At 44.4% G+C, this 72089-nt stretch overlaps 2 protein-coding genes and 1 long non-coding RNA gene across 5 annotated transcripts; 2 read left to right on the plus strand and 1 right to left on the minus strand.

The window, feature by feature from the left end:
* Window positions 1-520: 520 nt before the first annotated feature.
* LOC106582792 (uncharacterized) lies at window positions 521-11606 on the plus strand. Its single transcript, XR_014382137.1, has 3 exons — window positions 521-652; window positions 8178-9443; window positions 9794-11606. It is a non-coding gene; the product is annotated as an uncharacterized LOC106582792 (long non-coding RNA).
* On the minus strand, window positions 11597-32866 carry LOC106582915 (bone morphogenetic protein 7). Of its 2 annotated transcripts, none has more exons than XM_014166540.3 (7): window positions 32244-32866; window positions 15118-15307; window positions 14031-14179; window positions 13308-13514; window positions 12999-13075; window positions 12708-12818; window positions 11597-12416 (listed from the first exon to the last, which is right to left on the minus strand). In XM_014166540.3, exons 1-7 carry the CDS (start codon window positions 32653-32655, stop codon window positions 12267-12269), a joined length of 1296 nt encoding a protein of 431 aa, XP_014022015.1. In that variant the 5' UTR covers window positions 32656-32866; the 3' UTR covers window positions 11597-12266. The 2 variants fall into 2 exon arrangements, with proteins under 2 accessions (XP_014022015.1, XP_014022014.1); XM_014166539.3 differs by having other exon boundaries at window positions 14031-14182; window positions 32244-32865.
* Window positions 32867-60695: 27829 nt separating this feature from the next.
* On the plus strand, window positions 60696-71374 carry LOC106582916 (RNA-binding protein 38). 2 transcript variants are annotated; one of them, XM_014166543.3, is made up of 4 exons: window positions 60696-61222; window positions 64120-64243; window positions 64622-64676; window positions 69751-71374. In XM_014166543.3, the coding sequence occupies exons 1-4, from the start codon at window positions 61010-61012 to the stop codon at window positions 70061-70063; spliced, it is 705 nt and encodes a 234-aa protein (XP_014022018.1). In that variant the 5' UTR covers window positions 60696-61009; the 3' UTR covers window positions 70064-71374. The 2 variants fall into 2 exon arrangements, with proteins under 2 accessions (XP_014022018.1, XP_014022016.1); XM_014166541.3 differs by having other exon boundaries at window positions 60697-61222; window positions 64120-64258.
* Window positions 71375-72089: the final 715 nt, after the last annotated feature.

Raw genomic sequence — 72089 nt, forward strand, 5'->3', positions numbered from 1 at the left:
AAACATATACATTCTGTTCTCAGCGCAAACAAAACTCTCTCTAGCTTCTATCTTGTTAAGTGTGTTCAGGTGTGTTGGCCGAACTCACTAATTGTCCACACCTGATATTAATGACAGCTTGTTTCCTTTGAAATGGAGTCTGTTTGAATATAATGAAAATAAACAGCTATGTATGAGTTTTAAAAACAACATTATAAGCTAGCTCCATCCTGGTGTGCAGTGGACTAATTCCATGGTTAAAGAACATAGGTTTGAATCTCACTGACACCGTGCCACAATTAAAAATAAATCTGTTTGCATGATTAATACCAAAGCAATAATAAAAAATGATTTTGAACGTTATTTAATTACCTTCAAGTAATCTAGAATTTCCATTCTCAGAATGTTAATTTAACCTCCCAAGAAAATGTTTAGGGAACCATAATAAAACGTTCTCAGGTGCATGCTCTTTAGAGGTCACGCCCCTCTATAAGAAAACCTTCTCAGATGCATGCTCTATTTTTCCTCCCACTCTCTTCTACCGAGGGGTTAAAGCGGGTGGGAGGAAAAATAGAGCCTGCATCTGTCTGATAGACATAGTGATGCTGTCTGGATGTTCATTCACTCTGCAACATGCTTTACTAAGGACTCATACCTTTACCAGAAGAGAGAGGTAAGGCATCAAGTATTCACATGTGTATCTGATAATAATCATGTGTGTATGTGTGTGGGAGGAAGGTATTCATGTTAACAGCCCTTGTAGTCATTAGATATACATGCTATTTATTTTATGTTTTGCCTGAAGTGTTACGTTTACACCAAGTGGCAAAAACTCAACAGCGATACTGTATTGCATCAGTGATGAAATGCATCTACTGTAACTCATCTAGATCATTAGGTTTCACATCAATCAGAATTTACGTATAGTGATATGTTTTGTGGTGTAACTTTAGTAGCTTGGCAATGTTTTGTTTGTGACAAAAGATCTCTGCACATATATAATGATAACCATTAAACATTATATGTCAGGACTTTCATACCAATTACTATTCCACTAATAGTAACACAGTTGAGTACATACAGCACGGTTGTCCCCCACGATGAAATCGGGGAAGGAACTGTGGATGTCTCCATCCATTCGTACGTTTCTATATTAGTCACACGCAATATCTCAGACAGCACTGGCCCGATTTGCATTAAACTTGTGTGAATGATGCTTCTTGCCATAGAGATCCGGCATTTACAAAATTACACTGATTGGCCAGATTGTGGCGCTATGACAAGAGACTGAAAATACAAACTTTGAAAGGTCACGCCCCTCACCCCGTTTGACTTTAAGCAATGAAATTATGTACATAGGTCCCTCTCCTCACGAGGAACTAATTTGCCTCAGTGACCCGTAAGGTCCACCATGATAGATTTTCCGCCATTTAGAATTTTATGAAAAACACTTAAAATGCTGCTCTTCTGGCACCGAATGACCGATCTTCATGAAACTTGATATGTGGCATCTTTAGACAAAGGTCTCTCTACTAGGGCTGATGCGGTGACCGTATTACCGCCAAAACAGGGGTCACGAGTCATGAAGGCGGTCAAATTACACGTTACCGTTTAGTCAGGGTAATTAGACTTCTCCAAGATCTGATGCTGTTGATGGTCATAAGTAGCCTGGTACTCAGCACTCTATTGTCCCTCTAATCAAATAAAATCAAATAAAAAGTTATTTTATTAGTCACATGCGCCGAATTACAGTGAAATGCTTACTTACGAGACCCTAAGCAACAATGCAGTTTAAAAAAATACAGATAGTAATTAAGAGCAGCAGTAAAATAACAATAGGGAGACTACATAAAGGGTTCTGACTATATAATCACTCTGACATCAGTGCAAATGTAATAGAAAATCTAATCAAACACTTCATGAGAGCCCATGAACTCATGTTGAGCATAATTTCTATAAGCTATGCAATTGCTTGAGAAAAGAGAGTGATGGCCTCTTAAAAAGAGGAGGATCCCATTATCTTTCGATATGCTAGGTCTAATATATTTATTTCTAACCTTTTTCTAATATTTAGCACATTGCTTATCTTTAAAACAAGAGTATAACCTACCTGGCTGGCATGAAAATGAACCATGGGAAAAGCATCCTCCGTTCGCTATTTAATAGCATAGATGACATATATTTTTTCCTGCTGTCCTTGTTTCGAGACGGATGCATGATTAGTATATGTGAAGACAAGATTAAATCAAGGATAGTCTGATGATTGATAATATTAGCCTATCACTTGTGAATTATACACTGCTCAAAAAAATAAAGGGAACACTAAAATAACACATCCTAGATCTGAATGAATGAAATAATCTTATTAAATACTTTTTTCTTTACATAGTTGAATGTGCTGACAACAAAATCACACAAAAATAATCAATGGAAATCCAGTTTATCAACCCATGGAGGTCTGGATTTGGAGTCACACTCAAAATTAAAGTGAAAAACCAGACTACAGGCTGATCCAACTTTGATGTAATGTCCTTAAAACAAGTCAAAATGAGGCTCAGTAGTGTGTGTGGCCTCCACATGCCTGTATGACCTCCCTACAATGCTTGGGCATGCTCCTGATGAGGTGGCGGATGGTCTCCTGAGGGATCTCCTCCCAGACCTGGACTAAAGCATCCGCCAACTCCTGGACAGTCTGTGGTGCAACGTGGCGTTGGTGGATGGAGTGAGGCATGATGTCCCAGATGTGCTCAATTGGATTCAGGTCTGGGGAACTGGCGGGCCAGTCCATAGCATCAATGTCTTCCTCTTGCAGGAACTGCTGACACACTCCAGCCACATGAGGTCTAGCATTGTCTTGCATTAGGAGGAACCCAGGGCCAACCGCACCAGCATATGGTCTCACAAGGGGTCTGAGGATCTCATCTCGGTACCTAATGGCAGTCAGGCTACCTCTGGCGAGCACATGGAGGGCTGTGCGGCCCCCCAAAGAAATGCCACCCCACACCATGACTGACCCACCGCCAAACCGGTCATGCTGGAGGATGTTGCAGGCAGCAGAACGTTCTCCACAGCGTCTCCAGACTCTGCCACGTCTGTCACGTGCTCAGTGTGAACCTGCTTTCATCTGTGAAGAGCACAGGGCGCCAGTGGGGAATTTGCCAATCTTGGTGTTCTCTGGCAAATGCCAAACGTCCTGCACGGTGTTGGGCTGTAAGCACAACCCCCACCTGTGGACGTCGGGCCCTCATACCACCCTCATGGCGTCTGTTTCTGACTGTTTGAGCAGACACATGCACATTTGTGGCCTTCTGGAGGTCATTTTGCAGGGCTCTGGCAGTGCTCCTCCTGCTCCTCCTTGCACAAAGGCGGAGGTAGCAGTCCTGCTGCTGGGTTGTTGCCCTCCTACGGCCTCCTCCACGTCTCCTGATGTACTGGCCTGTCTCCTGGTAGTGCCTCCATGCTCTGGACACTACGCTGACAGACCCAGCAAACCTTCTTGCCACAGCTCGCATTGATGTGCCATCCTGGATGAGCTGCACTACCTGAGCCACTTGTGTGGGTTGTAGACTCTGTCTCATGCTACCACTAGAGTGAAAGCACCGCCAGCATTCAGAAGTGACCAAAACATCAGCCAGGAAGCATAGGAACTGAGAAGTGGTCTGTGGTCACCACCTGCAGAACCACTCCTTTATTGGGGGTGTCTTGTTAATTGCCTATAATTTCCACCTGTTGTCTATTCCATTTGCACAACAGCATGTGAAATGTATTGTCAATCAGTGTTGCTTCCTAAGTGGACAGTTTGATTTCACAGAAGGGTGATTGACTTGGAGTTACATTGTGTTGTTTAAGTGTTCCCTTTATTTTTCTGAGCAGTATATATTGTCACTTGTGAATGATGCCCAGCATGAGGCAAGAAACTATGCTTTTTTTTGCACACCTCATGTAGCCTAGCCCATAGGCCTATATGTTTTGATAAGGTTTGCGTCACAACTAAAGTGGCCAAAAAACGTCTTAAAATTAAGCACATTAATCCGCTTTACAAGGGGTGTAGAGCCTACATAAGCAGCGCGTGAGTTTCATGTTTGGGGAAGATAATTTTCACCATAGAAATGCACCTTAATAATAAATGCATTATATGCATAATCCCATTTTTGGTCACTTTTGAGAATGGTGTTTTCCCGCTAATGGAACATTCGCACTTATAGCCTACTGCCGTGTGCGCATTCTTTCCCTTATAATGTGAAGAAATAGATTAATAGTTTAGCAACATTTTAAGATAAACATTCTAATCTGTTGAGTCAACCACATTGCGTAAAAAAGTTTTTTTAAACTAGTGGTTGTATTCATTTGGGTTCTATCGTATCCCCAATTGTCCCAGACTATGTTTGGAATGTTATTTTTTTCACACAGAATAGAATAGGTCAACTTTTGTACTATGGGGGATAGTAGATTGACATAAGCTAGTGCTTTTGATGTTCGTTAGGCCTACTCATCTTGTTGGCTGACAAAAAGTAAATGTGGACAATAGCTTCAATATGCACCTTGAAATTGGACAAGGACGCAGACAGTTGCGTCCCCGATGTGTCTGTCTTCACTTGTAGCCTGTGAGAAAGACCTGATCACGTGATGGAGGGCCATGTGAGTGAGAGATGCTTTGGAACGCGCAGCACTCAGGGAGAAGGGGACAACGCAGCACTCCAGGCCAAAGGCACAACGGCCACTGGCCGTAAAAGGCATGTATTTTTTTAGGGTGCATTACGGCCACACAAAGGGGATGCTGCCATGAAATTCAAGGCATTATCAAGTGCTTGTCAAATTGTGAACGCGAGACTGATGAAGTGTGTACAGCCTGGAACAAAAAACTAAGCAGAGCTCATGCCTTTCAAGCAACTTTTTTCAAATCATCATTAGTCTCATCATGCAACCTTACAATGTATTAAAAATCAAAACATATACCCCAACGTTTGTTGAACAACTAAAGTTACATTAATAACTCTAAATTAAGCATATAGGAATACCTATTTCTTTGTTAACTGCTCAACACAGAATAGCCGTGCACACTCCCTCAAATCGTTTGGAGAAAATATTGTTTCTATTTTATTCAGCTTTGTTCAATTGTATTATTCATACTATAAAATAATACCACGGAATTCTAAGCAAATCTTGTCTGCTAAATTAACTAATGCAGCCCACAGCCATTTGGCATAGCCAGATCAGGAAGTAACACCTTGGAATTGGATGAGGACGTGCGCAGTTGGTTATTCTGTTCTTCTGAAATATATTATATTTAATTAATTTAATGCAGCTTAAGACCTGGCATAAATAAATAATGGATTTATTGTGAAGGTGTAGGCTATATTACATGGATTTATTAAACTTTTTAAAATGTAGATGTTCCTAAGGTCTGCATCAGTGGCTTGTAGTTGTGGAAGCCAGGAGATGCTCAATGTGTTTATGTTAATTAACGGTTAATTACCGTGAGAATGACAGATATTTGCTTGACAATCACCGGCTGACAAAATTTTGTGACCGCCACGGCCCTACTCTCAATGCAATATTTTCCAGACTAGTACCTAAAACAACATGGTTGATGGGTTGGTTGTTTAGCAACAAAAGCAACACGTATGGAACTATGGGGCAAAACAGACAGGGTTGGCTTAGATTGTTGACAACATGTAAACTATATTTAGTTACCAATATTTATTCAAAACATACATTTGCACAATGAGCACTCGTCTCTTAAATACATTGTTACAGTCGTTGGTTAGCTAGCTAGCGAATTTTAGCCATATTAGCATTGACATGAAATCAGTCAAAACACCTCAAAACTAGACCTGGTATCAAGAACAACATGAAACTAGCCGAAACAATTCACTTACAATTCCCCACATGAGAAGTATAATAGCTTTATCTGCATGTATTTTGTTCAGGGTCACATTAATAAATTGTTTGTTGCTGTGCTGCATTGTAGGTCAGCTACAGAAGAATTAATAACTCCTGTTGACGTTAAAATCTATTCCATGTATGTTGATCATTGGGTAGGAATGAAAGATATTACTCGAAGTGGATTAATTTTTATCAGATTATCTTATTGAAGCATGAGGTTTTCATGACAATTATATGTATCACCCAGCTAGCACATACAATTCTGAGAACCATATGTTTCTTAGTGCTTGGTGAGAGAGCGTGGTTGTCCTATGGTTATTTTGCATACAACCTTCCCACAATGTTCTGGGATTAGTGAGGGATAGTTGCTTGGCTTTGGAACATTTTCAGCACATTTAAGGAACTTGTTCTAGGAACGTTCTCCAACTGGTTTGACATAAAAAAAAACACAAGAAAGCCGTAACGTTCAAAGAACATTCTAAGAATGTTATTGAAAAATGTATACATTCTGTTCTCAGCCTCAAAAAAACTCTCTCAGTCCTCGATCTTGTTAAGTGTGTTTCGGTTGTGCTGGCCACACCCGATCTTAATGAGTGCTTGTTTCCTTTGAAATGTTGTCTGTTAGAATAGACTAAAATGAACGGCTATGTATGAGTTAAAAAAAAACATGTCATGCTAGCTCCATCCTAATGGCACAGTGGACTAATTCCATGGAGAGGGAATAGACGACCATAGGTTTGATTCTCACTGACGCCGTGGCACAATAAAAAAAGAAATGTGTTTGCATGATTAATGCCTAAGCAAAATTATTTCCATGTGTCTTATCTGTGCTTGGAGTTCCAAACAGTTAAACTAAGCTAGCAGTCTTACAGTCTTAACATTCATTGAAAGTTATTCAAAAACTTCCACATGACCTATAATTTCAGTTCTCAGAACTTTAAAACCTCCCAGGAAAACGTTCAGGGAACCATAGTAAAACGTTCTCAGAATCAAATCAAATTTTATTAGTCACATGCGCCGAATATAACAGGTGTAGACCTTACAGTGAAGTGCTTAATTACGAGCCTCTAACCAACTGTGCTGTGTCAAAAAATACGGATAAGAATAAGAAATAAATGTAACAAGTAATTAAGAACAGCAGTAAAAAATAATGATATATACAGGGGGGTGCCGGTACAGAGTCAATGTGCGGGGGCACCGGTTAGTTGAGGTAGTATGTACATGTAGGTAGAGTTAATTAAAGTGACTATGCATAGATGACAACAGAGAGCGGCAGTGATGAGGTGAGGGGAGGGGGTGCAATGCAAATAGTCTGGGTAGCCATTTAATTAGATGTTCAGGAGTCCTATGGCTTGGGGGTAGAAGCTGTTTAGAAGCCTCGTGGATCTAAACTTGGAGCTCCGGTACCGCTTGCCGTGTGGTAACAGAGAGAACAGTCTATGACTAGGGTGGCTGGAGTCTTTGGCAGTTTTTAGGGCCTTCCTCTGACACAGCCTGGTATAGAGGTCCTGGTTGGCATGAAGCTTGGCCCCAGTGATGTACTGGGCCGTTCGCACTACCCTCTGTAGTGCCTTGCGGTCGAAGGCAGAGCAGTTGCCATACCAGGCAGTGATGCAACCAGTCAGGATGCTCTCGATGGTGCAGCTGTAGAACCTTTTGAGGATCTGAGGATAATCAACCTTCCTGCAACCTAAAACCTCCCTGCAACCTAAAAATGTACGTTTCCAGAACAGGCACATTTTTCACTTCCGTTCTTAGAACATTTCAAAAACGTTCAATTTTACTTGTCAGGAAATGTATGGCTTCATGCCCAGAACCGAATGTCCAGGCTGGGCAGTGTTGGAAAGTACAGCACCCCTGTGCAACACCTCCCCTTATCTACCCTGTTCTACTGATCCAGACTTCAGCTGTCAATCACACTCTCAATGCAGCAGTCTATGATTTGAAAGGCTCCAATTTCGAGGCAATGGAGAAATTAGTGATGAGACTTCAAGGTTCATAGTTACAATCTGTTACTCCACATGGGGTCTAAGAGAGCGAGGGAGAAAGGGCAGAGAAAGTCTCTGTCTATCACTAATGAAGTAGAAGTTAGAGGGAGGGAGAGAGAGAAAGAGGGATAAGAGAGAGAGAGAGGTGTTATGAGTACACAGTGAAGTATGGTTTATGAAATCATCAAAAGCCATGTGACTAGAAGCTGAAAATCCTGTAATATGAGGCTATAAAATGTATAAATTTATCTTAGTGCTTTTGACATAAGGATCATGGTTAAATTATAACATGTGTCAAACAAATACCTTCCTGTCTTTTTTCAGACCGGAGCATTGAGACTGAGACCCCTTGTGACCTCTCTGTCAGTGATGCTTCACCAGGGAGTGACAGGACCCCTTAGCCGGCCTCTTTCACAGGAGGCTTATTTGACTTAACCTTTCCACAACAACCTGTAGGCCGGAGAAGAGAAGTGACAGTATATGTGAAGACTGGGTGAACCAATGAGCACCACACCAACCCCAGACCTAGACAGAGAGAGCCTCGCGCCCAAAAAGAGGGACCCCAGACCAGGCCTCTCAGAGCAGCTTGCTGCTGTCACATTCAAGATCCCCTTCCCCTACAAGAGCCATAATGTAGTCAAGCCCTACAATGCATCTCACTCAAACCTGCTCCCACCTACACATGCATCTGTTCCCCCGCTATACCAACCCTGGACCCAGTCCCCCCCCACCACAGCCTCTACCACTAGAGCCAACCATCTCTCCTCTCCTATCAGGGATAGCCATGGCTGGGCTGAGTGGAGGGAGCACTATTACAGAGGTAGGGCTGCAGTGCCGCCAGGCTGGCATATTCCCTACATTTTCAATCACCGCTCCACATATCCCTCAGAACACCCACGCCGCCACTTTATCTGCAGAAATCTGGCCCAGCCTACAGAGGAGCCCAGTGGGGAGGATGGAGGGTACAGTTGGCACTTTAATAAAAAAATGAGGGAGAAGTTAAGTCTACACACCGAACAGCAAAACAGACAGAGGGGCCCGTTTATGAGAAGAGAGAAACAGGGGGTACACCAGCCACAGAGCCACAGCTCAGAGGCAGGTTCTGTCCCTCTTAACACTGCTCTTTCTCCTACTGCCTCCAAGGACCTACACCACCACCCTGAACTGGTCTTCACACACCACTCCACAGCCCCCAAGTATCCTGATTCAGGGCAAAGTCCTTTGGCGTTTGCAGAACAATCTCCCATAAGACCATCACTTACTGTTCAGTCAACAGAGAAAAACTGGACTGTGGGAGTAACAGAAAAAGTAGCCGTGTCTCCCCCTCTCTCCACCTATCACTCTTCTTACCCCTCCACCTCTTCCGACCAGCTGCCCTGGTTGCTCCCTCATTTTGCGGCAGGCTCTCTAATCGAGCTCAGAGACGGGCGACTGAGGAGGGTGGAGGATTTGCAGACAGAAGACTTCCTGATCGGCGCAGAGGCCTGTCCAGCGCTACATCTGAGCTGCTGCACTGTGCAGCACATCTCCCCCTCCACAGACCCCTCCCTCTCCCGCCTCCTCATCCTCCTACATGAGGAACACTCTCAGGTGAGCTGGTCCTGATCCTGCTGAGTCTACTACATCATTATATCACACAAGCTCATAACAGGGTCAGTGTGTTTTAGGTCAGTGTGTTTTTGGCTTCTCACGTTTCCATAATTTACAACATGGAATTCAATATACAAGATATCATACATATTTGCAAATAGTACACTTCTTGATCAGTCTACATCATAAAGTAAGGTAAATAAAATGATAATGATTAACATTCCTAAAGTATCCCTCATCATGACATGATGCATGTATTGATGCCAATCCCCAATTGCAGAACCCTACCACCACTTAGAGGACAAAGAGAGGTACTGCATTGTCATGACTAACAGTATCTCTCATCACAGGAGTTTCTGGATGTGTATGTGGAGTACCCGTTCTTTGTGTGCGGACGTGGCTGGTCCTCTTGCTGCCCCCCGAGAACAGCCCGTCTGTGTGGCCTCCGCTGCCATCAGCTCAGTGTTGGTGATGTCTGCCTGGCTCTTATACCTACATCACCCTCTGCCCCCCTAGCCACCCAGCCCCAGGAGCCTGGCACCCCAGCCCGAGGGAGACATGGAGGGCCTAAGACCCTACAAACATCCTGTCCACATTCTCCCCTTCCCGCTGCTCCAGACAGGCCAATAAAAGGGCAGGGAGGGGTGGCTGGGCCCAGCACGGAAGAGGCATTGGTCAGCCCCTGAGCTGCGTGGCCCAGGCACCAACTGCCCTTACTGATAATGATACACACCGTTACCATTATGGAGAGGGAGCCAACAAAACCAAGCCAAGCCTAACTTTTGTTTTATTATCTTTATCTCAACCTCACATTCTTTCCATCCCTTTCTCCGCCCGTCTCTGTTTTGTATAAAGAATAATTATGATAAAGGAGGAAAGAAATATAAATTTGACTCTCAGGATTCTGTAGGGATAGTAAGCAAAGGACAGTTGCAGGCCCTGGTGTAAAAGCCATGGATTATCGGAGATGTGAGAGAGAATATGTCAGACACAACATATTATCTTTAGCCAACGTTAGAATTTGATCAATTAGATCATTCAGGGGGAATATTTTTTATTCTTCGCTACCTCCTATATAAACCATTTTAATTGACAGTTTTTTGTATGTAGAACAGTGAATGTTCTAGTACGTCTCAGTGAGTATGTCTCTCTGTGTGCTGTATAGCTGACAGTTGTTGGCATTACATTATACACTGGTGGTTTTTCTTTGGTGTTTGTCTGTTCTTACTTCTTGCTGCAGTATGACAATATTTTTGTTCTGAAATGATAACTCAATCAATCAATCAAATGTATTAACGAAGCCCTTTTTACGTCAGCCAATGTTACAAAGTGCTATACAGAAACCCAGCCTAAAACCCCAAACAGCAAGCAATGCAGATGTAGAAGCATTGTAAGGTAAATAACTGCAACTGATTTAGGAAAATGTTTGTGTTGATTAAGAATAGTAAATGTTTAAAGTATATTTTCTATGCTTTACCTCACCAGATGATGTTTACAATAAGTATATCATTGGCTCTATGAGCCAATGATATATCATGCATAAAGCCATCAACGTTTTCAGTTACCATGTTTTGGCTGTCACTGTGTGAGAAAATGCTTTTCTGGCCAAATGATATAAATGTATTGCATCTGCTATGTCTGACAGTTCTGGTATATTTTGTTGCTGTATTCTGACATTTAGTTTTGACAGAAAATACAGCCTCGATTCGCCCACCTGCAGATCTGGAAGGACATCAAAAGGCAGCTGAAACTGAATGATAACTCAGAGTTCTCTCGATCTGTCTCTTGTGGGCAAAAACCTTGGCATCTCTGGGACCACATGCCTCTGTTGTGTTGTGCAGCGCTTAGTGATGCACAGTATGTCTGTGCCCCCTCCTCCAGGAAACTGAACCCAACAGGGCCTGCTCTATTAATCCCACGTAGTCTCGTATTTAACGTCAGCCCTGTCATCCCTCACAGCAGCAGTCTCTCAATCTGCATACAGACAGCCACATGTCTTACACCTGACCTCTGCTCTGCAAACTACACCATCACCTACCTGTTGTTCAAAGGAAAAATAGACCGCCATTTTGTTCTCCTTGAAATCTAAGTAAACCCAGCTGCTTGTGAAAAAAATGTATGCTGTAAAATAAATAGTCATGTGTCAAAGTAAACACATTTTGATAGACCGTTTAATGCAATCATATGCAATGTTTTTACAGAGACGCTGAGTGCACACAGCAGAACTTGTCTTTTTAAAAGACACTGTAAAATGTCTGCTCATGGACAAACAAACAATTGCTCAATTCTACATTTGTATCAGTTAATTGAGCATCTCTAACATTTCATTTGAGTCTCATGCCTCTGTCCTCGGGGCTGACTTTTTGTATTCATCAACACTTTCCTTACTTTGATCACTGAAGTAAAATGAGCTTATAAATAAATAGATGACAGTTCAGTGTCTGATGTTTCATTCCTCCATGGTATTGACTGGGAGTTCTATTATGGTCTCTAGATGAGCATTCTTGATCCTGTGTGTCATGCACCATGTAGTGTATACAGTCCAGATGCCAAAGATCCTCTTTGCAGTTGCACTAAGGCAATATGGCTCTACTTGTTTCAATGCGCCAAGGCAATAAAGTAGAACATCTTTGCCAGTACTTTATGTACTTGTCTGTTTGCAGCCAATAATAAAGGGAGTTGGTCTTCCTGCAACTCCTGAAGCAACAGGTCCTTATAGATCAGGCAGTAAATTAGTTTCCCTGCACCGTCCCCTCTTCCCCCTCTTCCTTATGTTCCTCTACTAGCCCCCGTGTATCCTGGGAAGGGGAGGTCTGATGGTGGTCAGTGACAGCCGCAGGTTCTGACCACCATGTTGCGATACTTCTTCAGGATGACGTTGGAGCTGTCGTCAAAGTAGAGGACTGAGATGCCATGGAGCTGGGTGGGGGCACAACAGGGTTTGGGCACTGTCTCTGGGTTTATGAAGTGGACCTGGGGGGAAAGAATATAACACCAGTATCAGGGGAACCATGCACAATTAGAAAGATTCAAGTGTGTGGGAAAATGTGTGTTGATACTTCAGCAGTTTTTCTCACAGGATGTGGGACATCAAAGAGCGCTTTGATTTCACAAAATGAATATAAGAATTTCAATCAGCTGCTGAATGGTTAAATTTACAATGAAGCCAGAGACCCTGCAGTGAAACCCTGAGTAAATGCCATATTCAACCCCCTCAGAAATGTACATGATGATATGATTCATGAAAACCATGAATATTCTTACCAGAGTCTGCACAATGGCATGATTGGTGGCGTTCATGTAGGAGTTCAGAGGAAAGGCACATTCGCCCTGGCAGTAGTACGCTGCGTAGCCCTCTGGTGCAATGATCCAGTCCTGAGAGGACAAGTGATATGACTCATATAACAATAGTACATCCAACCAACGGAGACGCAGATGTCATTGAATCTAGTCAAGTCAAACACCTATCTAAGTGGGTGAACAGAGAAAGAGGAGGACGTGCTCAGATCAGTACAGAACAGAACTGGTGTGATAGAAGGAGTCGTAGTACTGTACCTGCCATCCCAGATCTCTGAAGCTGACATACAGCTCATGCTTCTTACAGCCCTGTTTTGGGTCTGTGCTGAGGTTCTCTGAAAGACAAAGGGTCAAATGAACAACATACATATGAATCAAAACAATCAACTGTGAGCACTGTATCTTGGTATATGCTATCTATTATCCATAGCCTGAATGCTTTTATCAACACAAAGTACTCTAACATGTCAAAGGAGCAGCCATTTTTTATCAGATGATGTCTGTGTATAGATCTAGTGGCTATATGACTGATTCATTGTGCTCCAAGTGGGTGCTCCATTTGTGTACCTGCTGCAGCCTCAGCAACCTTCAGTGCATCCTGGGGAGTCTTGGGTTTTTTGGAGCGGTTGGGGTTGCGCCCCTTGTGGCCGTGGGCAGAACGGACACTGCGGAGGCGAACCTCGGTTGCCTTGAAGAAGGCCACCATGAAGGGCTGCTTGTCCTGGGGCCCACTGCCCTCCAGCAGCCCCACTAGCCTGGGGTTCATACTCTGACCTTTAGGGGGAGACAGAAAGACATGCACACTTCAGTCCAGGGTACATATTGGCAGAGAGGGAGAGGTGAAGCCAGAGGATTTACTCCGGCCAAAATCTGTCCGTGTGAGATAAGCCCTTTTTTTTAACGGAGGTCTATGAGAGAGTGTCGAATTACCTGAGGCTTATTTGATCGAATAGCAGTTTAGGCTGTTACAAATGTACTGATACAAGTGGATGCACGTGGCATTCCGGCAACTTTGAGAGAAACAACTTAGTCGCGCCTGTTGTTCACACGCATATCTGCCCTCTCATTGGATAGAATGGTTCCATCTGATCTCGCCTGCCTTCCATCGTTGAGGACATATATTTCCATTGTTAGAACGGTCACTTGAATATCTTGTCAATATAATACATCGTCTTTGATATTGGTATGCTTCAGTTCAATCTTATGTGGTGGGTGTGTACCAGCCATAGAGCTCTATCTCTGTTGGACCAGTGGCCATACAGCACCCTTATAACTCTGACAGTGACTCACCGTCCATGCTCTCCAAAGCCAGCTGCAGGCCCAGGTTATGGTCCGGGTTCACCACCCACTGGTTACTGGTGGCCGTGATGTCAAACACAAGCCAGCCCTCCTCTGCAGCCCACACCACCCGCGTGTCCAGAAGAAACAGGTAGTCGTCACTACTACGGGGCACGCAGACTACTAACATTAGATACACAGCACATGCAGTCTAACAGTTAGATACACAACAAATAGTTTCCGACCTAGGAAGTGTGCTCTAAATTCTAACATTGGTTGACTAAAATCTGCATAAATGTATAGCCTTGCCACTTCACATTGCAATTCAAACCCTTCTCCTCAGTAGCAGGTGTGATGCTATCTAGTGCAGTATGTAAAAGTAAAGCAGTTATATAAAAGTTGATCTAGATGGTAGATTCATATTCTAAAAACAGTAAAGATTAGCCACCCAGAGAGAACACAGGATACATGAAATCCAAAACAAGAGACAACACGCAGTGTCGATCAAACCCTACCGATAGCTCTTTTAATAATGGCTCTCTCTTTATCACAGATGAAAATTCCCAGACTGATTGGGGCATATCTCACAGACAATGGCTTTGTTTACAGATTGAGTTTCAGGCCCCCGGGCTTACTCCTCAGACTGTCTCTTCGTCTTGCTGCCTTGTCTGTATGAAAGGCAAACGTGTCTCTGAATAACAATGCTTTTGTTCTCAGCACCTTCATAGCCTCACCGTCACCGCTGTGGGTCAGGCCATGCCTACACACGACTGGGCTCTGATGTCACCGAGCATGACAAGCTGTGTGTATGTGTGTGTTGCAGAGAAGGGGGTGTTTTTACTAGTTGGAGAAATCCACCTATTGTTCACTACAATCAAAACGCCTAGTGCGGTCTGTTCTCCAAGAAGAGAGGGGTTGGGTCAAGGGAGGGGTGTTAGGTAATGGAGAAGGGGGATTAAGTGAATGGTGGAGGTGTGGGCATTGAGGGTGGTGCTTGTGGGGGTGCTCTATTTGTTCAAGGTGGCGTCTCTGCTGTTTCAGGGTGTAGTATATCATTTTACAAGGCCACACACACAAAGATTAATGGAAGAGGCGTCACCTGTCAGAGGGCTCCTGTAGCACCTGGTACACGCTCACGTGGAAGGTCTCATTCTCAGAGCGTTCTCTGATGTAGTCCTTATAGATTCGGAACTCTGCAGCGGAGACAGCTTCTCCCTCTGGGATCCGGGACAAGTCAAAGCGGAATTCCCTGTTGTGCTGAGAAGACAGGACATCCTGATCCAGCTTAGCTGATGAAAGGAGATGGGGAAGAGAAGAGGTTACTCACTACTGATACCAACTCATCCCGGATCAACTTTTTCCAATGGCTAACCTCACCCATTATGAGCTGTACAACTAACACAGACGCTGGATGGTAAAGGCACCTCCCTTTTCTCGCCACATCCCCTGGTCTTTTGAAACAGTGGGGGTGCATGTGTGCCAACACACTCACTGCTGTGAATACAATCAGATCGGAATCCACTCCTTGGTTTAATTCTGTCAAAACTATCGCTGAATCAAAGTCTTCTGATCCACATTGCTCAGCCCACATATAGGAAGCACTGTATCAAAAATAGGAAACTCCTGCTTCCATAAGAGAGCTGATTGATCTAAACATCAGTCTGCATAATGTGCCAATGTGGGAGGAAAACCACACTCAAGGCTCAATTTGGCTCTATGTTTAAATTGCACACATGTGCTGACCACAAGAAAAGCACTGACTGGAAAACCACAGCAGCCAATCCAATGCACATGCAGACCTACACCCTGCAGAAACACTATGGTCATAATGTCATCATCTTCAATACACTGATAATACAAGACATGCTCTTTCCATGACATAGACTGACCAGGTGAATTCAGGTGAAAGCTATGATCCCTTATTGATGTCACCTTGATGTCAATACACTTCAATTAGTGTAGATGAAGGATTAAAGAAGGATTTATAAGCCTTGAGATAATTGAGACATGGATTGTGTACATGTGCCATTCAGAGGGTGAATGGGAAAGACAAAATAATTGAGTGCCTTTGAACAGGGTATGGTAGTAGGTGCGAGGCGCACCAATTTGTGTGTCAAGAACTGCAACGCTTCCGGTTTCCCGTGTGTATCAACAATGGTCCACCACCCAAAGGACATCCAGCCAACTTGACACAACTGTGGGAAGCATTGGAGTCAACGTGGGCCAGCATCCCAGTAGAACGCTTTCGACACCTTGTAGAGTCCATGCCCCGACAAATTGAGGCTGTTCTGAGGGCAAAAGGGGGCGCAACTCAATATTAGGAAAGTGTTGCTAATGTGTTGTACACTCAGTGTACAGTATGTTTTCCATAATCCACCTTACTATAGGAGAATACATTTAACCATTATACGTAAAGTATTATACTCTGGAGGTAATGATAAAGCTATAAAATAGCATTTATATGAATCAGCTTTCTGAGAGTATGCTTGATAAATCCCAACAGTTGAAATGAACCTTTTGAAGGGCCACCACTGAGATCCACGATATCCCACCCTGCCCTGAAACAGCTGAGCTACTCTCAGAGTTTCCAGAATAATGGTGGTGGGACAGAGCCAAAGATTTCCTGGAGGTTTCCAACGCCGTGTTTTTACAGTGTTACCCAATGTGTTTGTCCTTGGAAAGCTTGGTGGAGGTCTCCGGAGCAACGGGGGACTTCCCACACTGGAGGTGTGCAGAGTGGAGCGATGATTACCCACCTTAAACACATCCTGCCCACTGGCAGCCGCCATGACATCATACGTCTGTCTCACTCATGCCTTGGTATTGTTTCAGTGCCGGATAACACACAGACACACACACACACACACACACACACACACACACACACACACACACACACACACACACCACACACACACACACACACACACACACACACACACACACACACACACACACACACACACACACACACACACACACACACACACAATAGCATAAACCCTCTTCCAGCAGACACACAACTTAATGCAGCACACATGCCTCAAAATGCTTTAAACCCCTTAAAACGACTTCTAACCACACACACATGCACACACACACATACGCCATAAAGAAGAGCATTCTGAACCCTGCTAGTCATTTGTTTGACCGCAATTAAATGCTGGAAAGAAACCAGGGGCGTTTTTATGTAGGCAATAATTGCTTGTAAGGACTTGGTGTGTTTACGTTAGGGACCATTAGCTCCAGAGATCAGCCCTCAGATATGCAAACTTCTCTTTGTGAGGCATTTCAACACTTTTGTTTGCTCATGACGAAGGGTTCAACTTGCCGTGCTGGCGTTAATAATTTTCAGCTGCCAATCAAAAGATATGGGTGAAGTTTATGAATATCCTTCATCAGAGGCACAACTAAACCCTAGAAAATCTACTTGGTATAAAATAAAGTAAGCTGAAACACAGACTGACTGTCAGACAGCCAGCTGTGTAATGTACTTAAGTAAAAATACTTGAAAGTACTACTTCAAGAGTTTTTGGGGGTATCTGTACTTTAAGATTTATATTTTTTACAACTTTCACTTTTACTTGACTACATTCTTAAAGAAAATAATGTACTTTTTACTCAATACATTTTCCCTGACACCCAAAAGTACTCGTTACATGTTCAATGCTTAGCAGGACAGGAAAATGGTCAAATTCAACACTTACCAAGAGAACATCCCTGGTCATCCCTACTGCCTCTGATCTGGTAGACTCACTAAACACACATGCTTAGGTTCGTAAATTATGTCTGAGTGTTGGAGAGTCCCCTTGGCTCTCCGTAAATAAATACAAAAACAAGAAAATTGTGCAGTCTGGTTTGCTTAACATAAGCCATTTGAAATGATTTATACTTTAACTTTTGATACTTATGTATCTTTAAAACCAAATACTTTTAGACTTTTACTCAAGTAGTATTTTACTGGGTTACTTTCACTTTTACTTGAGTTATTTTCCATTAAACTATGACAATTGGGTACTTCCACCAATGCTGACAGCATGCCTGTTGTCTAATGAAAAACACTTGCTTAAAACCCCCTAGAGTCTGTTGACGCACCGGTGTGTCAATCAAAGAAAGACTAAAAAAATCTCCATCAAAATCCCTCAGTGCAAGATAGAGATATTTATTTTTACAATGGCTGAATCTCAATCCGCTGCATTCACCTAAGACGCCCTTCCGCATCTGCGGTGGAAAGTGGCAGAGTTACAGCACTGTCTGTCAGACCAGGAGACATCCCGAAAATCTGTCTTCTCACAAAAACATCTGTAGCATCCGAACAGTTTGGCCACAATCCCCATGGCCTCGTCTAAAAGTAACCCATACAAATGAATGGAAGAAATAAATAAAAAATTGCCACAAAAATACAAGGGGTTAAATGTGTGAACAAAATATATATATATATTTCCTGAGCTTTCTTATATCTCTTAGATAAAGGACAGACACTTCAAAATCTTATTCCTTATGATACATTTTTTGGACTGTCTTATTTGCCATTTATGAATGTGTTATTCAATGCATTTCTATATAGAAGTAAAGGCCAACTTCTATATTTTATCAAATAATTAAAAAAATACAAAGAAATTGGTTACCTAAATCAAATTGCTAAATTATCCATCGTATGACCTTGAAACAATTCCATATGGCACCAGAAACAGGGGTAAACCTACATGAATTTGTCCAATAGAAACTTTTGTTTGCAACTGTTTGGACTAATGATTCCACCCTAGATCAGCTAGATGAAGGCAAGAGTGTGCAAGACTGTGTCACTCAATGTGTCACTGTCTGTCACCTTGATTACTCAAATTTGTTTCTTGACATGTGCACCTACATACATGCAACCTCATGGGTATCGGGAAAATTTGCGTATTATGTACAACGCTACATCGAGCTGGATGAATGGAATATGAATGACAGCCATCCAATATGCTGTAATAGAAATAAGGCCATGCTAAAAAAAATATATATATAGTATATTGTCCTCCCTAATCATAAACAGCACCGAACGACACTGGTGTAAGTTTGACAAAATTCAGTGGTTTATGTTCGAAAGCCCTATTTCTTGGATCAGATTATTTTATCCAACAAAACAACCTTACACCTTGCTTGGCATTTCAGCTAAAACCGTGTCCAATGGAAAAAGAAAGCAATCTTTCAAAAAGGGATGAAAAAATAATTGGAGGAATTATAGTATTTTGAGTATAGAGAATAAATCCCTGGTGTAATCTCTTTATCCCCCCCCCCCCAAATCAGATTACCATGATAAACAGTCGGCTTTCAATTTAGCCTGTTGGGTTCACACACTGGTGGGTTTACCATTAGGCAGAAGAGGCAATTGCCTCACAACATCAAGGGGCCTCATGAGCTTTTCTTTTTCTTGCCCTCCTGGTTTTGACCCTCGCCTGTCCCATCTCTGTACCCTCCTGCCGGACCACTCTGCCTACCCCTGACCCTGCCTGCCGACCTGTACCCTTGCCCCTTCTCTGGATTATTGACCCTTGCCTACCTTGTCCTGTCTCTTGCCTCTTGCCTGCCCCTTGGACTATTAAACCATTGTTTATTCAATGTGTCTGCATCTGGGTCTTACCTTGATTTCTGATAGTATGAACTGGCCATGACTGACCCAGCAGACACGGCCCAGCTGCACAACGCCATCTCCACCCTCGGTAGGCATGAGGAATTGCTTCGTGGCCTTGGAGAGGGGGTCCAAACGTTGGCTGATCACTATGACCGGGCGTTGGCCAGTTTGCTGGAGAAATTCCACGGATTGTCGGGGAGGCCGCCTAGCACGGTGGTAACCCTACAGCTCCACAGCTACTAGCAGTGCCGGCTCATCGGTAACTCCACCTTCTCGTGAGCCCCGCATACCTCCTCCGGAACACTTCAATGGAGAGCCGAGCACCTGTCGGGCGTTCATAGCTCAGTGTACCCTCGTCTTCGAGCTTCAGCCCTCCTCCTTCCCCTCGGATCGCTCCAAGATAGCCTACCTCATCACACTGATGTCCAAGAGGGCCCTTACCTGGGCTACCGCCGTGTGGGAACGACAGCCGGCCATATGCGCTAGTCTGGAGAGGTTCGTGGGAGAAGTGAGGAAGGTCTTTGATGCCCTGTTCCCCGGGCGAGAGGCCACCCGGAAGCTAATCCAGCTTCGGCAAGACTCCTGCAGTGTAGCTGATTATGGGGTGGATTTCCGCACGTTGGCAGCAGAGAGTTCTTGGAATCAAGAGGCACTGTTCGATATGTTCTTGCACGGCACCTCAGAGGAGGTCAAGGACGAGCTCTTGTTGCTGAGGCTTCAAGACCTGCCACGATGGCTGCTGAAGACGGCCGAGTCATCACTTCCTGAACCTATGCCACTAGGCAGAGCTGGAATGGCAATACAGGATCGATACAAAGAGTTGTCTGTATTGCGGGATTCTTGGTCATTTTCTGTCCTCTTGTCCTGTAAAGAAGCCAGACTCACCGGTAGGAGAAAGTAGAGAACATTCCTGCTTCCCCTGCTCACACCCCCTTTTCATGCCATTCTACTGTGGGGAGACCAGTCCAAATCCCTCTGGGTTCTCATTGACTCTGGGGCCAACAAGTTTTTTGGACACTACCCTGGCATCCGAGTTGAACATCCACACTCAGCCCCTCTCCATTCCCATGGACGTTAGAGCGCTAGACGGGCGCTCTATAGGCAGAGTCACCCACAACACCACTCCCATCCACCTACGGGTGTCAGGGAACCACATCAAGGCTATCCAGTTCCTGCACATAAAGTCCCTTCTGATTCCCGTGGTATTGGGATTCTCCTGGCTTTAACGACACAATCTCCTCATTAACTGGTCTACTGGTGCCATCATGGCTGGAGCCTGTTGTGTCACGCCCATTGCCTGAAGTCAGCACGACCTGCCCCGGGACATCTTCCTGGGGGCTCGGAAGGTGCCCCGGACCCCTCCGCCATTCCCGCGGAGTACCAGGACCTCCGGGAGGTGTTCAGCAAGGCCCAGGCCACGTCGCTTCCGCCACACCGACCCTATGACTGCAGGATTGACCTTCTCCCTTGCACCACGCCACTCCCTAGCTGCTGGATTTATCTGTCCCTCTTCCTCCCCCGCCGGCGCAGGTTTCTTCTTCATGTAGAAAAAGAACAAGATCCTGCGCGCCGTGCATTGACTACCGGGGTCTCAACAACATTATGGTTAAGAACCGTTACCCGCTACCACTCATCTCCTTGGCCTTCGAGCCACTCCATGGGGCCACTGTGCTTTCCAAACTGGATCTACGGAATGCCTAACACCTGGTGCGGATACGAGAGGGGGACGAGTTGAAGATTGCCTTCAACACGGCCAGTGGCCACTACGAGTATCTAGTCATGCCCTTTGGCCTCACCAACGCTCCTGCTGTGTTCCAGGCTCTGGTGAATGATGCTCTCCGCGACATGTTGAACCGGTTCATCTTCGTCTACACTGATGACATCCTCGTCTTCTCCCGCTCCCCTCAAGAACACGTGCTCCACGTCCGGCAGGTCCTTCAAAGCCTTCTGGAGAATCAGCTGTTTGTGAAGGCGGAGAAGTGCAAGTTCCATCGCTCCACTATCCCCTTTCTGGGTTACATCATCTCTGCTGGGAGTGTCCAGATGGATCCCGGGAAGGTGATAGCTGTGATGGACTGGCCTCAGCCTACGTCCAGGGTGCAGCTCCAATGTTTTCTGGGGTTCTCCAATTTCTATCATCGCTTTATCCGAGGTTACAGCACCCTGGCTTCCCCCCTGTCAGCACTCGCCTCGCCCAAGGTTCCCTTCACGTGGTCCCCAGCTGCTGACCTGGCATTCCGGGATCTCAAACATCGCTTCACCACAGCTCCCATCTGGTTCATCCGGACCCATCTCGTCAGTTCGTGGTGGAGGCCGATGCTTCGGACGTCGGAGTGGGGCCTGTCCTGTCCCAGCATTCTGCCCTTGACCTCAAGCTACATCCTTGCGCCTTCTTCTCCCATCGCCTCAACGCCACTGAAAGGAACTACGATGTGGGCAATCGGGAGCTTCTCGCGGTGAAGATGGCGTTGGAGGAATGGAGGCACTGGCTGGAGGGTGGTCTGACCACAAGAACCTGGAGTATCTCCGCTCCGCCAAGCGCCTCAACTCCAGGCAAGCTAGATGGGCCCTGCTGTTCACAGTTCAAATTCTCCTTCTCGTACCGGCCGGGATCCAAGAATGTCAAGCCAGATGCATTGTCCTGCCGCTATAGCCCCGCGACTACTACCCCGGAACCCGAGACCATCCTTCCCACCTCATGCCTGGTGATGGATCTCAGCTGGGGGATAGGGAAGCAGGTCCGTGAGGCAGTGTTTCCAGCCAGACTCCGGGGGGACCCTGATAACTGGATGTTCATTCCTGACACTGTCCACTCTGCGGTCCTGGAGTGGGCCCACTCTTCCAGGCTGGTCTGCCACACTGGCGCCCGTCGGACCCTGGCCTTTGGTGGCCTACTATGGTCCCGGACGTGTCCGCATTCGTCGCCGCTTGCTCAGTTTGAGCGCAGAACAAGACTCCTCGGCAATCTCCGGCTGGTCTCCTCCAACCTGTGCCTGACCCCACCATCCCTGGTCCCACATCTCCATGGACTTTGTCATGGGACTTCCCAAGTCTGATGGCAACACCGCCATCCTGACCGTGGTGGATCGATTCTCCAAAGCCACCCACGTCATTTCTCTCCCCAAACTACCCTCTGCCAAGGAGATGGCCAGCTCATGGTACAGCACGTCTTCCAGTTCCATTGACTGCCCGTGGACATGGTCTCCATCCGGGGTCCTCAGTTCTCGTCCCAGTTCTGGAAGGCGTTCTGAAGGCGTTCTGAACCTCGAGACGACCCTGCGCTGCCTGGGCTCCGTCAACCTCACCACCTGGAGCCAGCAGCTTGTGTGGGTCGAATATGCACGCAACACCCTTCCCTGCTCTGCCATGGGCCTATCTCCCTTCGAGTGTTCCCTGGGGTATAAGCCCCCGCTCTTCCCTGAGCAAGAAGAGGAGGTCGGCATACCTTCTGCCCAGATGTTTGTTTGCTGCTGTCGTCGTACCTGGACGACAGCCCGGTCGGCCCTCTTCAAGACCACCTCCAGGTATCGACGACAAGCGGATTGCCATCGGACCACGGCTCCCCGGTATCGTCTCGAGCAGAAGGTATGGCTGTCCATCCGGGATCTGCCCCTCCGGGTGGAGTCTCGCAAATTGTCCCCCCGGTTCATCGGCCCTTTCCCCATCTCCAAGGTCATTAGCCCCTCTGCTGTTCGTCTTCTGTTGCCCCGTACCCTTCGTACCCATACCCCACCTTTCATAGGTCCCATATTAAGCCTGTGTCTCACAGTCCTTTGTCTTACTTTTCCAGGCCCACCCCTTCTCCCCGTGTCATCGATGGCCATCCGGCGTACACGGTGAGACGCCTTCTGAGGGTTTGACCAGAGGTGCTGGGTCCCCGCTGGAGACATCCTGGACCCAGCTCTCATTGACGACTTCCACCGCCGGCACCCCGGTCAATCTGGTATGCGCCCAGATAGGACGCCAGGTGGCACCCCTAGAGGGGGGGTACTGTCATGCCCTGATCTGTTTCACTTGTCTTTGTGATTGTCTCCACCCCCTCCAGTTGTCGCCCATCTTCCCCATTATCCTCTGTGTATATATACTTGTGTTCTCTGTTTGTCTGTTGCCAGCTCATCTTGTTTGTCAAGCTTACCAGCGTTTGTCCTGTCAGCTCCTGTTTTATCCCAGCCTCTCTTTTTCTCGTCCTCCTGGTTTTGACCCTCGCCTCTTCCCATCTCTGTACCTGTCTGCCAGACCACTCTGCCTGCCACTGACCCTGCCTGCTGACCTGTACCGTTGCCCCTTCTCTGGATTATTGACCCTTGCCTGCATTGACCTGTCTCTTGCCTGTCCCTTGGTCTAATAAACCATTGTTTATTCAACGTGTCTGCATCTGGGTCTTACCTTGATTTCTGATACAACTAGTCTAAAGAGGGCCAGTTTTATTGCTTCTTTAATCAGAACAACAGCTTTCAGCTGTGCTAACATAATTACAAAATGGTTTCCAAATGATCAATTAGCCTTTTAAAATGATAAACTTGGATTAGCTAACACAACGTGCCATTGGAACACAGGAGTGATGGTTGCTGATAATGGGCCTCTGTACGCCTATGTAGATATTCCATTAAAAATCTGACGTTTCCAACTACAATAGTCCTTTACAACATTAACAATGTCTACACTGTATTTCTGATCAATTTGAAGTTATTTTAATGGACAAAAAATGCGCTTATCTTTCAAAAACAAGGACATTTCTATGAGACCCCAAACCTTTGAACAGTAGTGTATATTCTGTGTCCTATCCTATTCTACTGTATCTTATTCTATGCCACTCTGACATTGCTCGTCCAAATATTTATATATTCTTAATTCCATTCCTTTACTTTAGATTTGTGTGTATTGTGTGTATTGTTGTGAAATTGTTAGATATTACTTGTTAGATATTACTGCGCCGTTGGAGCAAGAAACACAAGCATTTCACGCCACCCGCAATAACATCTGCTTAACACGTGTATGTGACAAATAACATTTGATTTGAATTGATTAGAGAAACATGTTCTCGACGAGGTAGTAGAAACCCAGCCCCAGGACCTTAGACTCTAGGGTGAAGAATGATGCCGGAGGGGATGGCTGCCGGTTTACGGGCTCCCAACCAATTGTGCTATTTTGTGTGTTTTTTTGCATTGTTTGAAACTTATTGTGTACATAATGTTGCTGCTATTTTATGACCGAAAATATCTCCTGGATATCAGAACAGCGATTACTCACCTCGAACTGGAAGAAGATTTCTTCTTTAATGAGTCTGACGTGAAGGATATAATGTTTCCCAAATGGCCCAAATCCCTGTCATTCCGATGAAGAAAATAAGGAAATGCAGGGCTCGCAGATCAGTGTGCCTTGTGAGAATTACTCGGTGAGTGGGTAACCCACCTCTACCATCTGTTCTATTGGCCAATGTGCAATCACTGGAGAATAAACGAGACTATCCTACCAACGGGACATCAAAAACTGTAATATCTTATGTTTAACCGAGTTGTGGCTGAACGACGACACGGATTATATACAGTTGGCTGGGTTTTCCATGCATCGGCAGGACAGAACAGCTACATCCGGTAAGATGAGAAATCGGGGTGTGTGTATTGTCAATAACAGCTGGTGTGCGATGTCTAATATTAAGGTAGTCTTGAGGTATTGCTTGCATGAGGTAGAGTATCTCATGATAACCTGTAGACCACACTATCGACCAAGAGAGTTTTCATCTATATTTTTCAGAGCCGCCTTTTTACCACCACAAACCGACGCTGGCACTAAGACCGCACTCAACGAGATGTATAAGGCCATAAGCAAACAAGAAAATGCTCATTCAGAAGCAGCTCTCTTAGTGGCCGGGGACTTTAATGCAGGCAAACTTAAATCTGTTTTATCTCGTTTCTACCAGCATGTCACATGTGCAACCAGAGGAAAAAAAACTCAAGATCACCTTTACTCCACACACAGAGACGTGTACAAAGCTCTTCCTCCCCCTCCATTTGGAAAATCTGACCATAATTCTATCTTCCTGATTCCTGCTTACAAGCAAAGACTAAAGCAGGAAGTACCAGTGACTCGCTCAATACGGAAGTGGTCAGATGACGCGGATGCTACGCTACAGGACGGTTTTGCTAGCACAGACTGAAATATGTTCTGGGATTCATCTGATGGCATTGAGGAGTATACCACCTCAGTCACCGGCTTCATCAATAAGTGCATATAGAACGACGACGTCCCCAAAGTGACCGTATGTACACATCCCAACCAGAAGCCATGGTTTACAGGCAACATCCGCACCGAGCTAAAGGCTAGAGCTGCCGCTTTCAAGGAGCGGGAAACTAATCCGGATGCTTGTAAGAAATCCTGCTATGCCCTTTGACGAACCATCTAACAGGCAAAGCGTCAATACAGGACTAAGATTGAATCCTACGCTCGTCAGATGTGGCAGGGCTTGCCAACTATTATGGACTACAAAGTGAAACCCAGCCGCAAGCTGCCCAGTGACGCGAGTCTACCAGATGGGCTAAATGCCTTTTATGCTCGCTTCGAGGCAAGCAACACTGAAGCATGCATGAGAGCACCAGCTGTTCCGGACAGTGTTATCACATTCTCCATAGCCGATGTGAGCATGACCTTTAAAAAGGTCAACATTCACAAGGCCGCGGGGCCAGACAGATTACCAGGATGTGTACTCAGAGCATGCGCAGACCAACTGGCAAGTGTCTTCACTGACATTTTCAACCTCTCCCTGACCGAGTCTGTAATACCTACATGTTTCAAGCACCATAGTCCCTGTGCCCAAGAAAACAAAGTTAACCTGCGTAAATGACTACCGCCCCGTAGCACTCACGTCAGTGGCGATGAAGTGCTTTGAAAGGCTGGTCATGGCTCACATCGACACCGTCATCCCGGAAACCCTAGACCCACTCCAATTCGGCATACCACCAACAGATCCACAGATGACGCAATCTCAATCGCACTCCACACTGCCCTTTCCCACCTGGACAAAAGGAACAACTATCTGAGAATGCTGTTCATTGACTACAGTTTAGCATTCAACACCATAGTGCCCAAAGCTCATCACTAAGCTAAGGACCCTGGGACTAAACACCTCCCTCTGCAACTGTAATCTGGACTTCCTGACGGGTCACCCCCAGGTGGTAAGGGTAGGCAACAACACATCTGCCACGCTGATCCTCAACATGGGGGCTCCTCAAGTGTGTGTGCTTAGTTGCCTCCTGTACTCCCTGTTCACCCACGACTGCGTGGCCAAGCATGACTCCAACACCCCCACTAAGTTCGCTGACGACAAAACGGTGGTAGGCCTGATCACTGACAACGATGAAACAGCCAGTAGGGAGGAGGTCAGAGACCTGGCAGTGTTGTGCCTGGACAACAACCTCTCCCTCAACGTGAGCAAGACAAAGGAGATGATCGTGGACAACAGGAAAAGGAAGGCCGAACACGCCCACATTCACATCGACAGGGTTGTAGTGGAGCGGGTTAAGAGATTCAAGTTCCTTGGTGTCCACATCACCAACAAACTGTCATGGTCCAAACACATCAAGAAAGTCGTGAAGAGGGCACGACAATGCCTTTTCTCCCTCAGGAGAGTGAAAAGATTTGGCATGGGTCCGCAGATCCTCAAAAAGTTCTACAGCTACACCATCGAGAGCATCCTGACCGGTTGTATCACCACCAGGCATGGCAACTGCTCGGCATCCGACCGTTAGGCGCTACAGAGGGTAGTACGTACGGCCCAATACATCACTGGGGTCAAGCTTTCTGCCATCCAGGACCTATATACTAGGTGGTGTCAGAGGAAGAACCCAGATATTGTCAAAGACTCCAGTCACCGAAGTCATAGACTGTTCTCTCTGCTACCGCACGGCAAGCGGTACCGGAGCGCCAAGCCTAGGTCCAAAAGGCTGCTTAACAACAATTAATCAAATGGCCACCCGTACTATTTGCATTGACCCCCCCCCCCCCCCCCTTTGTTTTTACACTGCTGCTACTCGCTGTCTATTATCTATGCATAGTCACTTACCCCTACCTACATGTACAAATTACCTTGACTAATCTATAACCCCGCAAATTTACTCAGTACCGGTTCCCCATGTACATGGCCTCATTATTGTTATTTTATTGTGTTACTATTTTTTTTTAATTTATTTACTTTAGTTTATTTACTCAATATTTTCTTAACTCTATTTTCTTAAAACTGCATTGTTGGGCTTGTAAGTGAGCATTTTGCGGTAAGGTCTACACCTGTTGTATTCGGCGCATGTGAGAAATACAATTTGATTTGATACAAAACGCATTTCTTTAGTAAAAAGACAGGTGCTGCAGATAATACTGCCATTGTCGTTGAGGCAGAGGACATGCATGTGTAGCCCATGTATCTGATGCTGTCTGGCCAAAAACAGTATGGAATGTTTTGGCCAGACAGCATCAGATACATATAGTAAGACAGAGAGGCACTGTTTTGCTTGCTCGGATCCTTTCTCCAGTGAGATAGTTTCAACCTCTTGCGAATTGAAGGAAAATTGGCGGGTGCACAACACACTGTTCAGATGCTGGAATTATTTTGGATGAATGTGTGAAGGTAACCTACTTTTTGAAGTGATTTGTTTGACAATCAGATGAAAACACCATGAATGGTTGTATTCATGCCACATTTAAAGGTAATACATTTTTACAGTTACATTATGTCTATACTATAAAACCCTTTTTTTATCCCAAAATTGTTATAAGTCAAACTTTAACTATACAGCATCATCTTCTTTATTTTGTTTCACATGGAGAGCTGTGAAAGATAACGGATAGGCCTGTCTACTATTCCCATATGCTGCAGGTGTGTTCTCATGGGAACAAGAACATCCCAGAGACATCTGTATCAGCCTATGGCAGACTCCCAGCAAGAAGCACTAGCAGTGCAGGAATGCAGGTCAAATCAGTCCAACCAGGAACCATGCAGTCAGAATATAGTCAGACTGCTAAAGCAGGCCTGAGCTCTGTATTCAGTATCGCTATAGCTCTATTATAATCACACAGATGGGCAGGCAAGCTACAGATGCGTGCAGTCAAACTGCATCTGTATGGTCAGATGTGTTGCATGGACATGAGATGAATACATATTGGTAGTGGGCAGACTGGATGGTGGTTGGAGATTCTAACACCCATGAGTCTGTGTGTGTGTGCATACACTCCATGGCCAAAAGTATGTGGACACCTCCTCGTCAAGCGTCTCATTCCAAAATAATGGGCATTGGAAGCCAAAGCTTTTTCCAACCGTTAATTTGTTTAGAAATTGAAAGGCGCTAAACAAATAAAACTGAACAGATTCCATAATTTCCAAGAAGCGTCAATGTTGGCCACCTATATACCTGCACATACCGTAGAAAGAGGGGGGAAGAGTAGCTGTCTTTCCCTCACTGGAAGCTGTGGTTTGTCGAGGGGAAATGCCTTAATCCAGTTTGGCTTTAAGCGATCACTCCAGAGACCACCATGACTGGCTCTTTACAAAATGGTGGGAAAACAGACTGCCAATCAACAGGAGAGTGGCCATTGGTTCATGAGAGGATTGGGGCACTGTGTTTCCTTCTCTTTCTTTCTATTTTCTCTGCACTTCATATGTAAACTCAGCAAAAAAAGAAACGTCCTCTCACTGTCAACTACGTTTATTTTCAGCAAACTTAACATGTGTAAATATTTGTATGAACATAACAAGATTCAACAACTGAGACATGAACTGAAAAAGTTCCACAGACATGTGACTAACAGAAATTGAATAATGTGTCCCTGAACAAAGGTGGGGGTCAAAATCAAAAATAACAGTCAGTATCTGGTGTGGCCACTAGCTGCATTAAGTACTGCAGTGCATCTCCTCCTCATGGACTGCACCAGATTTGCCAGTTCTTGCTGTGAGATGTTACCCCACTCTTCCACCAAGGCACCTGCAAGTTCCCAGACATTTCTGGGGGGAATGGCCCTAGCCCTCACCCTCCGATCCAACAGGTCCCAGACGTGCTCAATGGGATTGAGATCCAGGCTCTTCGCTGGCCATGGCAGAACACTGACATTCCTGTCTTGCAGGAAATCACACACAGAACGAGCTGTATGGCTGGTGGCATTGTCATGCTGGAGGGTCATGTCAGGATGAGCCTGCAGGAGTACCACATGAGGGAGGAGGATGTCTTCCCTGTAAAGCACAGTGTTGAGATTGCCTGCAATGACAACAAGCTCAGTCCGATGATGCTGTGACACACAACCCCAGACCATGACGGACCCTCAACCTCCAAATCGATCCCGCTCCAGAGTACAGGCCTCGGTGTAATGCTCATTCCTTCGATGATAAACGCGAATCCGACCATCACCCCTGGTGAGACAAAACCACGACTCGTCAGTGAAGAGCACTTTTTGCCAGTCCTGTCTGGTCCAGCGACGGTGGGTTTGTGCCCATAGGCGACGTTGTTGCCGGTGATGTCTGGTGAGGACCTGACTTACAACAGGCCTACAAGCCCTCAGTCCAGCCTCTCTCAGCCTATTGTGGACAGTCTGAGCACTGATGGAGGGATTGTGCGTTCCTGGTGTAACTCGGGCAGTTGTTGTTGCCATCCTGTACCTGTCCCGCAGGTGTGATATTCGGATGTACCGATCTGTGCAGGTGTTGTTACACGTGGTCTGCCACTGCGAGGACGATCAGCTGTCCGCCCTGTCAGTACGGACATTGCCATTTATTGCCCTGGCCACATCTGCAGTCCTCATGCCTCTTTGCAGCATGCCTAAGGCACGTTCACGCAAATGAGCAGGGACCCTGGGCATCTTTCTTTTGGTGTTTTTCAGAGTCAGTAGAAAGGCCTCTTTAGTGTCCTAAGTTTTCATAACTGTGACCTTAATTGCCTACCATCTGTAAGCTGTTAGTGTCTTAACGACCGTTCCACAGGTGCATGTTCATTAATTGTTTATGGTGGGAAACAGTGTTTAAACTCTTTACAATGAAGATCTGTGAAATTATTTGGATTTTTACTAATTATCTTTGAAAGACAGGGTCCAGAAAAAGGGACGTTTCTTTTTTTGCTGAGTTTATGCACTTACTTCTTCCCCTTCTCTCTAACAAGGTCACTCCGTACATTCTCACAGACACATGAACGGGAATAAAAGTGTAAAAGTGCCAAATCTATTCCTGATGATAAACTGCCATCCTAACACATACAGTGGTCCTGTGTGGCTCAGTTGGTAGAGCATGGTGCTTGCAACGCCAGGTTTGTAGGTTTGATTCCCACGGGGGACCAGTATGAAACTATATGCTCTCACTACTGTGTTGCTCCGGATAAGAGCGTCTGCTAAATGACTGAATTGTAAAGCAGGCCATGAAGCCCAACCTGTAAGCCCTGAGCCAGGACAATGAAGGGGAAATGGTTGTCTTTGGAAGAAAAGCCACATCCGGGTGGGAATCACAGGCACCATTCCGTCTACTGTTTCACTTTAGTGATATCAGACCCGTAGTAAGATCTCCAAAGGAAACAAAAGCAGGATTTTGGTTTTAGAAACGCAATAATGTCCAAGGAAGCACCCCCCCCCCCCCACCTTGATTTACACACACACTGCCAGCTGTCTCCAGTAAAGAGTATTTAGATGCAGTACCTGAGTCTTTATCTCCCTGTCAACTTGTCCTGCCCTCCCCAGGGTACTGAAATGCCTGTTCAAATCCTAGTCATGCGAAACAAAGCCTTGCTGAAGCCGGTCTCCCAGAGCTTTAACAGGATTCAGGGGAAATCGGATACAGCTATGTTGTCATAACATTTACAACTCGGAATGCAGAACAGTCTTAGAGCAGTCTTATCTGAAGCACAGAGAAAGTTACCTTAAAGCCTCCACATTAGGAGCTGTACACAAATCGAACGTCATACACACAGACAAACACTTAGCTAATGCACTCGGGTTCAACAGTACTGTCCTTTCTGCAAAGTGCCTTCAGACAACAAAAAGGCATTGAAGAAAGCTTTCACTCTTTAATCCTTATGCCAACAGGTAAACTTGAAGTAAGCCTGCTTTTTCTGTCAACTCCTGTGCTATAAGGCAAGGTTAACCACAGAGAGACTCTTGTCTGGAGCACCACTGGATCCTCACCAGTGCTCTGTCTGAGCTGTAAAACACACCCACACTTCACCTTGCCTGACCTCTGCTCTCCTAGTCAGCAGACCTACAGACCAGACAGGTCCACAGAGAACCCCCGGTGAGAAGTGTTTTTCAAAACTATTTTCCAATGAAATGTAGGCTACCCTAGCGATGAGACATTGAATCACTGAATGAGTCAAAGCAAGCAATAAGATTGTTTTGTAAACTATCAGCATGACAGTGCCAGTATCAGATATCACAAAGTAAACATAAGCAGCTGTTTAGGTAATGTCTAGGTAATATTGCGCAAAGGTGAACAAAAATTAATTTTGCTTTTAAAAAATAAAGTAAGATATATGGTGAAAGCGGTTTTATGCTACAGCATTAATGAGATCATGTAGACTAAACAATAACTTCTCAATTCATATCCATCGAAATGAATTGATACATCTCTGGATAAGGTGATGATAAGGACATACCGATATTGACAAAACTCATCACCATATCCGCGTCATTGAGGAAACTGCTGTCTTGGGGGGTCACCATCGGGGGTCCCTGGGTCGTGAAGACGGGTTTATAATATGAGAAGCCGGTGGGCTGTTGTCCATACGTGGAAATAGCGTTGTACAAATCCAGCATAAACATCGGGGCTGCGTTTTGTTTGGTGTAGATGTGCGGCCGTGGCCGGTGGGGCAGCCCCAGGATGGAGAGGATTTCTCGCTGCATCTCCCGGCGCTCCTGGTTCCGCAGACGGCGCTGGATGAAGCTGGATTGAACTTCGTTATCCAGAGTGAAGTTAGAAAAAGTTGTCTCGCCCAAAATACAAAATCCCCATGCAAGAACCATCGCCGACGCACGTAGATGCAATAAAACCACCATGATCAAATTCATCCGTGTAATTGATTCATATAAGGGTAGAGACAGGCTATCTAAAATTAGTGTCTCAAATCCGCATGCATTGGAGGACGAGTTTAGACCCTGATCTTACTTTAGAAACTGAATCAAACCTCAGCCACACATCATCTGCATTGGTGCACACCACTCGGGATTGCTGTTGGAGTGTGCTCGCGCTGCTGCTGCGATGTCAAGCAGCTCCCCTGCCATCCCACTTTATTGAGTTGCAGTATCTGAGGGGAGGGGTCAGTGGGCTTTGGGATGGGATTTCCCCATGGGGGATCAGGGTGGTGGTGGTGGGGGGGGGGGGGGTCAATATCGTCGCTGGTTGCGTATGCACCTCTATCTGAGTAAACGTTTAAAACCTAATTGTCCTGTCCTATCAATCCTTTGGACATGATTGCAACTAGTGCATCAGTTGATAAACTGGTGCCATATAGTTACTAAGTAACTTAGACAAGAATTCAGTAGATTATGCTAAATTGTGCACCTGATAAACTTGCAGGTGTGCAAATAGTTTAACCACCACAAGTTTATCATTATCACAGTTTAACTCATTTGAGCTTTTCCTATAGGGACAACATTTACGTATACAGTTTTTACTAGCTTGCATGCTGGCATGTGTGCGCACACACACACACACAAAATACCAATATAAATTACAAGAGCTGAAAGCACCTGTTTCCAATAGGTCTATCCAGACTCAAAGGTTCCACTCCAGCCTAATTTTGAACCGCAAGTGAAGCATGTGACAGTTAGGGACAGTTGATTACTTCTTGGCACAGCATTGACTCCTGCTGTGTCAGTGCCTCCCTTTCCCATTACTGTAACTACAGAGGCTTCAGGCCTGGCATTCCTCCCGCTGTGTGGCCATCCCAGGATTCCTCACTCCTCTGCTCCTTAGCTCAAAGGTCAAATACATCCCAACACAGCTCCTCAGCTGAAAGGTTCAATTGCTATCTGACCAACATCTCGTTTCAATACCCCTCTGGAAAGTTTAGAGCATGCTTTTCAGCCTATGACGTCAATAAATCCCAAATTCCAATAGTGTTTTGCTAGGGCACAAGCAAACCTGTTCTACATTACCGATTGTTGCATGAGTGTTCCCACTACTCCCCTGTGGTCAATCAAAAGGTAATGGGTAATGAGGGATAATCCTCTAATCCCTCTTTCACACCAGCAGACACCTTTGAACCTAAACAATGAGTCAGGGTCCACCCTTGTTGTGTGTGAATGATCAACAGCAGCCCTGTGGTGACACATAACAAGGGAGGTGCTAATGTAGCCACTGAATTACAGGACAAGGTGCGAAGTTCCCCACGGCTAGGGTTCTTCTTTTTGTGTGAGAGGAGGGTGGGGAGGGGCCCAGAATCTTTGGCATCACCCACACACAACACACAACACACAGCCTACTCCTGTGGATGTTTTCTATTGTTCAGAAGAAGAAAAAAGAGATAGGACCACACTACAGAGCACTAAGAATGTAGTGGGCCTATAAATAACTTCTGAAAATCCTCACCTGAAAGGTAAAATACCCACTAAGCGCCGAATGACGACGATGTCTTTTGGACGTCTTTTTTTTGTAGTGTATAGACCGGCCTTGACTATGGTTCAGTTTGGACAGCACAGTACAGTACAGAAGCGTACAGTACAGTACAGTAAAGAAAAATAGTGTATAGTACAGTGCAGTATAGTTCAGTACAGTAAAGTACAGTACAGTACAGTACAGAGTATTAAACTCTACTGTACTCTGCTGAATTAAACTTTACTGTCCTGTACCATACTGTACTCTACTCAACTGGGATTTTCAAACTTGTGAAAAATAGCCTAGACGTCAATGATTCATTCAGATTCTGTCTGGTCTGGAATGACCAAATTTTTCCTCGTTTGGGGTTTGAGCTCATTCGTATAATACCCAGTATGCTTTGCAAGTGTTTGTTTTATATTTAGAATTTGGTCATTCGGTAGACTCTATTATCTAGAGTGACTTTCGGTCATTGCATTCAACTACGGTAGACAAACAATAACATGTCATAGTAAGAACAATAATTCTATAACCTTTGGTGAGAATGTTATGGTAGTTGAAGTGTTCTGTTGATTTCCTATGTAGGTTGGCCTACTATGAACATCATTGCTGCTGTTTTTTGTTTATTTTATTAATCTTTTTTAGTATTTTTTTGTGTATTTTTATTTTTATTTAGAAAAAGCTAACATAAGTGAATGTGAAAGATGGGAGCAATAATATAAATATTCTATTTTGGCTCCACTTTTTTATATTAAATGGTTAGTATTGTGATACAATGTTAACTTCATTGAGAATATATGTGCAGTTGAAATTTGGCCATTGAGTAAATTACCAAAAAATATGTATTTTCAACACTCATTCAGAACTGAAAATGAACCTGATTTCAACCCATAAAATATTTTTTTTTCAACATGTTTAAAATACTAATTTGAAACATCCGGAAAATACGTCTTTTCGTTGTCTTTTCAACGTCATTTTACTCACTGGGTACCTACATTTGCTGTCCTTGAGCCACCAAACCGAAATATTCTCCTGGCTATAAATTTGGTGTTATTATAATGAAGATCTATTTAAGTAACATGCATACGCACTTTCATATCCCTTTATTTATTTTTTGTCAATCCACTCAAAGGTATGTGTGCAGTGTGTGTGTGTGTGTTGTGTGTGGGGGGGGGGGGGGGGGGGGGGGGGGGGGGGGGGGGGGGGGGGGAGAGACCTCATGCCAAGAACAAAGCCAGTTGTTTAACCCACATCAAACTGCCTCAGTCAAAACCATGTCCCACTCAGAAATTGTGTCTCGGTGGGTTTGGGGTGGAAATAATCCCTTCTTCATACTGCTGGATTCATCTAAAGGAAACTATGAAAGGACATGGTTTTTACATGTGGGCAACCTCACATCTTACCCTATAACAAACCAAAATTAACTTTAATATTAACTACACATAAAAGATGTGACTAAAAAGGACAACATTATAATGAGTACAACATCATTTTCTTCAGCTTAGTCATTTTAATGGGGGGCATAATTCAACCACTTTTTGTTGGGGAAGAAGATGCTGTGGAAGTTATATATTTTATAGCTGTTGAGAACAACCATGGAAAAACAACAAAATCCCCTAAACCCTTACATCTGCCACATTCTACTGTTGCGTACACAGCCACATGCTGCCCTCTTGTGTATCATTGTGGCAATGGACCACGTGAACACAGACATCAGCATATAGTATAGTAGGGTACCTTTCCTCCTCAATTATGACCTAATAAAAAAGTTGTATTATGCTCAATAAATAGGTTTTTGCAATAAACTCCCTATGTGAGTAAACTAATCAGTAGGCATATATAGACTATTCAAATTAATTGGTTAATTTACAACCATTAACATTTGTTGAATAAAATACAAAACACTACCCCTTGAAAAGTCTAGTTGGGCAATTCCACAGCATGATTGCAAAGTTAAACAAACCATAAATCTTCATGCACAAGGACTACTTTGAACAATAACAAAGTACATGTTGTGCATAGAGTTGTATGGTTTGCAATCATTGGTTTTAGTTTGTCATACATTTTAAAGTGAAAAATCTGAGTTCCGAGACACCAAGACTTCTCCATGGTTATTCTAAATATTACAAAGTTCCCATAAAGGAGTCGAATAATGGAACACCCAATACTACCCGCAGTAGGGATTGTAATAAAACGATATATATATCGGAAAACAATGAAATACAACAATTGATGAAGAAATAAACCACAACTGAACTATACCGTTCAAGATAGGGAATGTTGTAAAATAATTAGTATTCCACTTTCTATATATAGTAGTTTATAAATAGATAAGTCAGCATTAGAAGAAAGGATAATTAGCAAAATAATACATCTTTAAATATTACAAATTGGAACACAAAAGTACTCAAAATCAACACGGTAGAGATAAAAACACAGCAGAACACAGAAGACATAGAAAGCACATTATGTGGGTATATGCGGGTGTATTGTGATGGAAGGTGGGGTGTGTGTTTTTGTGTTTGGAAAAAAGTGTGGAGTTTATTTTTTATTTAAAAAAAAAATGTTCACCTTTATTTAACTAGGTAGGCTAGTTGAGAACAAGTTATCATTTACAACTGTGACCTGGCCTAGATAAAGCAAAGCAGTGCGACACAAACAACAACACAGAGTTACACATGGGATAAACAAACATACAGTCAATAACACAATAGAGAAAAAAGTCTATATACAGTGTGTACAAATTAGGTAAGATAATGGAGGTAAGGCAATAAATAGGCCATAGTGACGAAATAATTACAATTTAGCAATTAAACACTGGAGTGATAGATGTGCAGAAGATGGATGTGCAAGTAGAGATACTGGGGTGCAAATAGCAAAAAAATAAATAGCAGTATGGGGATGAGGTAGTTGGATGGTGTAATGCATGTTTATGGGAGGCGAAGTCAAGTGCTGGAGAGCGGACTATAATAAACAGGCGCACTTTAATACCGGTTACCAAATGACAGCACATAACACATACAAGTGCCAAAACACGGTCTAAAACAAAAGTGCAACGCCTGACAATCATCCACGTAACAAATAACAATCACTCACAAATGCAACATGGGGAACAGAGGGTTAAATAATAAACAAGTGATTGGTGAGTGAAGCCAGGTGTGATAAGACAAAGACAGAACAAATGGAAAATGAAAAGTGGATCAGCGGTGGCTAGAAAGCCGGTGACGTCGACCGCCGAACGCCGCCTGAACAAGGAGAGGGACCGACTTCGGCGGAAGTCGTGACAGATGGGCTATGTACAGGTGCAGTGATCTGTGAGCTGCTCTGACAGCTGGTGCTTAAAGTTAGTGAGGGAGATATGGGTCTCCAGCTTCAGTGATTTTTGCAATTCGTTCCAGTCATTGGCAGCAGAGAACTGGAAGGAAAGGCGGCCAAAGGAGGAATTGGCTTTGTGGGTGACCAGTGAAATATACCTGCTGGAGCGCGTGCTACGGGTGGGTGCTTCTATGGTGACCAGTGAGCTGAGATAAGGCGGAGCTTTACCTAGCAAAGACTTATAGATGACCTGGAGCCAGTGGTTCTGGCAACGAATATGAAGCGAGGGCCAGCCAACGAGAGCATACAGGTCGCAGTGGTGGGTAGTATATGGGGCTGTGGTGACAAAACTGAGTTAAGTCAATGAAAAAGGAAAATGGTTGTGAATACAAGAGCCCATGTATGTCTGCGAGCATGGGTTGTGAGAGAGAGCTTTCAATTTTGTGCAGATATGGGATAAACATTTCAAAATAAATAATAAATATAGTTTAGTTATTTATTGTCCTATCATGATGGAACGGTCCCCAACCCTATACCCTAGACACCCACCTGTGCGACCCACACACTAAGGAGAAGTCCTTATCTGTTTAATGGACTACTGTAAGTAGCCTATACGCAGCCAAAACAGAAAGATAAATGAGGTCAGAAACCCACTAAAGCAGCACTGCCCCCTCTAGAGTCTGAGCCTGCCTGGCTGGGTTGGTCCTACAAAGCCAAAGCACCCCGATTAGGTGAGCATAATGTGCAAGGAATTTCTTAAAGATGTTTATGAGAACCTTGATGACCTTATACCTAGCCGGTGGGGATTCCATTGGGGTGCCCCCACCCAGTTAGTGGCGGTGCTGGCAATACTAGCTGCAGTAACCCATTGGGGAGGGGGTCACACTCGGACATTCAGAGAGGGGGCAAATTACTGTGGCCCTAGTGGCACGGAATGATCAAATGTCTGACTGCACAGAGATGCTTGAGAAAATGGTCACAACGGGGGACCAGCGTGTGTGTGTTTCCAACAGCTAGGACTTGACATTAGTTAATCAAGTTTCCCAATTTGTAACTTTTTTTTTTGCAACATTTTGCATGCCTTCTCAAACAGCTGCAACTGTATATGCATTCACACATCAAGTCCTTTCTTGAGTTGGGCTCGGGTATGGAACAACTGTTGAACATCTGAGCTTGTGGTTGTTTGTGGGGGAAATGGGTCGAGTGTGTATGAGTATGTATGTGTGTGTGTGTGTGAATGTATACCACATCTGTTGCTATGGGGTCATGATGTTAGGGACAATATAGGATGAATGACAATAATTGTTTGCTAAAATAATAGTTGCTTGCAAAAAATGTAATCTTTGTAATGGCGATACCGGTTATAAGTAACAATCCTTCACATAAACTGCCTACAGTACATACGCATATTTTTCGTGAATTGTGGAAATTAAGATATGCAAGATTTTATATACAGTATATGTATGTTTTGATAACTATATATAATACAAGTCTAAGTCTAAGTGGAAATGGAAATGGTTTTGGGGGTTGATCTGCTTCTGTTCTGTGGGTGGCACTATGTGCTCTTTTCGAAAGATGGGACCCGGTCTCTCAGGGTCCCTGTGATCTGAGGGGACAGAGGTGGTCCGCCAGTCACTGGAATGACAACTCAACTTGGGATGGGGGGGGGGGGGGGGGGCAATTGGAGGTTTACTCAGTAGCAATGCAAATATCATAGTACAGCTGTATGGACACTCAATTACTATAGCAATTTTGAACGGTATGTTTACAAACATATATTATGATTAATATAATTGAAACTTGTATCTCATTATGGTAAATGGTGAAACAAGTATAGCCAACTATAATTGTAATGGCTTAGTAGATAATAAGAAACGACAATCAGTATTTACCTGGCTAAAAGAGAAGGAATATAATATCTATTGTTAATTAACAGGAAACTCAGTCAACAACGTTAGATGAAGTTGTGTGGAAAAAGGCTTGGGGGTCGGGGGGGGGCGAAATATACTTCTCCCATGGGCAAAAGGGGTGATGATATTAATTAACAATCATTTTGATCCAAATGTGCAAATTGTCCAAACAGATCCGCAGGTAGTGTAAGGGCTTGGTAGTCGTGGTGAAGGAATGAGGCACAGGAAGCAGCGAGCACAGGGTAGTGGCGTATTTAATGTACACTCACACACAAAACAAATATTCCCAAACACTGGGGAGAAAACACACACGGTGTAAAACAGCTCCGACACGAACATGAGCCGTCAGTAACGAAATAATCCCGCAAAACACGGAAGCGGACCAGCTAAATTAAATAGCCCCGCTAATTAACTAAACTAAACACAGGTGCACAAAACAAAAAAAAGGGAAAACCAAAAAAGGGAATCAGTGGCAGCTAATAGGCCGGTGACAACGACCGCCGAGCGCCACCCGAGCAGGAGGGGGCGCCACCGTCGGTGGGAATTGTGACAGGTAGATGGATGATTTTAAAGTATGTTATTAAACAGATATGGCTCATTAATATATACGGTCCAAATAATTATGATCCATGCCTATTTGAAAATATATATAATAATTTATCAAACATACAAGCAATACAAGACTCTATTATTATGGTGAGAGATTATAATTGTCACACGCTAATCAGTTTCACCTGTCCTCTTTATTGTCTCCACCCCCTCCAGGTGTCGCTTGTTTTCTCCACTGTTTTCCCCAGTGTATTTATGTTTCCTGTCTCTCTGTGTCAGTTCGTCTTTTATGTTTCCAAATCAACCAGCGTTTTTCCCGTTCTCCTGCTTTTTGCATTCTCCTTTTTCTAGTCCTCCTGGTTTTGACCGTTGCCTGTTTCTGGACTTTGTACCTGTCTGCCTGACCATTCTGCCTGCCTTGACCATGAGCCTGTCTGCTACTGTCACGGCTGTCGAAAGGAGCAGACCAAAGTGCAGCACGGTTGTAGTTCCACATTTTATTAAATCCGTGAAACTTTGCAAATACATAAACTAAATTAACAAAATAACAAACCGTGACGCAGAGAGACACAAAAACTACTCAAAAGATAACACACAAAAACCCAGGAAGAAAAACCCCTACTTAAATATGATCTCCAATTAGAGACAACGAGAACCAGCTGCCTCTAATTGGAGATCAACCCCAAAAAACAACATAGAAATAGAAAAACTAGAACTTAAACATAGAAATAGAAAACATAGAAAAAAACAAAACACCCCCTGTCACGCCCTGACCATAGAAAATCACATCTTACTATGGTCAGGACGTGACAGTACCCCCCCCCCCCCCCCCCCCCCCCCCCCCCAAAGGTGCAGACTCCGAATGCACCTACAACAACAAAAGAAACCACAAAACAAAAGGGAGGGTAGGGAGGGTGACAATTGTCTATGGCGGCTCAAATGCAGTCCACATAACCTTAACCTCCAGCAGAGGAGGCGGCTCTGGTTCGGTGCGTAAACCCCGCTCCACCCGCTTTAGTACCACTGGACCGTGGATCGTTGAAGGAGGAACCGGACTGTAGATCATTGCTGGAGGTTCTGGGCTGCAGGCTGCCGCTGGAGGTTCTGGGCTGCAGGCCGCCGCTGGAGGTTCTGGGCTGCAGGCCGTCGCTGAAGACTGGGCTGCAGGCCGTCGCTGAAGACTCTGGGCTGCAGGCCATCTCAGGAGGTTCTGGGCTGCAGGCCGTCTCAGGAGGTTCCGAACTGTGGACCGTCTCCGAAGGTTCCGGACTGTAGGCCGTCTCAGGAGGTTTTGGACTGTAGGCCGTCTCAGGAGGTTCCGGACTGTAGGCCGTCTCAGGAGGTTTCGGACTGTAGGCCGTCTCAGGAGGTTTCGGACTGTAGGCCGTCTCAGGAGGTTCCGGACTGTAGACCGTCTCAGGAGGTTCCGGACTGTAGACCGTCACTGCAGGCTCCGTGCCATGGATCATCACTACAGGTTCCGCGCCATGGATCATCACTGGAGGCTTCACGCCATGGTTCCTCTCTACAGGCTCCGGGCCATGGATCATCCCTACAGGCTTCTTGCCATGGATTATCCCTACAGGCTCCGGGCCATGGATCATCCCTACAGGTTTCTTCCCATGGATCATCTCTACAGGCTTCGGACCATAGATCATCACTGAAGGCTTCATTCGTGGAGCTGGAATAGGTCTCACCGGACTAGGGAACGTCGCTGGGAGTTCTGGACTAGGGAACGTCGCTGGGAGTTCTGGACTAGGGAACGTCTCTGGGAGTTCTGGACTAGGGAACGTCGCTGGAGGCTTCCTTCGTAGAGCTGGAATAGGTCTCACCGGACTAGGAACGTCGCTGGGAGTTTTGGACTAGGGAACGTTGCTGGAGGCTCCGGACTGGAGCGCGTCGCCGGAGGCTAGGTGCACAGAGCAGGCACAGGGTATACTGGGTCATGGAGGCGCACTGGAGATCTGGAGCTTATGGCTGGCACAACCTGTCCTGGCTGGATAACTTCCGTAGCCAGACAAGCGCGAGGCGTTGTGACAGGTCGCACAGGTTTGTGTTGCCGAACTGGGGGTACTGTGCGTAGAGCTGGCGCAGGATAACCTGGGCCGAGAAGACGCACCGGAGACCAGGAACGCTGAGCAGGCATCCTCCTTCCTGGCTGAATGCCAACTCTTGCACGGCACCTGTGAGGAGCTTGTACCGAGCGCACCGGGTTGTCACTGCGCACTGGCGACACAGTGCGTAACTCAGCATAACATGGTGCTTGCGCGGTCACTCGCCCCCCACAGTAAGCACGGGGAGTTGGCACAGGTCTCCAACCTGACTCTGTCAATCTCCCCGTGTGCCCCCCGTGCAAGAAATCTCCCCGTGTGCTCCCCGTGTGTCTCTCGCACTTGCCTTGTTGTTGGTACAGCGCCTCATAATAACGCCGCTCTGTTTTAGCTGCCTCAATCTCCTCCCTCGGGTGGCAATACTCCCCAGCCTGCCTCCCGGGTCCTTTACCGCCCAGAATCTCTTACCTTCCCTTACCACGCTGCTTGGTCCTTTATGGTGGGTTATTCTGTCACGGCTGTTGAAAGGAGCAGACCAAAGTGCAGCGCAGTTGTAGTTCCACATTTTATTAAATCCATTAAACTTTGCAAATACATAAACTGAATTAACAAAATAACAAACCGTGACGCAGAGAGACACAAAAACTACTCAAAAGATAATAACCCACAAAAACCCAGGAAGAAAAACCCCTACTTAAATATGATCTCCAATTAGAGACAACGAGGACCAGCTGCCTCTAATTGGAGATCAACCCCACAAAAAAAAAATAGATATAGAAAAACTAGAACTTAAACATAGAAATAGAAACATAGAAAGAAAGAAAAACACCCCCTGTCACGCCCTGACCACTCTACCATAGAAAATCACATCTTACTATGGTCAGGACGTGACAGCCACTCTGTAACTCCTGGACTCTGATCTGGTTTTGACCTTTTTGCCTGTCCACGACCATTCTCTTGCCTACCCCTTTGGATTAATAAACATTGTAAGACTCCAAACATCTGTGTCTGCATTGGGTCTCGCCTTGTGCCTTGACAATAATACAGTTTTAAATACCTCAATGGACCATAAAGAAAATCACACTACAAACTATCACCCTCATACACTTAAGGGAATCACAAATGTCATGGATATTGGAACTAGTGGATATATAGAGGCTTAAATATCCTGACCTAGTGAGATATACATGAAGGAGGTTCAATCAAACTAGTAGTCTTGACTACTTTCTTATGCCAGTCTTGCTGGAACCAAAGCAGTGGAGGTATACCATACCTTTTTTGATATACTCGGAAAATCGTTATTAGTATGTCCCAAAAACAAAAGCAATTTAGGTCAAAAGAGTCCATATTAACAAAGGAAATGGAAGGACTAATACAGATCGATAGCAATTAAAACTGTTCCATAGAAGTACAGAATAAATGAGAGGGAAAACAAAAAGAAATGGAGGAACTTTTCTATTTATAATGTACAATGAACAGCTGTAAAGAAAGACTCATGTGAAGGCCAAATTACAGAGGAGGAACTTCTTGATTCAATTAAAACCAGTGGAGGTATACCATACCTTTTTTGATATACTCGGAAAACCGTTATTAGCATGTTTTAATCACTCTTACACAAATGGTAGATTATCGGATACTCAATAAGAAAGTCTGACTTCATTATTGCTGAAACAGGATAGAAGTGATGAATAAAAGATCCAGTCCATTTGGCTCCCGAGTGGTGCAGCGGTCTAAGGCACTGGATCTTAGTGCTTGAGGCATTACTACAGACACAGCCTGGAATCGAACCAGCGTATCACAACCAGCCATGATTGGGAGTCCCACAGGGTAGCGCACAATTGGCCCAGCATCGTCCGGGTTTGTCCGGTGTAGGCTGTCATTGTAAATAAGAATTTGTTCTTAGCTGACTTGGCTAGTTAAATAAAGGTAAAAAAAAGTTAATAATTCAATGTAAAAAATTTGAGGCCCCTTACACTTCAGTGTTGTGATGCAAAATGCATAGCCCATAAAGGCATTAATAATTCATAATAATAATAATAATTAATCCTAATCAGAGAGATTTTTTACATGGATGATACATTGCAGATAATATAAGTCAAGTACTGGAAACAATAGAACACTATGAAAAATCTGGGAAACCAGGCCTGGTATTCATAGCTGACTTTGAAAAGGCTTTTGATAAAGTACGACTGGATTTTAAATATAAATGCCTGGAATATTTCAATTTTGGAGAATCTCTTATAAAATGGGTTAAAGTTATGTATAGTAACCCTAGTTGTGAAATTGTAAATAATTGTTATTTCTCAGAAAGTATTAAACTGTCAAGAGGAGTAAAACAAGGTTGTCCACCATCGGCATATCTATTTATTATTGCCATCGAAATGTTAGCTGTTAAAATCAGATCCAACAATAATATCAAGGGGTTAGAAATCAAGGGCTTAAAAACAAAGGTGTCATTGTACGCTGATGATTCATGCTTTCTTTAAAATCCACAATTTGGATCCCTCCACAGCGTTGTAGAGGAGCTAGATATCTTCTCTAACCTCTCTGGATTGGATTGGTATTGGAACACAAAAAAATACACATTTTACATTACTGTGCAGTTTACCAATGAAATGTTCTGATGGTGATGTGGACATACTTGGTGTACATATCATAAGAAAGACATTATCTTCCAATACATTTTAATAGAAAACTAGCAAAAATAGATACGATTAGCTACCATGGACAGGAACATATCTGTCTATTTGTGGAAAAATCACCCTGATGAACTCTTTAGTCATATCCCAGTTTACTTATTTGCTTATGTTCTTGCCTACACCTAGCAACCTGTTTTTAAAAATTATATGAGCAAAACAAATTCAATTTTTTTGGAATGGCAAGCCAGACAAAATGAAACGGATCTATTAATATAATGAATAGGAATTTGGAGGGCTGCATTATTACATATTAAAGCATTAGACCTCTCACTAAAGGCATCAGTCATGCAAAAGTTATATTTAAATCCAAACTGGTTCTCTAACAGATTAGTAAGAATGTCTCACCCCGTGTTCAAGAATGGCCTTTTTCCTCTTTATTCAGATTTCAACCTCTCACTTTCGGTTATTTGAAAATGAAATAATCTCCAAAATATTGCTATTTTAAAAACAAGCCACAGAAAGTTGGTTGCAATTTCAGTTTAATCCACCAGAAAAGACAGAACAAATAATACAACAAATATTGTGGTTAAACTCGAATATAGTATCTTTTGTAAATGTTACGTTTTTTATCATCTTTGTATATGATATCATAATGTCACGTTCTTGGAAAGGAGCGCACCAAGGTGCATCGTGAGTATAGTTCCACATATTTATTTAAGTGAAACTAAACCTCCATCGCCGGAGGTTCTGGACCGTGGACCGTCGCCGGAGGTTCTGGACCGTGGACCGTCGCCGGAGGTTCCGGACCGTGGACCGTCGCCGGAGGTTCCGGACTGTGAAACGTCGCCGGAAGCTCTGGACCGGGAACCGTCACCGGGAAGCTCCGGACCGGGAACCGTCGCCGGAAGCTCCGGACCGGGAACCATCGCCGGCAGCTTCGGACCGGGAACCGTCGCCGAAAGCTCCAGACCGGGAACCGTTGCCGGAAGCTCCGGATTGGGAACCGTCGCCGGAAAGCTCTGGACTGGTAACCGTCGCCGGAAGCTCTGGACTGTGAATGCGCACTGGAGGCCTAGTGCGTGGAGCCGGTACAGGTGGCACCGGAATGGTGACACGCACTTCAGGGCGAGTGCGGGGAATAGGCACAAGACGTACCGGACTGGGGAGGCGCACTGGAGGCCTGATGTGTGGAGCTGGCACAGGTGGCACCGGACTGGTGACACACACTTCAGGGCGAGTGCAAGGAGCAGGCACAGGACGTACCGGACTGGGGAGGCGCACTGGAGGACAGATGCGTGGAGCCGACACAGGTTTCACCAGGCTGCTAACCGGATCTTCTGGTCGAATGTTGAGCAAAACACACTTGCACAACATCTCTCTCATCTCTCTCTCTCCCAACTTCTCCATTGCCTCCCTGACAGTCTCTGGCTCTTCCCGCGGCTCAGCCGCCAGCTCCGTTTCTGCCGTTTCTGTGGCCGTAGTGTGATAACACGCTCCTCCAGAGTTTGCCATTCGGGCTCTGGCACTCTCCTCGGCTCGACCGGGAGAGTAAGACATGGAGTAAGACATAATTGGAGTAAGACATGAAGGTCAGTGCAAAGCTGTCATCAAGGCAAAGGGTGGCTACTTTGAAGAATCAAACATAAAAAATATATTTGTACTTGTTTAACACTTTTTTGGTTACGACATGATTCCATATGTGTTATTTCATAGTTTTGATGTCTTCACGATTATTCTACAATATAGAAAATAGTAAAACAAATCTCGAAAAACCCTTGAATGAGTAGGTGTGTCCAAACTTCTGACTGGTACTGTATATATACAGTTGAAGCCAGGAGTTTACATACACCTTAGCCAAATACATTTAAACTTGGTTTTTCACAATTCCTGACATTTAATCCTAGTAAGAATTCTCTGTTTTAGGTCAGTTAGGGTCACCACTTTATGTCAGAATAATGTCAGAATAAATGTAGAGAGAATGATTTATTTCAGCTTTTATTTCTTTCATCATATTCCCAGTGGGTCAGAAGTTTACATACGCCTTAGCCAAATACATTTAAACTTGGTTTTTCACAATTCCTGACATTTAATCCTAGTCGAAATTCCCTGTCTTAGGTCAGTTAGGATCACCACTTTATGTCAGAGAAATGTCAGAATAAATGTAGAGAGAATGATTTATTTCAGCTTTTATTTCTTTCATCACATTCCCAGTGGGTCAGAAGTTTACATACGCTCAATTAGTATTTGGTAGCATTGCCTTGAAATAGTTTAACTTGGGTCAAACGTTTCAGGTAGCCTTCCACAAGCTTCCCACAACGCCGCAGAAGGGGCAGACGGAGCGGCCTCCTGGTCATGCTCCGTAGACGTGCACATCGCCCACCGCTCCCGAGTATACTACTCGCCAATGTCCAGTCTCTTGACATTCGAGCAAGGGTGGCCTTCCAGAGAGACATCAGAGATTGTAACATCCTCTGTTTCACAGAAACATGTCTCTCTCGGGATATGTTGTCAGAATCAGGTTCAGCCACCGGGCTTCTCCATGCATCGCGCCGACAGAGATAAACACCTCTCTAGGAAGAGGAAGGGTGGGGGTGTATGCTTCATGATTAACGACTCATGGTGTAATCATAACAACATACAGGAACTAAAGTCCTTCTGCTCACCCAACCTAGAATTTGTTACAATCAAATGCCGGCCATATTACCATCACAGCTGTGTACATTCCCCCTCAAGTAGACACCAAGACGGCCATCTAGGAACTTCACTGGACTCTATGTAAACTGGAAACCATATATCCTGAGGCTGCATTTATTGTAGCTGTAGATTTTAACAAAGCAAATTTGAAAACAAGGCTACCTAAATTCTTTCAGCATATTGATTGCAGTACTCGGGGGTAATACACTCGATCATTGCTACTCTAACTTCCGCGTTGCATACAAAGCCCTCCCCCGACCTCTCTTCAGCAAATCCGACCACGACGCCATCTTGCTCCTACAGTCTATAGGCAGAAACTCAAACAGGATGTACCAGTGACTAGAACCATTCAACACTGGTCTGACCAATCGGAATCCACTCTTCAAGATTGTTTTGATCACGCGGACTGGGATATGTTCCGGTCAGCCTCAGAACAACATCGATCTATACGCTGACTCGGTGAATGAGTTTATAAGGAAGTGCATTGGAGATGTTGTACCCACTGTGACTATTAAAACCTAACCAGAAACCGTGGATGGATGGCGTCATTCACACAAAACTGAATGTGCGAACCACTGCATTTAACCATGGAAAGAGGTCTGGGAATATGGCTGAATATAAACGGTGTAGTTATTCCCTCCGCAAGGCAATCAAACAAGCAAAATGCCGGGACAGGGACTAAGTGGAGTCACAATTCAACGGCTCAAACACGAGATGTATGTGGCAGGGTCTACAGGAAATCACGGACTACAAAAAGATAACCAGCCATGTCACGGACACAGACGTCACGCTTCCAGACAAACTAAACACCTTCTTTGCCCGCTTTGGGGATAATACAGTGCCACCATCGCGGCCCGCTAACAAGAACTGCGCCCCTTCTCCGTGGCCGACGTAAGTAAAACATTTAAACGTGTTAACCCTCACAAGGCTGCTGGCCCAGACGGCATCCCTAGCCGCGTCCTCAGAGCATGCGCAGACCAGCTAGCTGGTGTGTTTATGGACATATTCAATTGCTCCCTATCCTAGTCTGCTGTCCCCACATGCTTCAAGATGGCCGCCATTGTTGCTGTACCCAAGAAGGCAAAGATAACAGAACTAAATGACTACCGCCCCGTAGCACTCACTTCTGTCATCATGAAGTGCTTTGAGAGACTCGTCAAGGATCATATCACCTCCACCTTACCTGCCACCCTAGACCCACTTCAGTTTGCATACCACCCCAACAGGTCCACAGACGATGCAATCGCCATCACACTGCACACTGCCCCATCCCATCTGAACAAGAGGAATACCTATGTAAGAATGCTGTTCATTGACTACAGCTCAGCATTCAACACCATAGTACAGTGGCTTGCGAAAGTATTCACCCCCCATGGCATTTTTCATATTTTGTTGCCTTACAACCTGGAATTAAAATGGATTTTTGGGGGGTTTGTATCATTTGATTTACACAACATTCCTACCACATTGAAGAAGAAATAAGACCAAAAAAACACACAAAACTTGAGTGTACATAACTATTCACCCCCCAAAGTCAATACTTTGTAGAGACACATTTTGCAGCAATTACAGATGCAAGTGTCTTGGGGTATGTCTCTATAAGCTTGGCACATCTAGCCACTGGGTGTTTTGCCCATTCATCAAGGCAAAACTGCTCCAGCTCCTTCATGTTGGATGGGTTCCGCTGGTGTACAGCAATCTTTAAGTCATACCACAGATTCTCAATTGGATTGAGGTCTGGGCTTTGACTAGGCTTTCCAAGACATTTGAATGTTTCCCCTTAAACCACTTGAGTGTTGCTTTAGCAGTATGCTTAAGGTTATTGTCCTGCTGGAAGGTGAACCTCAGTCCCAGTCTCAAATCTCTGGAAGACTGAGACAGGTTTCCCTCAAGAATTTCCCTTTTGACCAGTTTCCCACTCCCTGCCGATGGAAGAACATCCCCACAGCATGATGCTGCCACCACCATGCTTCCCTGTGGGGATGGTGTTCTCAGGGTGATGGGAGATGTTGGGTTTGCGCCAGACATAGCGTTTTCCTTGATGGCCAAAAAGCTATATTTTAGTCTCATCTGACCAGAGTACCTTCTTACATATGTTTGGGGAGTCTCCCACGTGCCTTTTGGCAAACACCAAACATGTTTGCTTATTTTTTTCTTTAAGCAATGGCCACTCTACCGTAAAGCCCAGCTCGGCTTAAAGTGGTCCTATGGACAGATACTCCAATCTCCTCTGTGGAGCTTTGCAGCTCCTTCAGTGTTATCTTTGGTCTCTTTGTTCCCTCTTTGATTAATGCCCTCCTTGCCTGGTCCGTGAGTTTTGGTGGGCGGCCTTCTCTTGGTAGGTTTGTTGTGGTACCATATTCTTAAACATTTTTAATAATGGATTAAATGGTGCGCCGTAGGATGTTCAAGGTTTCGGATATTTTTTTATAACCCAACCCTGATCTGCACTTCTCCACAACTTTTTCCCTGACCTGTTTGGAGAGCTCCTTGGTCTTCATAGTGCTGCTTGCTTGGTGGAGCCCCTTGCTTAGTGGTGTTGCAGACTCTGGGGCCTTTCAGAACAGGTGTAAATATACTGAGATCATGTGACAGATTATGTGACACTTAGATTGCACACAGGTGGCCTTTATTTAATTAATTATGTGACTTCTGAAGGTAATTGGTTGCACCAGATCTTATTTAGGGGCTTCATAGCAAAGGGGGTGAATAAATATGCACGCACCACTTTTCCATTTATTTATTTTTTGAAACAAGTAATTTTTTTCATTTTACTTCACCAATTTGGACTATTTTGTGTAGTCTATTACATGAAATCCAAATAAAAATCAATTTCAAATTACAGGTTGTAATGCAACAAAATAGGAAAAATGCCAAGGAGGGTGAATACTTTTGCAAGGCACTGTACTCTCCAAGCTCATCATCAAGCTGGAGGCCCTGGGTTTCAACCCCGTCCTGTGCAATTGGGTCCTGTACTTTCTGACAGGCCGCCCCCAGGTGGTGAAGTTAGGAAACAACATCTCCACTTTGCTGACCCTCAACACTGGGGCCCCACAAGGGTGAGTGCTCAGTCCCCTCTTGTACTCCTTGTTCACCCAGGAATGCGTGGCCATGCACACCTCCAACTCAATAGTGAGCTTGATTACCAACAACAACGAGACAGCCTACAGGGAGGAGGTGAGGGCTCTCGGAGTGTCGTGTCATGAAAACAACCTCTCACTCAACATCAACAAAACAAAGGAGATGATCGTGGACTTCAGGAAACAGCAGAGGGAGCACACCCTATCCACATCAAAAGGGACAGCAGTGGAGAAGGTGGAAAGTTCCTCGGCGTACAGATCACAGACAAACTGAAATGGTCCACCCACACAGACAGTGTGGTGAAGAAGGCGTAACAGCGCCTCTTCAACCTCAGGAGGCTGAAGAAATTTGGCTTGTCACCCAAAACCCTAACAAACTTTTACAGATGCACAATCGAGAGCATCCTGTCGGGCTGTATCACCGCCTGGTACGCAACTGCACCGCACTCAGTGGCAAGGTTCTCCAGATGGTGGTGTGGTCTGCACAATGCATCACCGGGGGCAAACTACCTGCCCTCGATGACACCGACGGCACCCAATGTCACAGGAAGGCCAAAAAGATCATCAAGGACAACATCCACCCGAGCCACTGCTTGTTCACCCCACTACCATCCAGAAAGCTGGGACAGAGAGACTGAAAAACAGCTTCTATCTCAAGGCCATCAGATGGCTAAACAGCAATCACTAACTCAGAGAGGCTGCTGCCTACATTGAGACCCAATCACTGGCCACTTTAATAAATGGATCACTATTCACCTTAAACAATGCCACATTAAATAATGCCACTTTAATAAAGTTTACATATCTTACATTACTCATATCATATGTACAGTATATACTGTATTTTATACCATCTATTGCACCTTGTCGCTCAGCCATTGCTCATCCATATATATATATATATATATATATATATATATATATATATATATATGTGTGTGTGTGTGTGTGTGTGTGTGTGTGTGTGTGTGTGTGTGTGTGTGTGTGTGTGTATTCTCATTCACCCCTTTAGATTTGTGTGTATTAGGTAGTTGTTGGGGAAATGTTAGATTACTTGTTAGATATTACTGCACTGTCGGAACTAGAAGCACAAGCATTTCACTACACTCACATTAACATCTGCTAACCATGTGTATGTGACCAATAAAATTATATTTTATTTTAATTTGAAGGTAGAGCAGCACATTATTATGGACAATATGTTTTGACCATAACAGTTTACAATCCAGGGTTACTCCAAGCAGTTTAGTCACCTCAACTTGCTCAATTTCCACATTATTTATTACAAGATTTAGTTGAGGTTTAGTGAATGATTTGTCCCAAATTCAATAATTTTAGTTTCAAAAATATTTAGGACTAACTTATTCCTTGCCACCCACTCTGAAACTAACTGCAACTCTTTGTTAAGTGTTGCAGTCATTTCAGTCAATGAAATAGCTGACCTTTATAGTATTGAATCATCCGCATACATAGACACACTGGCTTTACTCAAAGCCAGTGGCATGTCATTAGTACAGATTTTCAAAAGTAAGGGGCCTAGACAGCTGCCCTGGGAAATTCCTGATTCTACCTGGATTATGTTGGAGAGGCTTGCATTAAATAACACCCTCTGTGTTCTGTTAGACAGGTAACTCTTTATCCACAATATAGCAGGGAATGTAAAGCCATAACACAAGTTTTTCCAGCAGCAGACTATGATCGATAATGTCAAAGCCGCACTGAAGTCTAACAAAACAGCCCCCGCAATCTTTTTATCATCAATTTCTCTCAGCCAATCATCAGTCATTTGTGTAAGTGCTGTGCTTGTTGAATGTCCTTCCCTATAATCATGCTGAAAGTTTGTTGTCAATTTGTTTACTATAAAATAGCATTGTATCTGGTCAAACACCATTTTTTCCAAAAGTTTACTAATGGTTGGTAACAGGCTGATTGGTCGGCTATTTGAGCCACTAAAGGGGGCTTTACTATTCTTAGGTAGCGGAATGACTTTTGCTTCCCTCCAAGCCTGGGGGCACACACTTTCTAGTAGGCTTAAATTGAAAATATGGCAAATAGGAGTGGCAATATCATCCGCTATTATCCTCAGGAATTTGTAGTTGGCAATATCAGTTAGTTTTGTGATGAATGAGCCATCTGATTCAATGAATCATGGAGCTGAGTTTGCCTTTTTTCCCAAAATGTAATTTAAGGTCCCCAAATCTTTTTACTATCAATTCTTTATGTCATTTATCTTTGTTTCATAGTGTAGTTTCTTTTTAATTAAGTTTAGTCACTTGATTTCTCATTTTGCAACACATTTGTCAATCGGTTGTGCAGCCAGACTTATTTGCCATTCCTTTTGCCTCATCCCTCTCAACCATACAATTTTTCCAATTCCTCATCGAACAACAGAGATTTAACAGTTTTTACAGTCATTTTCTTAATGGGTGCATGCTTATTAGTAACTGGAATAAGCAATTTCATAAATGTATCTAGTGCAGCGTCTGTTTGCTCCTCATTACACACCACGAACCAACAAATATTCTTTACATCAACAACATAGGAATCACTACAAAACGTATTGTATAAACTCTTATACACCATATTAGGCCCAGCCTTTGGAGCTTCGGTTTTCCTAGATATGGCTACTATATTGTGATCACTACTTCCAATGGATCTGGATACTGCTTTCAAGCTAATTTATGCAGCATTAGAAAAGATGTGATCAATACATGTTGATGATTTCATTTCTGTGCTGTTTGTAACTACCCTGGTAGGTTGACTGATAACCTGAACCAGATTGCCGGCACTGGTTACAGTTTGAAGTTTTTTCTTGAGTGGACAGCTTGATGAAAGCCAGTCAATATTTAAATCACCCAGAAAATATACCTCTCTGTTGATATCACATACATTATCAAGCATTTCACATATGTTATCCAGATACTGACTGTTAGCACTTAATGGTCTATAGCAGCTTCCCACCAGAATGGGCTTTAGCTGAGGCAAATGAACCTGTAGCCATATTACTTCAACAGTATTGAACATGATCCTTTCTAATCTTTACAGAAATGTGGTTCTGAATTTAAACAGCAACACCTCCACCTTTGGCATTTCTATATTTTATGTAAATATACTGCTCAAAAAAATAAAGGGAACACTTAAACAGCACATCCTAGATCTGAATGAAAGAAATAATCTTATTAAATACTTTTTTCTTTACATAGTTGAATGTGCTGACAACTAAATCACACAAAAATAATCAATGGAAATCCAATTTATCAACCCATGGAGGTCTGGATTTGGAGTCACACTCAAAATTAAAGTGGAAAACCACACTACAGGCTGATCCAACTTTGATGTAATGTCCTTAAAACAAGTCAAAATGAGGCTCAGTAGTGTGTGTGGCCTCCACGTGCCTGTATGACCTCCCTACAACGCCTGGGCATGCTCCTGATGAGGTGGCGGATGGTCTCCTGAGGGATCTCCTCCCAGACCTGGACTAAAGCATCCGCCAACTCCTGGACAGTCTGTGGTGCAACGTGGCGTTGGTGGATGGAGCGAGACATGATGTCCCAGATGTGCTCAATTGGATTCAGGTCCGGGGAATGGGCGGGCCAGTCCATAGCATCAATGCCTTCCTCTTGCAGGAACTGCTGACACACTCCAGCCACATGAGGTCTAGCATTGTCTTGCATTAGGAGGAACCCAGGGCCAACCGCACCAGCATATGGTCTCACAAGGGGTCTGAGGATCTCATCTCGGTACCTAATGGCAGTCAGGCTACCTCTGGCGAGCACATGGAGGGCTGTGCGGCCCCCCAAAGAAATGCCACCCCACACCATGACTGACCCACCGCCAAACCGGTCATGCTGGATGATGTTGCAGGCAGCAGAACTTTCTCCACGGCGTCTCCAGACTCTGTCACGTCTGTCACATGTGCTCAGTGTGAACCTGCTTTCATCTGTGAAGAGCACAGGGCGCCAGTGGCGAATTTTCCAATCTTGGTGTTCTCTGGCAAATGCCAAACGTCCTGCACGGTGTTGGGCTGTAAGCACAACCCCCACCTGTGGACATTGGGCCCTCATACCACCCTCATGGAGTCTGTTTCTGACCATTTGAGCAGACACATGCACATTTGTGGCCTGCTGGAGGTCATTTTGCAGGGCTCTGGCAGTGCTCCTCCTGCTCCTCCTTGCACAAAGGCGGAGGTAGCGGTCCTGCTGCTGGGTTGTTGCCCTCCTACGGCCTCCTCCACGTCTCCTGATGTACTGGCCTGTCTCCTGGTAGCGCCTCCATGCTCTGGACACTACGCTGACAGACACAGCAAACCTTCTTGCCACAGCTCGCATTGATGTGCCATCCTGGATGAGCTGCACTACCTGAGCCACTTGTGTGGGTTGTAGACTCCGTCTCATGCTACCACTAGAGTGAAAGCACCGCCAGCATTCAAAAGTGACCAAAACATCAGCCAGGAAGCATGGGAACTGAAGTCGTCTGTGGTCCCCACCTGCAGAACCACTCCTTTATTGGGGGTGTCTTGCTAATTGCCTATAATTTCCACCTGTTGTCTATTCAATTTGCACAACAGCATGTGAAATTTATTGTCAGTCAGTGTTGCTTCCTAAGTGGACAGTTTGATTTCACAGAAGTGTGATTGACTTGGAGTTACATTGTCTTGTTTAAGTGTTCCCTTTATTTTTTTGAGCAGTGTATTATAACCTTGTATTGCTACCACTGTATCATAAAATGGATTATCTAAGTGAGTTTCAGAATATGAATGCCATCTGTTACTAGCAAATTATTGATTTCATGAACCTTGTTTCTTAAGCTACATATGGTAACGTTGGCTATTTTGAGCACTTTTCTTCCGGGATGCTTACTTGTTTTCATTGCTTTACTGGGAAGTTTAGCAGAAGTAGATGTGCTCATGTAATTTATGTTAGTGCAGGGTGAGTTGGACACAGTGGACTTCCTCCTAGGGCACACCGCCTCAGTGCTAACAGTACAAATCTGGTTCATAGGCACAATTACTACATACAATAGCTGTAAGATCAGCAGAGGCTGAAAAAGTTCCAAACCCTCATTGGTTTGAGTGGTGTCAGCCATTTTTTTTATCTTGTATTCTTTTAAATTTAACAACATGAATTGGGGTATTGAGAGTACAATATACACTGAGAGAACTGTATACAAATATAAGGAACACCTGCTCTTTCCATGACATAGACTGACCAGGTGAGTCCAGTTGAAAGCTATTATCCCTTATTGATGTCACTTGTTAAATCCACTTCAATCAGTGTAGATGAATGGAAGGAGAAAGGTTAAAAAATGATTTTTAAGCCTTGAGACAATTGAGACATGTATTGTGTATGTGTGCCATTCAGAGGGTGAATGGGTAAGACAAAAGATTTAAGTGCCTTTGAATGGGGTATGCTAGTAGGTGCCAGGAGCACCGGTTTGTGTCAAGAACTGCAACACTGCTGGATTTCCCATGTGTATCAAGAATGGTCCACTACCCACAGGACATCCAGCCAACTTGATACAACTATGGGAAGCATTGGAGTCAACATGGGCCAGCATCCCTATGGAATGCTTTAAACACCTTGTGCAAGTCAATATTAGTAAAGTGTACTCAGTGTTGGTAGAGAACATTGAACAGAACAAAGCTATGTCAATAACACAATTTTGAAAAAAATGCCGATTGAAGCTCATCACTTCCTGGGTCCTTTATCAGTATCCCATGATTTTTTGAATTCAGGGATGTGGGCTGTCAGGAGTTTGGCTGTTTTGAGAGTAGTGTGATAGAAGTTTTCAGTGCTGCTGTGTAGCGCTGAGTTTGGGGTTGCAGTTGTACTGACTTGAAGTCAGGCTGTGAGTTTTGGTTTAAACTATGCTATGCTGAGTATATACAGTTGAAGTCGGAGGTTTATATACACTTAGGTTGGAGTCATTAAAACTCGTTTTTCAACCACTCCACAAATTTCTTGCTAACAAACTATAGTTTTGGCAAGTCGGTTAGGACATCTACTTTGTGCATGACACAAGTATTTTTTCCAACAATTGTTTACAGACAGATTATTTCACTGATAATTCACTGTATCACAATTCCAGTGGGTCAGAAGTTTACATACACTAAGTTGACTATGCCTTTAAACAGCTTGGAAAATTCCCAAAAATGATGTCATGGCTTTAGAAGCTTCTGAAAGGCTAATTGACATCATTTGAGTCAATTGGAGGTGTACCTGTGGATTTATTTCAAGGTCTACCTTCAAACTCAGTGCCTCTTTGCTTGACATCATTGGTAAATCAAATGAAATCAGCTTAGACCTCAGAAAAAAAATTGTAGACCTCCACAAGTCTGGTTCATCCTTGGGAGCAATTTCCAAACGCCTGAAGGTACCACGTTGATCTGTACAAACAATAGTACGCAAGTATAAACACCATGGGACCACACAGCCGTCATACCGCTCAGGAAGGAGATGCGTTATGTCTCCTAGAGATGAATGTACTTTGGTGTGAAAAGTGCAAATCAATCCCAGAACAAAAGCAAAGGACCTTGTGAAGATGCTGGAGGAAACAGGTACAAAAGTATCTATGTCCACAGTAAAACGAGTCCTACATCGACATAACCTGAAAGGCAGCTCAGCAAGGAAGAAGCCACTGCTCCAAAACCGGCATAAAAAAGCCAGACTACAGTTTGCAACTGCACATGGGGACAAAGATTGTAGTTTTTGGAGAAATGTCCTCTGGTTTGATGAAAGAAAAATAGAACTGTTTGGCCATAATGACCATCGTCATGTTTGAAGGGAAAAGGGGGAGGCTTGCAAACTGAAAATACCACCCCAACTGTGAAGAACAGTGGTGGCAGCATCATGTTGTGGGGGTGCTTTGCTGCAGGAGGGACTGGTGCACTTCACAAAATAGATGGCATCATGAGGCAGGAAAATTATCTGGATATATTGAAGCAACATCTCAAGACATCAGTCAGGAAGTTAAAGCTTGGTCGCAAATGGGTCTTCCAAATGGACAATGACCCTAAGCATACTTCCAAAGTTGTGGCAAAATGGCTTAAGGACAACAAAGTCCATGTATTGGAGTGGCCATCACAAAGCCCTGACCTCAACCCTATAGACAATTTGTGGGCAGAACTGAATAAGCCTGTGCGAGCAAGGAGGCCTACAAACTTGACTCAGTTACACCAGCTCTGTCAGGAGGAATGGGCCAAAATTCACCCAACTTATTGTGGGAAGCTTGTGGAAGGCTACCTGAAATGTTTGACCCAAGCTAAACAATTTCAAGGCAATGCTACCAAATACTAATTGAGTGTATGTAAACCTCTGACCCACTGGGAATGTGATGAAAGAAATAAAAGCTGAAATAAATCATTCTTTCTATCTACTATTATTCTGACATTTCACATTATTAAAATAAAGTGGTGATCCTAACTGACCTAAGACAGGGAATTTTTACTAGGATTAAATGTCAGGAATTGTGAAAAACTGAGTTTACATGTATTTGGCTAAGGTGTATGTAAACTTCCAACTTCAACTGTATTAACTTCAAACTGGAGCTAACATGACCATGATACTCTTTAATTGGCCACTAGGTGGTATGTTTTGTCTTTCAGTTGGCCCCTGCGCCTGCGGTGATCCAGACAGACAAGAGAGAACGGTTGGGAGGTCAGTTGAGGATCAACGCAGTGCAGTTTGATTCATCAGGTGAGTCTTGAATTGGAGTGGGAAAGGAGTCTGATATTGGGGATTTATCAGTAGGATATGATGAAGGGGTGGTGGGGAGCTACAAAGGCCATTTGTGAATAGATGCTGGTCATGGAGGAGAAGGTGTGACTGAAATGCCTTATATTGTGGTCATTAGTGTCTCACTGCCAGCCAGGACCTGGGTACTTAGCGGATGTGCTCCAAAGCACCAGCGATTGGAAGACAGTGTTACTGTCCACTGGCTCCTCACAAACTGTTCTGTGCTTTCATCAAAAAGGCCTTGTCAATTTAAACAAACCAATGTTTCCAGCCACACAGGTCACAATCCATCATTTGAAACCCAATGTTTTATTACCTCTACCCTCTCCGCACCATATTTTCATAAATTATGTGGTTGTCAGTGTGTCAAGTTGTTTAATAGTACTCCAGCTAACACTGTACCATGCTGTACCATGCTCCTGTAGTAAGTAGAGTCCTATGAATGTCTTATTCAGGAGTAATGGTGGTGACCCACAATTCTGGTACTTGCCCTGGCATGTTCTCCAGACCCTAGTCAGCCCTAACTGATGTTTCTCCGAACAATTAACCGATCATTTATATACTACTGGAGGTCACTGTGAACATGGCAACCAGTGTAACATTAAGCCGTGGCTTAAACCGTTAGTGATAAATTCAGAGGGTAGGTTATTCCAAAAAGAAAGGCTTGACTGTTTTTGAGCAATAACCCCAAGAACCTTTCTTTTACGGGATAGCTCTACTCCTCTCCCTATCCTCCTGATAATTGTTTGGGGGGATTATTTTTTTATTTTATTTTTTTAGGGAGTTGGGAAAGGTTACCGAGAAAAAAATAGACAAAACATTGTTATTTATCTTTTATTGTAAGTGCAAAATGGTCCACTGTAGTGGGCATTCGGAAGTAAATATGAAAAATGAACATTACAGTTAATGGGTACAGTAGGTGAAAAACAGAGCTGCAGCCTCTGGTGTCCACTACAGAGGACATTTCTTGATAAACTCTTATTTAGCTCTTATTTAATGTGAAAATTATAACACAGTCCTGACAACTCACTTAACTATTCCTGAGATATTCACTTACTAGAAACAATTTGAATATCAAACTCACAAAAATTATGATTAATAATTACACACACTACTTTTTAAATTTCCATCAAATGTGCTAATTTTGATGAAAGACATTTTTGTATGAACCAGGAAGATAAAGTTGTCAAGGTCACACCCCAACACATGATATCAATGAAAAGCCTGCAGAATGTCCTCTGAAAAGGGACAACAGGATTTAATACAGTGGCTTGTATAGCCTCAGAGATACGGACCACGAACTGATGTCCACTAGAGGACAAAAATGAATTGCTGAGTCTCAGGATGATATACTTGCATATGGTGCTTTCAAGACAACTGGGAACTATGAAAACATGAGGTCAAATCATGATGTCAGTGATCTTCAGGTCGGAAAGTAAGAGCTCTAGAAAGATGCCCAAGTTTCTGACTTGGAATTCCAAGTTGGATAACCGTTAAACGTTTTTTTTCCAGTCTGAGCTCTTTTTTGTTGTTGTCGAGTTCCCAGTTGTCTTGTGCGCATTGAAGTCGGAAGTCGGAGATTTCCGAATACCCAGTTATTGTGAACGTGGCATTATAGCCTACAATCTTGTCTGACCGACACACACCATTTACGAGTCTGTGAACTCCCTCGGAATCATATAACGGCAATGTTTAAGTAAACAGAGTTATGCGGTATTTGCACGCTGTTATCACTCTTGTAATCAATGTGAGCCAAGCATTTGTTTTATGATGGGCGCTGGCAAAAATACCTTGTTGATAATTGCCTAAAGGGCGCTCGTCTTTGGCGGGCCTATTATAATGCTATGTATCATCCTCGTTATATGAATGGGTTGACCGGAAAACGCGGCCGTCTGTAACCTATTGCTACTGAGGTGTACAATTTGGCTTATAGGCTATCATTATAATGGTATATACTAACCTTGAAGGTGAAATCCATGTAATTCGTATATTGGAATCACATGTGTTTGTGCCACTTATATTGAGAACCCCTTGTAGGCTAAGTCTAAAAACTGAACTGACAATTTGGAATTTATGACAGTGAGAAGAATGACAAGATGAACTATAAGACATGTGTAATGCGTTTTAGCAGGCATGGTCAAAATAGCGTCACAGTGGAGGTGTCAGTATTATGACGCATACTGTGGCACTATCGTTGAGCCATTACAATCATTAGGCATATCACATGTGCAGCATATGGTTATAGAAAATTGCAAAACAAAATCTAAATGAAGTCAACAAATGTATCTTTAAGGTACAACAGACGAGGTAGAGTTGTTTCTCTATTACTACGAGAGTGACACAATGTAACATGTGCGTGAGGCGGGCTGTAGACCTACAGTTATAACTTGTCTTTGTGTAGTAAAGGACAAAAGCAGGTGCAAGAAGAACGCGTGGGGGCGGGCTTTACTGCGTTAGAAAAAAAATGGTCATCCAGAATCATTGCCCATAGGTCAGTCATCTAAAATGGGCGTGATCAGGTTCGGCGAGTATATAAACGCTCCTGGAACACTTTCAATATAGAGGCAACTGAAGGAACTATATAGAAAGCGCAAAAACTATTTCAAGCAGTAGCCTATACGGAAACGCAGTGAACTTGGCAACAAGAAGTTCAAGGTCTGAATCAAGGAAGAAAAAACGTAAATTTGAGAAGCAAGCGAGAACAGACCCCTGTTGCATATTTGAAAACATCTCGAGTCTAGCGGCTAATAGCCTTTTGATGCTGGACATATCAATAGTTGGTTAACCAACTAGGCTACCTTTAGTTAACTGTTCACTAGTCTTTAGCCTAGCTCTCTTACCGGCTCGGCTTGTCAATGCTTTTGCATCAGTTCGGGAACGGAGGCCTGGAAGTGATGCATTCTACAGCAGTTCAAAAAGACACTACTTTTACCAAAATTTTCGTCGGCGGTTTGCCCTACCACACTAACGATGCTTCCTTGAGAAAGTATTTTGAGGCCTTCGGAGACATCGACGAGGCTGTGGTGATAACGGACAGACAAACGGGGAAATCCAGAGGATATGGCTTTGTAAGTAACATTGACACTTGTCGGTTATGCATTTAACCTGCAGCTTGATCAGTGGCAGCACGTGCGTCTTTACTGCAACACAGTAAAATCGAGTTGCCTATAAAATGTTAATGGTTGGTCTCTTTGTTTTCTATGTAGTTGTCATTAGGCAAATGCTCACTACGTTTCCTTCTGCCATCAAGTTATTGTTCCATGGAACTGTCTAGGCTACTTGCCTAGAGGAAAACAATACATGAGGCTGCGCCAAGTACCTGTATAAAGGCCCAATGCAGCAGTTTTTATCTCATTATCAAATAACTTGTTGGTAACGATTAAGGACCTGACGGTGATTGTTTTCAATTAAAATGGTCAAAAATACTAATTTCCTCTTGGCATATGCATTTTCGCAAGCAAGAATTTAGCTAGGACTGCCTGTGAGTGGTCTGAGTGGGGAGGGGAAACTGAACTAGTTGTTGGTGGAGTTCACTTGAAGACCAATGGAATGGTCTATAATGTGCAAACGCTGCCCATCAGGGGCACTGCCATACAAAATGAACTTGACCAGGGCTGCTTTCAGTACATTTTCATATTCTGGAACATTTACTGTAAGAGCAGTTAAATGGGGAGTGGTTGGTTTGGGGAATGCTGTCAGCATTGCCACTTCCCATTTTTTAAAGCTGCAATAAATAACTTTTTGGGCAACCTGACCAAATTCATAGAAATGTGAGTTAAAGATCATTAATTCTTGTTTTGTACACTTGCTGAAAATACACTTTGTTTATGATAAAGTTATTTTATTGCGGCAATGATTCTCTGCACTATACTTGCTTGTTTTGTCACATAAACTGAAACTTACAATTTTAACAGACAGAAAATGGTGGCACAATTTAAACGTAGGTCACTTTTCTTTTTTTCTTTAAAAAAAAAAATACTTAACTCATTGCATTAAGCTACACCTCGCCATTCCACTAAAAGGGCATCATTTTCACAATTTCACATTCCAACCTCAGTGTACAAAACACAGAATAATCACGTTATTGACTGCACTGGGCCTTTAAGTACAAATGGATATCCCCAGCAGAATACAATGCTGTATTGCGGTCATTCAAACGCATGTCAAAATAAATCCTTGCCCAAATGTACGGCTTGAACGCGCAAATGCAGAGTATCGTTTTTTGCCTTGCTGTAATCAGGATGAGAGATCACATGAGTTTATTGATAAGAAGATTATATATCTAATGTCCCTCTGCTTATCCCCTAAAACGAACACACCACATGCCTTTCCTCCCACCAACCTCTCAGCACTGGCCCGTGAAGGACCTAGCTCTTATCGTTTATGAGCTCTGCAAGGGCACACACCAACGTGAGAGCTGCTGTCCTTGCTTGCTTTATATGGGGATTTTGGAGCGGTGGGGACATAGACCCTCCCATTTGTAAACAACTGAAGCACTCAGGCCTTACAAGTGGTGTTTATAGAATCATAACTGCGGTTATGAGTTAGAAAGTGGGAGTTCTTTTCTCTTTCAAGATGGACTACAACACTCCTCCTTGTAGTAGCAGCTGTCAGAGATGGAAGTTATGTGCACTTCCCCCTCCTGTGTCAGCTTTACCAATCACCACAGGTGGGTTTCTGATTGCCATAGATGGTTCTATTAACCTTTTTATAAAACCAAATCTTCAGCTCCTAAGATTGACACAATTCAGATTGCCAGCTTCCTTAATGACCCTCTGGTAATCAGCTGGTGTGAGCAGAAACATTAACAAAGAGAATCTGTATGAAGCAGGCAAAAAGAAACCCAACTTCCTTCTCATGGTTACAAAGAACATAAATGGCAGAATAAATGCTAATATTTACCAGAAACTTGGAGACTCATCAGCAATAATAGAGGCCAAAGATGGAATGGAAAACTTGTGTGTGTGTCGTTTACGCCTCAGCCAGTTTATAACTGTTAAGAAAATGGCACTTTGTTTATACATCAGCGGTGACCAAAAAACAGTGGAGCTCTGTCATTAACGGCTGCTGCTGAAAGTGTCTGGTGTTTCAGGTCTGACTGGCTCAGGCATATGAGGGTGCTCGAGGCTGGGAAATAGGTGTTCCCCACCTTGCATGCAGCGGAGGGCAGAAAATACTCCGGCTTTATGCCAGTATCCGACAGGGCCAACTTGCTCATCCTGTTGCTCACTGCTTGAGTAGCAGGAGGATAAAAAATGGCTCCAGATCAAGGAGAACCTTTAAACACACTCCAAAGGTGGATCAGTACACCCTCTTCAATAGAGTTTCAGTGTCAACACAGCCTCGCTGCTCATGTGTGTTCATAACACATGTCATGGAGTGGGCTCAACCTCTCGTCTAGTCTAAAGAGGTATGCTTACTTCAACAGACTAGAATAGAGCTACACCTCGGATATGTAATCATCTGAGACATCTTGAATTGGCAGAATGTGATGCTGTCTAATGCCTTGGAAGGAGAGTGAGGGGTGAATTCTAACAATCTCCTTATGCTCTATTACCTAATTGGATAAGCCCTTGTTATTCATCATTACTGAGACATATTTCAGCTGACTTCTTTGACTGTGCTGCTGACAAGTGGGTGGGTGGTTGACCAAGTCTTCTGGGTTGTGTTTAACTGATAATCACTGTGCTTTGTTTATAATTTCCTCTTCTGTTCAGAAAGGGGAATTTTTACAGTGGCAGCTGGACAGGGGGATTTCTGTGATGACAGACCAGTAGGGGTTGTTTTTCTTTTAGTTCTGCTTGGTGGATCAGGGTGGCCCTATCCTTGACTGACTTTTTCATAGCTTCGCTGCCATAATTGGCGATGAATAGATTTCTACTTTTGACTGTATTACCAGCTAAAATGGGGAACTGGTGTCTTTTCAGTATTGCTAATATTATCAACGTCTGTGATTACATGTCAGGTGACGATGACAGATCGGGGATCAGCAGAGAGGGCCTGTAAAGACCCCAACCCCATCATCGACGGGCGCAAGTCCAACGTGAACCTGGCTTACATTGGCGCCAAGCCCCGCAATATGCAGATAGGTGAGCCGACCAGGGGTGAGAACAACCGCCGGACGCACCAACACCACAACTACACTTGTCACGGACGCACACACCATATCGGAATGTTTACACAAATATCTGTTAGTAAATGGTCATTCAGAAATCCCACATCATACAGAAATGTACAAACCATTTTAATTGCATCTGGATTGACTCTTACTCTTGTATAATAGGGGACTGGGTTAAATGTATAACAAAAACACAATGTAATTTGCCATCTCTGACTGTTTTATTATTGGTAGGTTGCTTGAGTTACACCAGAGTTTAGTGAATTTTGCTCTGCCTCTCCTCTGCCTTGTTCTCTGGCCCTCTTCTGTAAATGCAAATGTATCTGAAGGGAAGTTTCCTGTCTTCCAGGCATATCCATCGGAGTGCAACCTATTCACCCAGCGCTCATCCAGAGGCAGTATGGGTAAGTGAGTGGGAGTGGGCAGTATACCACAGTATTTTCTGAATGACACATTAGGACAGATTAAACCCATATGTGCGTAATGTATGTGAGTTTTAGACTTCTGCCAATTGCTAACTTTTTTTTCAAATGGTCGTAGCATGGTACATTCCATGGGGACATGTGACGCTCATCCCCTCTTTGACCCTCCAGTATCTAGCTGGTTGAGTGGGCTCTCTCACTGAGCAAGGCTCCAGGGCAGAGTGTTTGTCTGTTGTAGAAACAGCCTGGAGGGAGGACAGTCTGTGACTGGTGTCCAGGACAAGTGTTCCTCTGGGCATTTAATGGCCATGCCACTGACATGGGATTGACACCACTCGCCCCCTGCTGTTGCAGTGTCACCCCCCTCTCCTCCAAAGTCCTAGCTTTGAAGCCAGAGGTCTAAGCCCTTACATGTTATAAGATCGTGGCAATGGACTTTGGGTGCTTAGAATTCCCCTATGTCCATAACGGGCTGGGCGGAGCCCCCCCAGGGTCTGAAACGTGGTCATGTGTCTGACAGGTGTTGGCTCTTATTGGAGCTTTTTACACTACCTAATCCCCCGTGACTGACTGCAGCCCCAGAGGGAGAGAGGGCACCTGTCTCTTGATCTCTCTATGGGCCGGTGACAGACACAGGCTGCTCTAAGATGGAGAGCACACAAGTGTTCTTTCTCCCGCACCAGACCCTTAAACCGCATGTTATGAAGTGGTATGGTTGGGAGGGATTGAGCATGTGTGTGTGTGTGTGGACTAGACTGGACCGTAGCATAGTGCCCCTCTTCCACTCCCCCTTCATTTTCCCCTATAGTATTTTTCCCTCTTGTCCTCCCCTCCCAGACGGAGAAGAAACAAGACGAGAAAGACAAAGCCCTAACACTGTTTTCTGCTGGGTGTCAGGAGGATGATTAGACTGAGACACTGAAAATTGACACCCCTGTGAGACTGGGGGTGGGGAGAAGATTAGGTAAGGGGTTTAAGTTGGGGGGGGGGGGGGTTGCGACAGCTCTGTCTCTGAAGAGGCATTGTGCTTAATGATGCTGTACTTTCACCAGGCGCCACACCTCCTACAGGTGTTACCCACAAGGTTTTTTCGCATTAAATATTTAAGATTGCTTTTCTGTATAATTTTGTTCTACTTCCAGGCCAGAATTTGCGATGCCCGGACCTTTTTTTGCATGTAGCCTTAAGTGTATTTGTTATAAAAATAGCCTGTGCGTGCAGTAGGGCTGTCCCCGACCCCAAAAAAGTTAAACGATCTTGGTCGACCAAGAGTAGTCTATTCTTTTGACCAATCGACTGGCTGAAATTTTTCCATATAGACACCCTATGTGTTTTAATAAAATCGACTACTGTATATGTAGGTTACTGAGCTTGTCTGACGCTTTAAGCATAGTGTGATTTTTAAATAATTACGACACACAAGTGACTCAAGAGGGAGCCAGGGATCAAGATGGCCTAACTAGAAGAAAAAAGCTGTTCCCAACCTTCTCCCACTGCTGCTGGCCTTAGCAGATTCTGCCGTTACGCTCCCAACCTTCTCCCACTGCTGCTGGCCTTAGCAGATTCTGCCATTACGCTCCCAACCTTCTCCCACTGCTGCTGGCCTTAGCAGATTCTGCCGTTACGCTCCCAACCTTCTCCCACTGCTGCTGGCCTTAGCAGATTCTGCCGTTACGCTCCCAACCTTCTCCCACTACTGCTGGCCTTAGCAGATTCTGCCATTACGCTCCCAACCTTCTCCCACTGCTGCTGGCCTTAGCAGATTCTGCCATTACGCTCCCAACCTTCTCCCACTGCTGCTGGCCTTAGCAGATTCTGCCGTTACGCTCCCAACCTTCTCCCACTGCTGCTGGCCTTAGCAGATTCTGCCGTTACGCTCCCAACCTTCTCCCACTGCTGCTGGCCTTAGCAGATTCTGCCATTACGCTCCTGAAGTTGCTGGTAATAGGCTACACCAGGGGTTGGCAACCTTTTTTTTCCATTTGGAATGCCAATTTATCTTAACATTTCTACCGATCTGCGTGCCAATTATGATTTTCAAATGCACATTTTTGTGGAACAGTTTCATTTCTCATATAATTAAGTCGCTATTGTGTGATTTAATAAAAATGATATCGAAATTAAAATAATATAAAATCTATGTAAAAACTAAAATGGCCTACGTAAAGCCAACAAATAAAAACATTGTAGCCCGCTGGTCGAAAATATCTTGATACAAATAAATCACAGACTGTCTGCTAGGAACTTGAAACGTTGTATCAACTTGGTCCAGCCCAAAGCTTGATCTAACGAACTTGCAGCATTGCATAAAACATTCTGGACCCTCATTTTCCTGTGAAAGTGAGCTCTGGGCAGACACAGTAATCAGTAAGACCTATTTTATGATGTTTCGGGCGGATCAGAGCATGGCATTGTTTTCCCTTTCACGCCGAGTGGTTATCGAAAGGGAGAGAGCTGGAAAGATTTTTCAAATGGGCTACATTGAGGAACTATTGTCATTCTCAATGGATGTAAAAACAGACTTGCTGTTTGTTGTAAAGAGAAAATTACTTTGAGAAGCTCCACAGCTCATTAGTGGTGGTGAGTGGTCAGAAATAATATCAGATCCCCAAATGGGCATGTTTTATAGGCCTACATTTGCACGCAGGCCAAGTAGCTTATGCCCACTTCCATGAATTGATATAGCCCTTCGATTTGTTCACCATGACGAAAACATGAGGGCTAGGTCAGGAAGTCCATCTGCTTGGTGCGGCAGTCCCTTTGCCCTGCCAGCCCCACCTCCCTGTCACAAAACCAGCTGACCTCAGATCCCTCCACCCCCCAGACCCCCACAGGCCCTGTGATGTCAGATGGCCCAGGGAGCTCTGCTCTCCTCAGCTTCCCTGTTTCATCTTCTCCTTTTCTGCCTCTTCTCACTCTGTTTCTCTCTGCATTCACGTCTCATCCTATCACTATAGTCATTTCTATTAACTTTTCTAGCAAAATGATTGAAGCATTGACCATTATTTTGTTGTACTTCCTACTAATGTACATCAGAAAGGTCATCTTGATCTAACCAGAGGTCTGTGGCCACAGAAAGGAGAGGCTCATCTCTGTGTGAATGTGCGTATGCCCGACAGGCTTCATGTATAGTCCTCCGTCTGTGCCTGTCTGTGTGGGTGTCTGAATGGTTCTTTGTGTAGCTGACCGTTCAGTACCGTTAGAGGGAAGAACAGTGTCTATCAGCATGCTCTGCTCCCTCTGCCATGGGCTCCTGGTTGGTTCATATTATCTCTGTCTATAGCGTTCATGTTTTCATTTTTGTGAATTATTGTTGGTCTATACCACTCGGCAGACCTCTTGTCCTGACTATTAAATGCCTACCTACACAGAGAAAGACTTGCTATGTGTGTGAACCCAGGCAACACGGGTCTAGACTTCTGTACCATATCAGCATAATGTCTTCAGACGTTGCAAAAAAGCTTAGCCACTAGCTTCACTCATCGCCCTGAAGGATGGAACAATCCCAATAGTATCAATGAGGATCCAGATAATGAATACATGTTGTTAACCTCCACTATCCTCCCCAACCCCCTCATGGTTGCTCTGTGCTCCCAGCTGAACAGTGTGCCGGAGGGGGGAGTGAAGATACCCGAGGTACAGGCTTCATTCGGCCTTGTTTGGAGGCTCCCAGCAGGAGGGTAGCAGGCAGTTGTGACTGTTCCCGCCCCTCTCTAAGGTGCCAACGATGGCTTGAGAGTGCAGTGTGTTGTGATGGATTGGAGTGCCTTTATTTTTCCCTGTGTGTGTGATATGACATGAAAAGGTTATGCTGATTAGCGTGCCTATTCCCAATTATGGCATGGTTTGCAGTGGTGACTTTGGTTTCTGTTTAAAGTTCCAGTGTGGGGGTGTGGCTGGGTGAGTGTGTAAGGCAGGGTGCAATTGGATGTTGTGAGTATGTCTTGTCACTCCTGCACGCTTTCCCTTTGCTGTGTTTGAGTTGATGGCTGTCTTCCATCGCTTCATTCCCACGTCTTCTCTCATGACCACTGATGTGAAAGGACACTGGTGAACACAACATGGTGGTAACCCATCCAGTGGCCATGAAGTTAAGAGGCAAGGAAAGGAAGCCGTTGGTGTATTGAAACTCAGCTGAGAAGTGTTGTGTGCTGTGACTGTACTATCTTGTCTTGACCTTCTTTCACTCCGACTGTACTGCAGTCTCCTACTAGACACTCTGTGTGAAGAACTTTCCCCATTTTACTCTCCTCTGAGCTCTGCTTTTTGCTTGTGTGCTTTTGCAGTGAGCGAGTTCCTCTGTTTCCCTCGAGCTGCAGTATCGGGGGGGGGGGGGGCTCAACCCCAGAAGAACAGACCCTAGAGGCGCTTTGAGGCCTGGTTAAAAATATCGCCCCAACTCCGTCTGTCTCCCCATGATGTGCTGCTAGACTGAGACTGGAGGAGAATGAGCTGTCTTCAGACTCCAGAGCACTAATCATCATTCAGGGAGGGAGAGCTTTGAGCACATGAGACCCAACTGGCTAATAGTCTGCCTTGATAAGTACTCCCCACCTTTCAACCATTGATGCCCAATGTAGCTTTCACACAAAAACAGGAACCACAACTCCATCAAACTTCCCCTTTGTGAGCAAGCGCGTGTGTGCGCAGACATTGGTTGGAGTGTGCTCAGTGAGTGAAGAGCAGCAGCTGTTAAAACACTAGCTGGTGTCTGGGCTTGAAAACCTGCCAGTAACGGCTGTCTCTCTTCTCCCCACCACCACACCCTTTCTCTCTCAGGGGGCTTACCTAACAGGTTTTGTAGGTTTTTTTTAAAGTGACGAGGGATGTTGAGATCTCTTCTCATTACCTCGCTCTCTTTGCACATTAGTAGTGGGTGGTGTGGCATCTGGTTAGTTTCCCCACCACTGGATATACTGGGCTCAGCACAACTGTAATGTATTGAAGACCTGCTGTAGAATGTAAATGACAGCATCCAGGCCTAAGCTTTCTTTGCTCCTGTCCTTCATTGTATATTAAAGTGTGTAACTAGTGTCCTGTTGTCTGTGTTTTCCAGGTTGGCCCATCAGTACATGTATCCCCAAGCCTTCATCCAGCCCAGCCTGGTTCTCCCCTCTCAGGTGTCCTCCTCCGCCCCCTACCTGGACTACAGTGCTGCCTATGCCCAGTACGCCCAGGCAGCCTTTGAGCAGTACCCCTACGCTGCCTCCCCAGGGTTCCTGGGCTACGGCTACACCCCCAGCCCTGCCGCCGCCCCCTCCCAGGCCCCTGCCTCTGTCCACCAGACTCTCCCCACAGGGGCAGGCCCAGCCCCCACCTTCCTGCAGTATGCCCCCCAGCAGCATGTTCAGCCAGACCGCATGCAGTGAGGAGAGGCAGGATGCAGGGAGTCCTGTAGGCCGCCTGGGGAGTCACCCTGTGCTGCCCCTGCCAGGGCTTTCAGGGAAGGGCTGGAGAAAGTGGGACTATTGCACTATATAGGATGAGCCCTCCCCTGAGGGGGGGGGGGGGGGGGGTAGTAGAATAAAACACATGGTTGCTTCAGAGGGCTTCCAGAAACGGACACTTCATTTTTATTATTAGTCTTTATTGTATTAATACTAGTATCCTTTATCAATGTAATTGTTATTTTGTTTCAATCAATGAAAACCTTCAATGTCCATGGTACATACCTGTGTTTTGGAGAGAGCTGAGGGGGGTGGTGGGCTTACTTGGACATTTCCCCCTCCCCCCTCTTTACCAGGGCATGGGGTTGGCGACAGCACTGCTGCTTGGGTACACTGGGAATTGGAACAGAGGTGGGAGGCATGACGCCAACTGTTTCCATCCACACCAGAGCAGACAAGGATTCTGCCCTCTCATACCCCCAGTGTTATTGCTCCAACACCATGGGGGGCATGACTCTGTGCCTTTCAGAGGTCATCACTAAATGGAGAAGGAAGAGATCCTGGGATCCCCTTATTTGAGTCGATCAATCGTTAGACATCAGGACTAGATTTTAATGAAAGATGCCTTAATAAAACTCCTGTTTTTACAAACACTCCTCCTTTAACCCCTTCCTTCACTCACAGAGCCACAGGGTAGTTTTCACATGGCCTGACTCTTCATATTTATACCAGACACTTGTAGTCTATTGACTCCCTTTGTCTTGATTGTTGTAGATAATCATATGCAGGAAGTGGGAGGAGGGGTCAAAGAGCATTTGGGTTTTTTATGTAAGGCAGCTGATGTAACCAGTGCCTGCATATTTTGTCAAACTGTTAATCTAGGATTGTCAAATGTTGATCTCTCAGAAAGGACATGTACAGTATTTGTAAGTGTTTCATTATCAAGTACATTTACAATATTTATGTTTTGAGGTATTTATAGGAAATTCTGTAGCTTTTTTTTGTAACTTGGTCTTGTTGCACTGAAGTCCTACAACTTGGTAAGTGTATGTGCAGATCCACAATTTGTCTTGTTCATTTGATGATGGCCATATTTGTATTTCCCATGTTCCCTCAGAACCAATGGATTTGCCTGTATGCACAACGCTAGATGCTCTTTTGTAGCCCCAGTTTCACTGCTGCTGGCTGGGATCAGACACTCTGTAGACTGTTTCAGCAAAATGTCATTTCCAGTCCATTCAAAGAAGCCGAACCCCAAAAAATCTTGGAAAAATAAAGAATTTGTATTTAAAAGGGTCTTGACTTGTTTCTTGATTAAATGTTTTAAACATCTTAACTTGATACCACAACTCGATGAAGAGCAGATGACATTTCACAAACTCATATCATATTGATGCCTTAGATCTACTAATGGACTCCATTAGTCATTTCTGAAGTTGACTAGAGCTACGAACTAGCTCCTGTTTTGGTGAGAGGGTTCAGTTGCTAGTGTGTGTGTGACAGTCATTATCACAGTGCCTTGTGTTCTGTCTGCTTTGTGATGGGGGTCAGGACTCTGGGCGCAGGAGGCCGTACTTTATCAGCCCACAACACTACCACCTGCCAGGGCCATGGGGTGTTGCTGAGGACATGACAAACTTGGAACTGTAGAGCCAGAAGGGGAGGAGTTTGTTAGTACAGTATGTGGTTAACAGCAGTCACCCTGGTTACCGTGCTTATTTTAATGCATTGTAACCATGTGAGTTGTCAGCTGTCAAATATAAAAGGTTTACCTGGTTGGTTCCCTCCATCTGCGCTTAAGTCCTGTATGTTTAACAATTTGAGATGTTTTATTTTACCAGACCACACATCAGAGATGCTGACGGAGTCATGTAAAACACTTTGGAACATGTCAAGTACAAGGTTGTGAGGCCTCGCTGACTGACAGGACTCCATACAAAGGTCTAGTGGAGGAAGAAGGACCATGTGTATATTTAAAGAGCGCAGAGGGATACCAGATGGCTTTGTT

This window comes from Salmo salar, chromosome 22 (assembly GCF_965601325.2).
Source record: "Salmo salar chromosome 22, fSalSal1, whole genome shotgun sequence".
NCBI lineage: Eukaryota > Metazoa > Chordata > Actinopteri > Salmoniformes > Salmonidae > Salmo > Salmo salar.

Excerpts from the sequence above, each read along its gene's own strand:
- LOC106582916 (XM_014166541.3), top strand. The coding sequence starts at position 61,010 with ATGCTTTTGCATCAGTTCGGGAACGGAGGCCTGGAAGTGATGCATTCT. Across the intron at positions 61,223-64,119 it reads AATCCAGAGGATATGGCTTT|GTGACGATGACAGATCGGGG; the intron begins GTAAGTAACATT and ends ATTACATGTCAG. Across the intron at positions 64,677-69,750 it reads CTCATCCAGAGGCAGTATGG|GTTGGCCCATCAGTACATGT; the intron begins GTAAGTGAGTGG and ends TGTGTTTTCCAG.
- LOC106582915 (XM_014166539.3), bottom strand. The coding sequence starts at position 32,655 with ATGAATTTGATCATGGTGGTTTTATTGCATCTACGTGCGTCGGCGATG. Across the intron at positions 15,308-32,243 it reads GATGAGTTTTGTCAATATCG|CTAAGCTGGATCAGGATGTC; the intron begins GTATGTCCTTAT and ends TCCTTTCATCAG. Across the intron at positions 12,417-12,707 it reads ATGCCATTGTGCAGACTCTG|GTCCACTTCATAAACCCAGA; the intron begins GTAAGAATATTC and ends CTTTCCCCCCAG.